The following is a 72,089-nucleotide window of genomic DNA, read 5'->3' as shown; positions in this document are numbered from 1 at the left end:
AAAAAATTGATCCCTTCTTTCACCTTTCAAAGCTTAGGTAGCACAGGTTCCCGCTGTGCGAACCAAGCTTTCTGCGTAAATGGATCCCAGGGAGGGGAAAAACTGACTTCAGGCCTAGCAGGCATCAGACACTATGCTCAGCTCACTTCGAGCCAGCGCCTTCGGAAACTTCGGATATCAAATGAACTGCGTGCATAGCTGGTTAACTACCGCACCTAAAAGCGCACAAACCATCAGTTAAAACTACAGCGATAAAAGCGAAACTGATCAACCGAGAAAACTCGAATCCCCAGCACAGTCAACAAGCCACCAATGTTAATCCGAAGTGCTGTCTTCCCGGCATGCCTCGGGCGTTCAGGGTGGATGAAGTGCTCAGCCACCATCTTTCCGTCTAGTGAGTAGTACGAAACTGTATGAACCGCGCCTTCCTTATGCCGTTCTTTTGACGGGTGCGGCCTTGGAAGCTGGTGTATCCCATCAGGGCTATATTAGTCTTCTACTCTTTCTGAAGCGCTTGCCTGCACATGGAGAAGCTGGATAACCAACGAGCTTTAGCAGAGCAGACAACTCGCCGTCTGAACTCCTAATTAGAACACGGAAGAAATGTATCCTGCTTGGAGGGAAAGTAAATCTCCAGAGGTATAGGTCACAGTGGTTTACTGCGACTACGCGCTGTTACTTTAGTTCACATGAAATATATGGACACAGCCCTGTGGAGGGCGATCCTGCCATTAGCATTGTTGGCACCCCCTTTGACTCATCATCGTGTCCCCTTCTCAATGCATGGTGTGTTGCGTCAAGGGCACTTTAGCTTTTCATACAAGGACTTTTAAACTTTCCTTTGCGCATGCAATCGAATACTGGAATTCTTCTCAAGGTCATGCTTGGTCTCTCTCTCAAAACTTATTTCTAACCACTATATATTCCTGCTAGCTCTTTGTCTATTTTGCTGGTATGGTCTATTTTGTTTTACGGCTAGATTTCATATTTTCGCACACCCATTGAAGTAGCCACCTACAGTTGCAGTAGGTACAAAAATCATTAAAGAAAAATGAATGAATGAATGAATGAATGAATGAATGAATGAATGAATGAATGAATGAATGAATGAATGAATGAATGAATGAATGAATGAATGAATCATTCATCATTCATCATTCATCAAACACTCTATTTCTGCTGTTGCGAATGTGCTTATGCTTACGTTTCTCTGTTTCGCTTCTCTCTACTTTCTCTTAGCATGCGTCGGCTGGAAACCCAGAAATAGATGCCTGCAATTATATTGTACCTTAACGCCGAAGGTCGTAATTATAGTGGATAGCAAAAGTAGCGCCGAAAGTAGCGGAGATCTGAACGCTATATTATTTTAATGAAAGTACATGTTGCGACTAGTTCCGGCAACACCATGACATAGCATTTCTTTCCAAATTCGGCTCTTTTCCCCCTTGCTTCATTGATGCGTTGTGTATTAAGACAAAATATGCATATATCCTACAAGTGATCACGAATACCTGCTTGATCAGATGTGCATTTTCTTGGGTACAAGACTACGTGAGATGCACTGCGATGCACTGGCCAATGGTACGCTTGAAATGTGCTACACTTTAAACCAAGAACAATTTTGCCTTTGGTAGACCCAAGGAAGCGAGACAGATTCTTTACTCTTTGCCGCAGAGATAGGCGGCCGCATGCCAAAACATTTTACCGCAAAAGGGCAGAGAGGGGAGGAAACTGAGGAGGAAAACATCCCCGTGCAAACATCCAAGTTCCCACACGTCTGCAAGGCCAAACCTTAGTGTTTGGAAGCAACAGAAAGATCCAAAGTAGACTATACGTACGCTACTTCGTAACTGTACGTGTCTTTTCAGTGCTACAATTTTCCTCACAACGAACCAACACGGCCGAACAGCCACCCCGATCAAGTTCGCAAGAGTACAGGGGTATGAGCCCGAACTAAAGACGTCTGACTCTCTTTCTGAACCCAATAACGAAAAAGACTTTTTTAGAACTGCTTAACAAGATTATCTGGAAGACAGGGAAATCTTAGCGAACTTATAGAGTTTCGTAAATGTTTTAGCTTTACCGCATTCTGTCCATATTGCATAAAATTCTTCTGTTCCAAGCGTACACCATGTGTTCTGTGCAAGAGGGTTGTTTTTCAGCAACCTTTTATCTTTGTGATAACAATGCCGTGAACACTTAAATGAGTTATAGTATTGGTCTCAAGCATCTTCACTTCATTGCGATCTCGTGGAAACATTTCGCTTCATTAACCTGTTCGTTGTGTAACAGAGTTTGCCCTATCAGAGGATTTTTATATTGATTTTAGTGCGGACATGAGAACAATGAATTTTTTTTGTGCAGTGAGTTCTAGTTTTGTTCTTCCGCGCAATGCAGTCCCACAAAGACGTTGCGTGGGCGCTGTCGTCTACGTTCATATCTCAGAAATCCTTTGACGCGGATGCAGCAATTCCTATTTGCGCCACAGAACACACCTTCCTAAATGCCGGAAGTATGTCTCGCATGCGGTTAGACTTGAATTCAAGGTTCTTGGAGCGCAATGGCGGTGAGTTCTTTGTCCACACCAAATCACAGGTTCCAATATCACCATCTGTGTAAAACGAGAGCAAACTGGAAATCAATTCAACCTTAAAACGAAATCGGAGAAATCACAATATGTGACCAAAAGTCGACCCAGAGATCTCTAGATGGCTGATGGTCTTAAATACTAACAAAACTGCGCTTGTTTCCTTCCACAGACGACAAAATTACCCGACCCCAAATTATCTTCTGAATGGTTCTAGTGTTTTACCCCGAAATTCCATTAAGTATCTTGGTGTTGACATCTCGAGTACCCTTAACTGGTCTATCCATATAACGCGGATAATCAACAATGCTCACAAAACTCTCGGCTACCTTCGTCGTAATTTACGTCTAGCTTCAGGAGCAGTTAAATTACTCGCTTATAAAACATTAATTCGGCCAAAGTTAGAACACGCATCTCCCATCTGGAACCCCGCTCAACTTTACCTAACTGTATTGAACTTGCCCAAACTCGCGCCTTTCGATTTATCTACTCAAACTACTCATACCGCACCAGTGTTACTTCCCTCAAAAATAATGAATGCCTACCTAACCTCAAGCAACGTCGCACAGTTGCAAGGCTGTGCTTGTACCACAAAATGTATCATAACTTTTCTTACAACTGTCCTATCCAGCCTGCTCATCGTTCTTCAGCCCGCACAAGCCACCAAAATGCCGTTTACCCACCTCCTGCTCGCACCGTGACACATCTTCATTCATTCTTCATCCAAACAGCGCGTGACTGGAACAGTCTTCCCACAAGTACCATCCTTCATACAAACCCGGACCATTTCAAGAAAGCCATCGAAAAAATCTGTTATTAACACCAGGCTGCTAGCCCACCCCTCATGTAAAGCCCTTACCCGAGGGTCCTTGAGGTATCTGTAATAAATAAATAAATAAATAAATAAATAAATAAATAAATAAATAAATAAATAAATAAATAAATAAATAAATAAATAAATAAATAAATAAATAAATAAATAAATAAATAAATAAATAAATAAAAAAATAAATAAATAAATAAATAAATACATAAATAAATAAATAAATAAATAAATAAATAAATAAATAAATAAATAAATAAATAAATAAATAAATAAATAAATAAATAAATAAATAAATAAATAAATAAATAAATAAATAAATAAATAAATAAATATCACGTGGTCGAAACGCTTCATACTCCGCTTTATTGAGGATCTACTTTTCACCCATGTCCAACATTCTTGGATGACAATTTCCAATATTCGCATATAGTAAGGTACTGTTACGGATAGATTTAAAGTAATGCTGCATTCCTTCTACACATAGCAAAATCTTTGTTTTCAAGCTTTTACAAAACCAGCGTTCTTGTCGATAGCAAGAACGTTAATAGCAAAACATGCAAGCCTGACAACGCACGTTCTGCGCATATGTTGTTATATTGAAGTTTTTAAATATGCGTGAAAACTTCACTAATGAACTCTTTCCCGTTTAAAAATGCTTTTGCTCAGAATTGCTGGGTATGTTTTGCTGAAAGCAAGCGAAAACTTTCTGTACATAAAATTATGTCTGTCACTTCGTTGCGCATAGTGATGCGTCGAAGGCTATTGACATAACCAGAGGGCAGTCGCATGTATGTAAATACACTTCACCATTTTATTATCATTGTGTTTTGGGTCTACTAGGAATATTGTGCGCCGCACGAGAAATCCCTTGTATAGTGCGTAGTCTCCTCTACTGCCTCGACTCTCATACTGAGAAGTACGCACTGACAATAGCTGATGTTATCACCAAAAAAAGAAGTTGAGTACACGAGTGCCAGGAAACACAGACCTGCCCAGCACATTGAGTGTTCATTTCTGTGCCTTTAGTTTTTCTGAAAAGAAGGATAGAATGTTTTTGGAGAGACGGAAGAACTGTTTCTTTTTGCTTAGATGGCGGTGGATGGGGGACACTAATGGGACACAATGTGTCGTCCACCCACAAGAGTACTGGCTTTCTTCCTTCAGAGAAAGCACGCGTCCATAGAGTGACGGCCGCTACTTGTATCAAGAGAAGCAGGGGCACTGTCATTAGCGTGCAAAAACATACTCGCGATGGCGCTTTGTAGAGCAGACACGTGGCGCCGAACTTCAAGTCCAAAGCAGGTCCAAAGCACTTCTTTCCCAGACCCTCATGTCATTTTGATGGCGTGCGCAAGTCGGGAAGCAAGAACTAAGTCTAGTGTACAGCGCCTTTGTTCCCACACTTCCAGAAGAATAGCTTCTCCTTGACGGACTGAGTCTTTCAGGAAACAACCTCTCACAATGCAGCCATCGATAAATCTATGAGACATAATCTATAAGTATGAAATATATTTGAATCTTCACTTGTTTCTCTCAGGTTTTTCTTTTTTGCCTCGGTGCGATCATTGCCGTGCATATATTTCGACCAGAAAATGCAGCCCAAGGGAGCTGGCCACGAGTAAGCGGCTATTAAAATAAGGCTATTAAAACACGAGCTATGCAGATTTAAGGTTCTTGGCGGGAAATTAATATCATTATTACTATTACTGCTTCAAAATACCAGACGCTAAATATTTGAATGAAGGAGTTATTTTTAAGGCTCCTTAAGGCTTCACTTAATCGGCAGAACACTGCAGGGATCTCTCATGATAGAAGGTTGAAGATATTTGTGGTAATAATAATGACACCAAGTGACCCATTTTGCAGCAACTCGCTGTACCACGCACAACTCGTTCGGTTGAGGTGAATTCTGGAGACTGCTTTCTATGATGTTCGGTTACCTGGAAACACAAAGCCCTTCATTTTAAAATTTCGTTTCTCTTCATTAAAGTTTAATATGTCAATTAAACTTTACGGTAGTGAAAAGCGGTTTCTCGGAGCCACCCTACCATGATTTGCTCCTTGTGTGTTTTCGTCTGTTTTTTGCGATTCATGCTTACATAATGATTTGAGCCTGTACTGAAGAAAAAAAATAAATATGTATGCCTGCCTCAATTTCCAATAAACATCAGTTGAAGTTTGCGCTCGTCCCGTCCTGTCTCTTCTCTCGTGATCGTCCTTTTTGCACACTTACGTTCCCTTCGTACTATTTTTGACTGGTTTTCAAAAGAAGTTCATTTTAAGACGCCTAGTGCAATGCTCAGTCCACAAGCGCTTTCTATGATCACTCTCACTGGTTTTTTCGTAAGCGTCATTTATTCACGCAATTTGTTATTAATGGAACACTTCTTGAAGTTTTGCATTACTATTACTACAGACATTGACCACCACGCTTTAGTGTTCTATCTGCACAAAGACTGGTGGGCGGTGGGCATTTTCGACGCTATATAAGACGGAAGGCAAAGCCATCAAACCAATCCTCCCACAAAAATCTACAAGCAACCTGTCCTCCGCTTTCTCGCATTTCAGTTTTTTTATGCTACAAGTAACAGAAGCGTAAATACGATAAGTACATGCAAACGCACGCCTTAAACAGCTTGCGAAAGAGCTCGTAGCGGTGCGACGACTCTCGACAGGGAAAGAACGCCTTCTTTGCTAGTATGGCCAAGTGAGGTTTCGATCGGGAGCCGCAGAAGCAGCCGCAATAACGATAGAGCGACGTTGACGTGGGGAGAAAGAGTTGTAAGTTCATGGGTTCGACCGATGCCTCCGAGGGAGAGTTTCAGCAGACGTTGTGTTGAAACATGCACTGTTTTCGTGTTTAAACCTCAGTCGTTCCAGATCGTTGAGTTCACCGACCGCAGATCGACAACCGCGGTTACGAAAATGCATCAAACAAGTGCGAAACTTGGAAACATTGTAATGCATTCGACTGTTCCGAAGAAACAATCTTCGTGACGCAATCCACCACTTCTGGCGCTGTGTCGTTCGGGGGCTTTTTTTTTTATTTTATTTGGACTATAGCAGACTTTGTTTTCTTGCAACAAAGTTGGCATTACAGCCAGTGTCATGTGCGCTTGCTACAGATATCGACTTTTTTACCCGCATTGCAAATGCCGCAGTTCGCGACGTTAAATTCCAGTTCTATTGTGCTGAACAGCCCCGCTATGCTCAGGTAGCTAAGGTTCGAACTCAGAATTTTTCTTAACTTAGCAGGAAGGCATGACTGCTGTGGGTTCCGGTGGTGCATTCTCTTTATCTTTTTTCCTAACTCTGATCTCATCTGCATGCTTATTTATAGCGGGAACTGTCTCCCCTTCCGACTGAAATAGAGTGAATCACTATTTTATTTTTAACATTTGCTTGTGTGTACTCTTCCAGGACTGAATGATCAAGCGTGAATAACTCAGACATTTGCTGAATAAAAAGAGAAACTGGGAAAAAGAAGTGCTGGGAAGTATTTTATGGGATTTAAAAAGGAAATTTTGGCCGAGTTCTTTTGAAACTTCTTGGTATTACATCAGTGCAAAAGATTATGGGCAAAAAAGAGTGGCAAGATGATACAGCGCTTACCAACACTTTATTCTTTGTTTTATAAATAATGCTGTAACTTGCAAGAGCTATTTTGTCTTGATCTTTCGACTGCGTCGTATTTTTAGCTGTTGCAACAATGTCAAGCTGCTGCTGTTCAGCGTACTTTCAAAATAAAAATACAACTGATGCAAAGAAACTGCTATTGATTTCACGCAATGGCGAAAAAGGAGTAAATAGAAACTGCAAACGCGGCATATTGCGTGACAGTGATAGTTAAGTTTTGTGAATTATACCATTATCTCATAAACAGAAGACTTTCTGCCCTGCAGCGTCACACTCGTGAAGAATATCTTACTATGCATTGATTACATCTCGTGTGCTCTTTGGCGAGAAGCATTGAAGATTTCTCAGAAATCCGGAAGACTTTGAAGTATAAACAAACTTTTCTCTAAAATATGATAGAGGTCAAAAAGAAACCTGATGTCACTGTTCCTATCACACTAAATCACCGCACAGGAGACGCACTGCGGCAGAGTCGACAAATAAAGAGGAACAAGAACCTTGAGCTGATATTGCAGCGACAAGAAATAGGAGCACACAACGCATATATCACAAGAGACAGAGACGACCGACAGTTATTGCGGCCGTAAATATGCCAACATACAAATTTAATCACTCGTCCTTCAGCGGATTTAGCACTCTTATTACTCACATGACTCATGACGAAGCGGGTTTTGTTGACAGCCTCTTGCCTTATTTTCATCTTTCGCATTATTGCACAAAACAGAATTTTAAAACTTGTCTGTCCCAGGATAGCATGGCCGTTTAACGAGATGCCGCTTCCAAGCGCTCAGTTGTTGTCGTCCATAGCTGCGGCCACGTCTCAAGGCCAGTTCCGTCGCTATATTGAAATTCCATAACACCGGACGCGCTGCTCCTTCCATGCAAAGAAAAAAATAGGAACATAAAAAGTGGAATGGTGGCGTATCCGGAAGAGAAAATCAATCTGCCACCTCATTTCGTAAGGTTTGCTGCCCGGGTTCTTACCAGCTCGTTTGTCCACCCTCAAGGCAATATGAACCCAGCTAAGAAATATTTACAATGTATTTACTCTGAAGCCTTAAGTACACTACCGCCGTTCCGTTCTTACCAGTTACACACCGCCCTCGTTTTTACCAAAAGCATAATGCATTAAGTTCGATCTGCCTTTACAGCGCCTTTCTGTGACATTGCAAGAGACCTGGGTAGTGAACGAAGTGAGATGTTAGCGCAAAGTAAACTTGCGAGCTGTGGACAACGTAGCACCTAACGGGGCAGGTTTGAATGATACCTCCATGCCTGAAAGCACTCGTCTCTAGCTCAGCAAACTGTTATGCTGAGCGCGTTTCCGAAATAACAGCACTTACACAGGACAGAAACATGCGCCTTCTCCATCTACAGAGGAAAAACCCAGCTGTGGGCGTAATGCGCTGGACTCGGTAAATATTCCTTCCCTGGGGGAAAATTCCTGCGTGGCAATATTCGAAATATTAGAGTTATAGCACAACACGATCATTGTTTCGCTTCCGCAGGTCAATAATACGCTTGCGCAGGTTGTTTTTTTGGTACCAGATGGCGCCATGTTCCCGGCCAGCAGCGCACGACTGCCGCGTCGGGACAAATAAACCAGGACTAACTTGTAGGGAAGGAAATAAGATCGGGCATCGCGGTATGTTATAACTCTATTTTGAAAAAGCCAGGATCCATTCCATGGGAAGTAAACTTTCAAACTATTGTGCAAAAAATAGGAATGGGCTGGGCTGCGGATATCAAAATGAAAAGATGAATAATGTACTCGTATATTTTCAGAGACTAAGGACTAAAGGAGCGCGAGTGGCTCAGGGGCATGCTGTTCCTCATACCGAACACTGCTGCTTGCAAAGAAAAAAATTGAGTGAATGTAATGTTGAGCAGCTTAACAAAGCGCAGTTTTTGACAGATTCTCAGTATTATGCGTATAAATCGAGTGCTTCGCGCTTTCAACGAGGTGGGGGAGGGGGTACGTAGTAGGGTACGTAGAGCTACCAATTTTCGTTGAGAATCACCATTTTAAAAACATATTATTGCCCAGAGAAACCTTGCTCACTTCTCGACCATCGTGTTTCTACAGCAACTGAGGACAAGTCTATAGAGTTATTTTTCTTAGTAAACATTGATTCGCTGCCTGTCTGTAAGAATGCTAACGTTTGTCCAGCGGCAAACGAAAAACATTTATGGCTCAAAGAAATTAATTAAACATTTTTCCGCGCTTTATTAAAACTTGTGACGTCCAGGCCGAAAAGAAATGGATACTGCCATTTTGAAGTGAGTGGCGTTGTTGATAACATGTGAGGTACGCGAAAACAAAAGTCGTTGACAACGCTTACAGTTTACTTCCGAAAATGGCCGGTAATGGCGACACCTCTGTTTTGTTTTTTGTTGCTTTTTATATTTTATAAAGTTCTCTGTATCGATGAGAGCAATGTCGTTGGCCTTGGTATGCCGGTGCAATCGGTGAAGGCCAACTTCGAATTGTCTTCAGTATCATTTCAAATAGCGCGAACACTCGAGCCGGTTCATGAGCGATTATTGCGGGACAAAAGTTTGCGAAAAGCACATATGGCATGAGAAAGAAAAGTATTCCATAAAATGATCTTGCCTTTAAAGCGTTTATCATGTTTGCATCAAATAAATTATCTTTCAATATTCCGCAATTTCACCATGTGGAAAGAATTTTCTTTCACATCGGCATTCAGGCGGAGGTTAAAAATTATATTGTTACGAAGAAGACGACGCTGGCAGTGGCGCGGGACGGAGCGCTCGCGCTAGGCCAGCGGCCATTAAATCATCTCTTGGTCATGGTTCATCACGCCTCATTCTTCGGCTGGCCGCCACGTTACATTTGCTGTGAGGTGCTGGGGTCCCTTCATCGCCATCCTGGTCCCGGAGATTCGGTGTCCTGCGCCTGCCGTGGACGTCGGCCGTGAGTGCCTGGTCCGCGCCGCCCGGCCATGTCCCAGCCCGCCCGACCTGAACCGACCTCGCCGCTCACCCCAGCCCCGTCCCCCGCCCGGACCACAAGACACGACGACCCAAGACACGACGACCCAGACCCGATCGACCCGAGACCCGACCGACCCGAGACCCGACCGACCCGAAACCTGGCCGACCCAAGACCCAAGACCTACATGTGAAGACACCGCCCCCTGCCCCTGCCCTGCCGTCCGGTGCGTCCACGGACCTCGGCCGTCAGCTCCTGGCACCCTTAGGCCCGGATGCTTCGTGGACCGGGACTCATCTGCCTATCATTTCATCCACCGTGGCGGCCGGCACTTCACCACCTTGCCATTTTCTGGCCTGGAAGCCCGTCACCGTTTCGCCCATCCCTTCACTGACGTCTTCTGTTTACGATCGGGACGATCATTCGGCGGCCCCGGGTAGCGTGTTCGCCAAATGCAGCCGGTACAGCCAGCGCTGACAGCGCCGCCCACCGGCAGGTAGCAGCCACATTAAGGCTGGTTATAAATATTCATTCAGAACGACGGCTTGGCATCGCCGCTATGGCGCAGTGGATTAGAGGCTCGTGTTGCGTATGGAAGGTCGGCCGTTCGACTCCGCTTTCTGTACTGTAGTTTTGATGTTTTTTCAATTTCATTTTTTTTCAATTTTTTCCCTTTTAGGTCGCAAATCGTGATGCTCAGTGCCATATAACGCCGTTTAAGAGGATTATTATCCCTTTTAGGTAAGGCGTTGCGACAATCTTCAGTCACCGTGATAAATTCACCGTGGTTTCAAGCCTTGTGGCTGTACAGGCTGCAGTTGGCGAATACGCCCCCGGGTAATGTTACGAAGACGACGACGCTGGCAGTGGCGCGGGACGGAGCGCTCGCGCTAGGCCAGCGGCCATTAAATCATCTCTTGTTCATGGTTCATCACGCCTCATTCTTCGGCTGGCCGCCACGTTACAATATTTAGAAGAAAAGGGGTTACAGTACTGCCTTTAGAAGTGCGCTTTACCACTATCTCGCAGGGGTCTTCTGTAGGCGTACGTTATACCTTGTTTTCTGTCATGTAATTATAAGTATAAAGTGTTTTAGCTACTGTTCTGAGGACACAATGTCAAATAACGCCCTCTGAAGGCAGCGAACCAAGAGAACTTTTGAAACTTTCTAGGCAGAACATAAAGACAACTTTTCGAATTTTTGAGAAGAAAAAGAATATAACTTTTCAAGGCTTTTTGTAGAGAACAAGAAGAGGACTTTTAGAAACTTTCTCGGGTGAACATGAACTGAACTTTTCGAAATTCCTGGAGAGAACATGAAGAAAACATTTGAAAATTCTGGGGAGAACATGAAAAGAACTTTGTGAAACTTTCTGGGGAGAACATGAAGAGAAATTTTCTAAACCTTCTGGAGAAAACATAAAGAGAACTTTTCGAAGCTTTCTGGTTGACTGGCTAACGAAAAGTGAACATCGGGTTGCCTACTTCAGCGCTTTGACGCAGTGTGTGCAGCAGCCGTTCCACCTCTTCATCGCGACGTCACTGATTTCTCGCAAGTGACAAGACGCCCAGTGTCTATAAAAATAAGCATAGTGAGAGAAGCTGAAAGCACCTAGTGCGCGAAGCGCACTCTCACGCCTGAGAGAAGCTGCGGATATCAGGGTTGTATTTGACTACAGGCTTGTACCGTGGACCCTTTACTGCATGCGTGTCTGACTCCGCTCTAGTATGGTGTGGTGCGGTGCGCGGAAGGTGTGGGGCAGAGGTGTGTTGCTGGTGTGGGTGCAGAGTTGAACGGTTTATGGTATCTTAGGTTGAACGTTCCAAAGTGACTCAGGCTATGATGGATGTCATAATACATGGCTTCAGATAATTTCGTCCTCATGGGTTTTTTTTAACGCGCACTAACAACGCACAATATTCAGACCTCTAGCATATCGCCTTCCTCGAATCGCGACCGCTGTGGGTGAAGTCGAGCCCACGTCTTTTGGGTCAGCAGCCACACACCATAACCACTGAGCCATCTCAGCGGCAGAGTAGAATGGTGTAGACGGGATCTATACCTAGAATACAGGGAGCACCATCGATAGCATGTAGCACCATCGCTACAGCTAAGCATTCAATGTTTACCTCTACTCTCGACGACTAGACAGCATCTTCTCCAAGGAGGTTGTCCCTGTTGTGGATAGAAGGAAAGTGTTTAATTGCTCTCCCCACTATGATAGATGAAAGTACGGAAAACCATATTTCAATACTATAATACAGAACCTTGCCAATTGATCGTTTGCTTCGGGGCAGAACTGCAGGCAGCAGATTTCAATCCAACTGTGACCCGCGCCTGCATTGCATATACTCAACGATATCACATCCGTGTTATGTTTGCTCTGAAAGCTCCACTCCCGCTGCGGCTGCTATCAATTTCAGGCGCAGAAACAAGATTCACGTGGTTGCGCCGCCGAAGTTAATTACATTGCGCTGTAGCCCGTATGAGGCGTCGTAGGCGTTTTCCGTCAGCCGCAAGCATCCCCCTTTCCTCCGAGACCCAATGTTTGCTATCGGGGTGCCGAAATTGGACATCTGTGCGTACACGTGTCTTCAACCACTGCACAATTCTCCTGGACCTTCGAAGGTGGTTGTTTACTTTGCCGTTCACAAGACGAGAATGCGGCTGCCGATATCAGAGAAGAGTGTACCTTTAAGGATCCGGTCTTTGCAATGGAATCTGGAAGCATGTAACATAAAACCCGTAGCATGTACATAGGTGTGAAACTTTGCTCTCAGCAATGCGAGCCTCATGCAATTCACAAGGTTTCAGCAAACACGCAACGGAAAATATTCTTTGCATGGGGTTTGGCGTTTTTAAAAACTCTGGATCCTACGTCTGGCCCTGAGTGGTACCCGTTGCCTCACTTTACTTTTAGAGGGTAAGTTTCCACACGTGTCTACAGTGCTGAAACGCCGGTTAAACATATACATTGCGGAGAAGATATCCGAATGATCTGACATATCTACCCACGACAGCCGCACTGTAGGAGCCCCGCAAAGCTCTCGTGCGTGCCCTGCGTGTGGTTTTAAGTTCATTCCAAAGCTCTTTTACGTGCAACGTTTGAGGCCTGTTGAGAACTATGGAGAGAACTAGCTGATACATGAGGATAGTCCAAGGCGCGCAGTATCTGTAAACAGAGCTTCGCCAAAGATTTACCAAACTTTTACTCTAAACAGCGGCCATTTCGAGTATGCCTTAATGTTGTGACGCTTTTCAACGCTCTTACCGCGTGATGTAGAGCCCAGAGGAGCAGGGTTTCTTTGACCCATGTATTTTTTTAGTTCAAATTGCATTTCAGCACGCTTTGTGGCACACTATGTAACCTGGTCATTCCAACGCATTTGTATGAGGAAACACCAATCACGCGGCATTAAATGATCTTTCTCAAAAACAACCTCTCTGCTTGATGTCGTGAGGCTGAGAGCATGCTGCTGAATAAAATAGAGTAAAAAGGACGACAAAATAAGACAGAGAATGGCAATGAGAAACAAGTAAAGAAGAACTACAAGAATGACACACATGGAATTCGTCAAGTGCGACATCCGCGGGCCATCTGAGGACACGAAGGAAAAGAAAACATTGGCACGCGGTCAAGTAATGTGATGCGCCAAATCTCCATGAGCAGGATCCCTTTGGCTTTTGTTTTTGAATTTTTGCACTTGCATATTTTCGCTTTTGTATCTGATGATTTGCGTTGACGGTGAAGTCGCTCTGCCCCCCCCCCCCCCCCCCCCCTCGCCGAGTGATCATTGCTGCCATGACATGGCTGAGCTGTAGAGGGCGCTGGAGGTTTGCACTGCGATGTGAAATCGTTTTCGCCGATTTCATTTCTCTAAAACAATTTTTTTTCCAAGAACGAACGTACCGGATGCACTGCCTCACATCGTCGGGATTTCAAAAATACATCTCAATTTCAATTCAACTCGGCAGTGGAAGGCCATTGGAAAAATAATTTTCGGGGTGCTTGTGTTCCTCATTTATTTAAATGATGTTGTGCGCAGTGCAATACACCTCCGGGTGATCTAATTACTGCTGCTTCTCTCGAGCGGTGGGAGACCGTGCTGGCTAGCTCTAACCTCAGAACGCAAGTTTTGGCGGTGGAGTGGGCTGGCAAAGTCGTCGAGGGCTGCGTACTCTCGACCACTTAACGCGACCTCTTAGCACCAAGCTCTTTCCGGCGAATAAAATGTATTACAATCAACCAATACAAAATTTGTATTCTACCCTTACCACGTATTGTGCTCATCCATAGAAAATCAGAATGTGACATTAAGCAAAAAGGAAGGAGGAAGCTAGTTGCACTGAATAAAATTTAACGATAATACTCTGAAAACTGCGCAACAGCTAACTGTGTTCCTTCATCAACATAGTTAAAATATTACAATAGAAGTCATGGTTTCGACGAAAGCCTGTCTAGTCGAGATGTTACATGAGGGGATACTAACAGGCGCAGAGCGCTAGACAAAGAAATTTGGTTGGTGCTGAAACTACAAGCATATTCAAGGACCCATCTAACTGTTACACCTAGGCTGTTTTATATAAAAGAGAATTGAAGATATGCTGACCCTCCGAGAAATTCAATTATTTTACTAGACAAGTAGTTTAGAACTACTTGTCTTGTACTTGAAGATATTGCAGAATTCCCAAAAATAGATAGATTTTCCCCCAATGCCTGTTGCTTTTCCACACAGCATCTCATACCAACTCGCCCATCAGTCTACATTGCAGCACCCTGCTGTTGTCTTTTATGGTTGTGACTTGAGCTGATTTTGTGGAACGTTTCTTCTTCTTGTTTGCTTCTTGTAAGCATGTGTGTGAAGAACTGAAAAATGGTCGCGCTGTCCTTCATCTGTAGTGTCATGTGGCGGAAGGGTGCAGAAAATCTTCAAAGCTTCTCAGTTTTTTGCCCTGAGTCTTTTTTTTATTTCGAGATTAAATAAAAAGCTTCAATCATTATTTTAGTTCCTCATTTTTCGCTCTCGAGGAAGCGTTTAATGAAAACTTTAATACCCTTTTTTTTAAATATTACACCCTCAGACACGCCACATTACAAATAGGATAAGCACAAGATAGAGGATACGTATTGTGGACTGACAGTATATAATAAATGAAAAAAATAGATAGAAAGAAAGAAGGAGTAGCTGTCCCAAGTCCCGTGAAATAAAGCAGGCGAGATGAGTTTCAGAAGTAATTCGATAACACAGAGTAAGTTTTCACTTAGAAATGTCATTTATAAAGCAGACGCCTGCTACCGTTGACGGTGGAATTTCTTTCATTACGTTAAGAGCGTAAGCTTCAATGTTTCTTTCCGCTCTTCTTTTTTCTGAACCTGTGAAATGTAAAAAAAAATTTGGTTTTATAGAACGTGCATGCCCTAAATGGCGGAATTGATTGTTCATAAATGCTTGAGCAAGCATTTATCGGAGATGCCTTAACCTCAACCTTCAAACTGTCAAGCATGTCCTTCGAAGCGTACGTTCTTTTAACCCTTGGATTCGATGATTGAATTGATTATTCCTCGTATATTTTGAAGCACAATGAAAGCAAAACCTGCAGCCAAACAATTCTCTTCGCCTCTCATGAATTCATATTTTTTTTTTGAAATCTGAAGGCTGCGCCATTTAAATGCCGTGACTTCAAACGAAATAAAGGGTTCGGCATGTGACGTTGTAAATATTAGCGTACTTTTCGCATCCGCCGAACAGTTTCATGCAGTGAAATGAATAAAACCGCGCCGCAAAACTCAACAATACTGAAGCTAAAGCCGGGCATAACACGCTATCTACGCCCAGTCGAATAAAGAGGACAAAGCAAATGGAACCCGAAGATAAGAGGGTACACAATGCTTAACAAATTAGTCGAATCCTTTACATAAAGCCTGGAAAAGAAGGCTTCCTTATTTGTCTGGAATTCTTCTGTTTTTAAAGTGGCAACTACCGGAAAGGGGCTGATAATTGTTTCGTCTCGTTGTCCAGTGAAGTGACGCATGCCAGTGTGAAGGGAACAATGCCGTGCTGTTTATTCAGCGAGCATATTTAAAGAGAAATAGTGGCAAGGGGGTTAAGAAAGAGGGGACACAATATCAAGTCAGGGCGAGGGCACAGCGCTATCTTGCGCACGCAGGTTGCGATACGATACATCCTCCTCCGTCACAGTTTTTCGCAGCACATTTAACGCTGGTGGCTGATTTGCTTGAAGTTCTCGTCGTAATGAAGGCGGTCAAGCGGCTTTCTCACACGTGCGGACCGGCGGGGTTGCTGGGGCGCCGGACTGGTGTCTCTGGTCGGCATAACCGGAGCCGCTGGTGCCGGTGGTAGGGTTGACGACTCTTCCCGGGCTAAAATGCTGTCATCGCTAGATTCATCGCTGTCTGAGGCCTCAGTGTCAAACTTGTCCTTTGTTGCCAGTAAATGTTGTCGATTGCGCCGCAACGTCTTGCCATCATTGGTTTGCACGTAGTAGGAGCGAGGAGCTGCCGCTGCAGTTACCTTGGCCTTGCGATCCCACGTTGTCCCCTTAATGCGCACGACGTCGTCTTTTTGAAGTGGGGCCAGGCATCGGGTGGCGTGACTCACCTGCTCATGTTTCTTGACCCGTGTAACAGCCTGACGTCGAAAGTCTGGCAAAGTCGTGCGCAGGGTCCTCCCTTGGAGCAGTTCGCCGGGCGACCGGCCGTCTTCCAATGGGCTTGATCTGTAATTGAGCATACCAAGCCAAAAGTTTTCATTCGCCTCTGTGGTTTTCTTGAGGATACGCTTTACTACTTGCACTCCCTTTTCGGCCAGCCCATTGGACCGAGGAAACATCGGGCTTGACGTAACATGTTTGAAGTCGTACAGCTCAGCGAAAAGAGCGAACTCATGGCTGGAGAACTGTGGGCCATTATCTGTGCATACCTCCATCGGGATTCCGAATCGTGAAAACATGGCCCCAAGTTTTTCGATGACGCCGGATGCCGTTTGGTCGCAGAGCTCCTCGACATCTGGAAAATTCGACATGGCATCGTAAGCAATGAGGTAGTATTTTCCGCCATATTGAAATATGTCGACACCAACGCGGTACCAGGCTTGGGTTGGAGTGGCGCGGAGCATCAGTGGCTCTGATGGTTGGTTATAAGCATACTTTCTGCAGGTTGAACAACCCTCAATCATCGATGCAACGTCACTGTTGATGTTTGGCCAGTACACCAGCTGCCTTGCCCTTGCTCTGCACTTCGCAATGCCAAGATGCCCAGCATGAATGCGTTTCAATGTCTCGGCCCGCATGCTTCGAGGTATAACGACCTTCGTTCCTTTAAACAGTATTCCACCCACTACTGAAAGTTCAGCAGCCACAGATTTGAGCGGACCTTCAACCGTGACCCCGTCTGCGAGGTTCTGCATCACCACTTTGAGATAGGTATCAGCTCCCGTCTCACGCGCAAGTAGTGCAGCTGTTCTGTCACTCACCAGTGCAGACAAAATGCTGATGGCATGGACTTCAACATCTTCTGTCTCCGAGTGGCTGATGTCAGCAGGACCCGCCGACCTTGAGAGCATGTCTGCCAACTGCATCTGTTTACCCGGAACAAATGTTAGAGCGTAATCATATTTCAACAGTCTCAGGAAAAACCGCTGCAATCTCGGCGGCATGTCTGCTATGGCCTTTTTTTGATATATTTATTAGCGGCTGATGGTCACTTTCAAGCAAGTCAGGGCGAGGGCACAGCGCTATCTTGCGCACGCAGGTTGCGATACGATACATCCTCCTCCGTCACAGTTTTTCGCAGCACATTTAACGCTGGTGGCTGATTTGCTTGGAGTTCTCGTCGTAATGAAGGCGGTCAAGCGGCTTTCTCACACGTGCGGACCGGCGGGGTTGCTGGGGCGCCGGACTGGTGTCTCTGGTCGGCATAACCGGAGCCGCTGGTGCCGGTGGTAGGGTTGACGACTCTTCCCGGGCTAAAATGCTGTCATCGCTAGATTCATCGCTGTCTGAGGCCTCAGTGTCAAACTTGTCCTTTGTTGCCAGTAAATGTTGTCGATTGCGCCGCAACGTCTTGCCATCATTGGTTTGCACGTAGTAGGAGCGAGGAGCTGCCGCTGCAGTTACCTTGGCCTTGCGATCCCACGTTGTCCCCTTAATGCGCACGACGTCGTCTTTTTGAAGTGGGGCCAGGCATCGGGTGGCGTGACTCGCCTGCTCATGTTTCTTGACCCGTGTAACAGCCTGACGTCGAAAGTCTGGCAAAGTCGTGCGCAGGGTCCTCCCTTGGAGCAGTTCGCCGGGCGACCGGCCGTCTTCCAATGGGCTTGATCTGTAATTGAGCATACCAAGCCAAAAGTTTTCATTCGCCTCTGTGGTTTTCTTGAGGATACGCTTTACTACTTGCACTCCCTTTTCGGCCAGCCCATTGGACCGAGGAAACATCGGGCTTGACGTAACATGTTTGAAGTCGTACAGCTCAGCGAAAAGAGCGAACTCATGGCTGGAGAACTGTGGGCCATTATCTGTGCATACCTCCATCGGGATTCCGAATCGTGAAAACATGGCCCCAAGTTTTTCGATGACGCCGGATGCCGTTTGGTCGCAGAGCTCCTCGACATCTGGAAAATTCGACATGGCATCGTAAGCAATGAGGTAGTATTTTCCGCCATATTGAAATATGTCGACACCAACGCGGTACCAGGCTTGGGTTGGAGTGGCGCGGAGCATCAGTGGCTCTGATGGTTGGTTATAAGCATACTTTCTGCAGGTTGAACAACCCTCAATCATCGATGCAACGTCACTGTTGATGTTTGGCCAGTACACCAGCTGCCTTGCCCTTGCTCTGCACTTCGCAATGCCAAGATGCCCAGCATGAATGCGTTTCAATGTCTCGGCCCGCATGCTTCGAGGTATAACGACCTTCGTTCCTTTAAACAGTATTCCACCCACTACTGAAAGTTCAGCAGCCACAGATTTGAGCGGACCTTCAACCGTGACCCCGTCTGCGAGGTTCTGCATCACCACTTTGAGATAGGTATCAGCTCCCGTCTCACGCGCAAGTAGTGCAGCTGTTCTGTCACTCACCAGTGCAGACAACATGCTGATGGCATGGACTTCAACATCTTCTGTCTCCGAGTGGCTGATGTCAGCAGGACCCGCCGACCTTGAGAGCATGTCTGCCAACTGCATCTGTTTACCCGGAACAAATGTTAGAGCGTAATCATATTTCAACAGTCTCAGGAAAAACCGCTGCAATCTCGGCGGCATGTCTGCTATGGCCTTTTTTTGATATATTTATTAGCGGCTGATGGTCACTTTCAAGCAAGTCAGGGCGAGGGCACAGCGCTATCTTGCGCACGCAGGTTGCGATACGATACATCCTCCTCCGTCACAGTTTTTCGCAGCACATTTAACGCTGGTGGCTGATTTGCTTGAAGTTCTCGTCGTAATGAAGGCGGTCAAGCGGCTTTCTCACACGTGCGGACCGGCGGGGTTGCTGGGGCGCCGGACTGGTGTCTCTGGTCGGCATAACCGGAGCCGCTGGTGCCGGTGGTAGGGTTGACGACTCTTCCCGGGCTAAAATGCTGTCATCGCTAGATTCATCGCTGTCTGAGGCCTCAGTGTCAAACTTGTCCTTTGTTGCCAGTAAATGTTGTCGATTGCGCCGCAACGTCTTGCCATCATTGGTTTGCACGTAGTAGGAGCGAGGAGCTGCCGCTGCAGTTACCTTGGCCTTGCGATCCCACGTTGTCCCCTTAATGCGCACGACGTCGTCTTTTTGAAGTGGGGCCAGGCATCGGGTGGCGTGACTCGCCTGCTCATGTTTCTTGACCCGTGTAACAGCCTGACGTCGAAAGTCTGGCAAAGTCGTGCGCAGGGTCCTCCCTTGGAGCAGTTCGCCGGGCGACCGGCCGTCTTCCAATGGGCTTGATCTGTAATTGAGCATACCAAGCCAAAAGTTTTCATTCGCCTCTGTGGTTTTCTTGAGGATACGCTTTACTACTTGCACTCCCTTTTCGGCCAGCCCATTGGACCGAGGAAACATCGGGCTTGACGTAACATGTTTGAAGTCGTACAGCTCAGCGAAAAGAGCGAACTCATGGCTGGAGAACTGTGGGCCATTATCTGTGCATACCTCCATCGGGATTCCGAATCGTGAAAACATGGCCCCAAGTTTTTCGATGACGCCGGATGCCGTTTGGTCGCAGAGCTCCTCGACATCTGGAAAATTCGACATGGCATCGTAAGCAATGAGGTAGTATTTTCCGCCATATTGAAATATGTCGACACCAACGCGGTACCAGGCTTGGGTTGGAGTGGCGCGGAGCATCAGTGGCTCTGATGGTTGGTTATAAGCATACTTTCTGCAGGTTGAACAACCCTCAATCATCGATGCAACGTCACTGTTGATGTTTGGCCAGTACACCAGCTGCCTTGCCCTTGCTCTGCACTTCGCAATGCCAAGATGCCCAGCATGAATGCGTTTCAATGTCTCGGCCCGCATGCTTCGAGGTATAACGACCTTCGTTCCTTTAAACAGTATTCCACCCACTACTGAAAGTTCAGCAGCCACAGATTTGAGCGGACCTTCAACCGTGACCCCGTCTGCGAGGTGCTGCATCACCACTTTGAGATAGGTATCAGCTCCCGTCTCACGCGCAAGTAGTGCAGCTGTTCTGTCACTCACCAGTGCAGACAAAATGCTGATGGCATGGACTTCAACATCTTCTGTCTCCGAGTGGCTGATGTCAGCAGGACCCGCCGACCTTGAGAGCATGTCTGCCAACTGCATCTGTTTACCCGGAACAAATGTTAGAGCGTAATCATATTTCAACAGTCTCAGGAAAAACCGCTGCAATCTCGGCGGCATGTCTGCTATGGCCTTTTTTTGATATATTTATTAGCGGCTGATGGTCACTTTCAAGCAAGTCAGGGCGAGGGCACAGCGCTATCTTGCGCACGCAGGTTGCGATACGATACATCCTCCTCCGTCACAGTTTTTCGCAGCACATTTAACGCTGGTGGCTGATTTGCTTGAAGTTCTCGTCGTAATGAAGGCGGTCAAGCGGCTTTCTCACACGTGCGGACCGGCGGGGTTGCTGGGGCGCCGGACTGGTGTCTCTGGTCGGCATAACCGGAGCCGCTGGTGCCGGTGGTAGGGTTGACGACTCTTCCCGGGCTAAAATGCTGTCATCGCTAGATTCATCGCTGTCTGAGGCCTCAGTGTCAAACTTGTCCTTTGTTGCCAGTAAATGTTGTCGATTGCGCCGCAACGTCTTGCCATCATTGGTTTGCACGTAGTAGGAGCGAGGAGCTGCCGCTGCAGTTACCTTGGCCTTGCGATCCCACGTTGTCCCCTTAATGCGCACGACGTCGTCTTTTTGAAGTGGGGCCAGGCATCGGGTGGCGTGACTCGCCTGCTCATGTTTCTTGACCCGTGTAACAGCCTGACGTCGAAAGTCTGGCAAAGTCGTGCGCAGGGTCCTCCCTTGGAGCAGTTCGCCGGGCGACCGGCCGTCTTCCAATGGGCTTGATCTGTAATTGAGCATACCAAGCCAAAAGTTTTCATTCGCCTCTGTGGTTTTCTTGAGGATACGCTTTACTACTTGCACTCCCTTTTCGGCCAGCCCATTGGACCGAGGAAACATCGGGCTTGACGTAACATGTTTGAAGTCGTACAGCTCAGCGAAAAGAGCGAACTCATGGCTGGAGAACTGTGGGCCATTATCTGTGCATACCTCCATCGGGATTCCGAATCGTGAAAACATGGCCCCAAGTTTTTCGATGACGCCGGATGCCGTTTGGTCGCAGAGCTCCTCGACATCTGGAAAATTCGACATGGCATCGTAAGCAATGAGGTAGTATTTTCCGCCATATTGAAATATGTCGACACCAACGCGGTACCAGGCTTGGGTTGGAGTGGCGCGGAGCATCAGTGGCTCTGATGGTTGGTTATAAGCATACTTTCTGCAGGTTGAACAACCCTCAATCATCGATGCAACGTCACTGTTGATGTTTGGCCAGTACACCAGCTGCCTTGCCCTTGCTCTGCACTTCGCAATGCCAAGATGCCCAGCATGAATGCGTTTCAATGTCTCGGCCCGCATGCTTCGAGGTATAACGACCTTCGTTCCTTTAAACAGTATTCCACCCACTACTGAAAGTTCAGCAGCCACAGATTTGAGCGGACCTTCAACCGTGACCCCGTCTGCGAGGTTCTGCATCACCACTTTGAGATAGGTATCAGCTCCCGTCTCACGCGCAAGTAGTGCAGCTGTTCTGTCACTCACCAGTGCAGACAAAATGCTGATGGCATGGACTTCAACATCTTCTGTCTCCGAGTGGCTGATGTCAGCAGGACCCGCCGACCTTGAGAGCATGTCTGCCAACTGCATCTGTTTACCCGGAACAAATGTTAGAGCGTAATCATATTTCAACAGTCTCAGGAAAAACCGCTGCAATCTCGGCGGCATGTCTGCTATGGCCTTTTTTGATATATTTATTAGCGGCTGATGGTCACTTTCAAGCAAGACTGGGCGACCGTATGTGAAGTGGTCAAACTTCTCACAGCCAAATACGAGAGCCATCGCTTCTTTTTCGATCTGTGAATAGCGCTGTTCACACTCTGTCAGTGTTTTCGACGCGTAAGCGACTGGCCTCCAATTTACGCCGTGCCGCTGTAGCAGAGCTGAACCGATGCCGTTCTGTGACGCGTCTGACGTCACTTTTGTTTCTTTCTGTGGGTCAAAAATTGCGAGTAATGGTGCCTTGGTGAGCGCGTCGCATATATCTTTCCACTCTCTCTCGTGATTGGCCGTCCATTCGAATAAAACATTTTTCTTTAGAAGAGAGCGGAGAATTGGTGTTCGCAGAGCTAGGGATGGCAAGTACTTGCTGAAGTAATTTACCACCCCGAGCAACCTGTGTACTGCCTGTTTGTTTTGTGGTTTTGGCATGTTCCTTACGCTTTCAACCAGGGCCGGACTAGGGCTTATTCCTTCGCTGCTGATCACGTCGCCTAAAAATGCTCTTTTTTCGGCGCCAAACTCGCATTTTGCAACATTGAATGTCAGGCCTGCAGCTTCAGCTGCTTTTAGTGCACATCTTAGTCGTTCATCGTGCTCTTCTCTGGTTGTGCCCCAAATGAGAACGTCATCCACGTACACCCGTACTCCAGGAACACCGTCAAAGACTTCATTCAGGGCCTTTTGAAACACCTCGCTGGCGGACGCGAGCCCGAAAGGAAGCCGGAGAAAGCAGTACCGGCCGAAGGGCGTTGCGAACGTACAAAGTTTCGACGACCGCTCCTCAAGCGGGATCTGGTGAAAGCCCGCATTTGCGTCTAGACGAGAAAAGAACTTAGCTCCCGCTAACTCCGCCTCGATATCTTCCCGACGCGGCATCTGGTAGTGCTCTCTTTTCAGGCTGTCGTTGATCCTTCTCGGATCCATGCACACCCTCATTTTTCCGTCTTTCTTGCGTGTAATGACTAGTGGGCTTACCCAGTCGGTCGGGTCGCTGACCTTTCTGATGATTGCTTCTTTCTCCATTCGCTGTAGCTCAGTACGCAATGGCTCCTGTAAGGCAATGGGCACCCTCCGAGCAGCTTGAACGACGGGCACAGCGTCCTTGCGCAGCAGTATCCTGTATTCACGTTGTAAGCACCCAGTTCCTTGAAAGAGCCCAGGGTACTCCCTAGCCACTTCATGAGAAGAGGTCGAGGTGACGGTGTCCACTGTGCGGCGAAGTAGACCTAGCAGCTCGCTGGCTTGAAGTCCCAAGATGGCCTGGTGGTTTTTCTTGACTATGAAGAATTCAGTGCAAATTTTTCGTTCACCTACTTGCACCGGCGCTGAGCACGTGCCGCAGTGTTTGATGATACCACCTCCGTACGACCGCAGAACGGCACCACTGGGCTTCAGTGCACCTGCATTTAACGTCCGAAAGAGTGACATAGGTACAAGATTCGCCTGGGAGCCAGTGTCGACCTTGAACGTAACCTCCTTGCCGCCAAATTTGGCCTTCACACACCAGTCGCGGTTGCTTATGACACTGCCAATGGCTATGTCCAGAACGTCAAAATCGTCACCTTCGTGCTGTACTTCTTGAACGTGGGCATTCGCTCTGCAGCACGATGCGAAGTGGTTGGGCCTGCTGCACGAATAGCAAGTCTTGCCATAGGCAGGGCACTGTCGTGGGGCGTGAGTGCGGTCGCATCGACTGCACCTGGAAACTCGCCTCGAGAGCTGTTGTAGCTTCACTCCGGTTCTACTCGAAGAGACAGCGTTGATCTCGGACAGTTTCTTTGTTCGACTCCAGAACTCGTTCTGACGTGCTGATGTTTCTGCCGCCTTGCACAAATCTACGGCTTTTCCCAGAGTTAGCTTCTTTTCCCGCAGCATTTTTTCTCGCAGTTTTGGAGAGTTCGTGCCGAATACAATTTGGTCGCGAACCATATCGTCTGCACTTCTCCCAAAGTTGCAATTCATGGCCTGCTTTTTTAGGTCGCGAAGGAACTGTTCGAATGGCTCTGCTTCGCCTTGGATCCGTGAACGAAACACATACCGTTCGTGTACTTCGTTCTGTTGCTCGACGCAGTATTCCTCGAACTTCGCAATGACGGTGGCGTAGTCTTCTCTGTCTTCCCCGTCGGCAAACAAAAAATTATTGAACACTTCAATTGCATCCTCACCGGCCACGCTAAGGAAGAGTGCAGTTTTTGCTGCTTCTGATGCTGGCTTGCTGGCAGTGGTTTTTTCTGCTTCTGATGCTGGCTTGCTGGAACTGGACGTTGCTTGCAAAAAGAGTTCAAATTTCTGTTTGAACAACTTCCAACTTCGACCGCCGTCTCCTGTTAGACGCAGTGGTTCGGGCGGCCTTAGGCGCTCCATTTCTTGCTTCCAGCAGCACGCCGCCGGCAGCCGTTCCAGGTCCTAGGTGCAGGGGCGTTCCTTAGGCCGAGCCTTATCCCACTTCTGACACCATGTTTCGTCTCGTTGTCCAGTGAAGTGACGCATGCCAGTGTGAAGGGAACAATGCCGTGCTGTTTATTCAGCGAGCATATTTAAAGAGAAATAGTGGCAAGGGGGTTAAGAAAGAGGGGACACAATATCAAGTCAGGGCGAGGGCACAGCGCTATCTTGCGCACGCAGGTTGCGATACGATACAATAATTAGTCAAGCATTCGTTGCCTTTTTGTCAGCCTCCTCGACCGAGTTTCTTTGTATTCTGTCAAATAAACATTCATTCATTCATTCATTCATTCATTCATTCATTCATTCATTCATTCATTCATTCATTCATTCATTCATTCATTCATTCATTCAAAGTTAAATGGCTCATGCGCGGTGATGCAGCTACCTGTTAGAAGCAACAAAACTAGCATCGTCATCAATTACAGATAATTATGCTCTGATAAGGCCCAAGAACATTAGATGGCGCTGACAGTATGAAATATAATAGGTGGTGCATGAACGTCATAACGTTGGAATGCTTTTAGCACGTGATAGGCCCAGACCGGGTTTACAAATTTCCCATCTTGGAGGCATCGCCATGCGATTGCCTCCCTATTGTTTAGACTTTTATCCGGTGGTGGCACCAGTCTCTTCTGTAACCTATAATTTTCAACAATTTCCGAATAATTTTGCAGACGCTCGTCCATGTGCTGGCAGTCCGGCGCCTCCACAGCTACCCGGAAGTAGAGTCATGTTCACAGAGATAAAGAAAACGATAAGCGCAAGCACTGTGGGGCGAGAGGGACCCTCGACCACATAATCTGGGAATGCGCTAGCTCCCCAGGGGCTAACGAAAAAATAAATTGTAGAGAAACCTGGGAAGCCCTGCTGCGGAGCGAGGCCCCTGCTTCACAGCAACAAGCCATCCGCCTGGCGGAACATTGTCTAGTATGCGATGAGATGTGGTGGTGGTGGTGTGACACTTTTTTACTCGAACATCCTTTTTGTTAGGCGTTCAGTACATCCTGGGCCAAGGCGACGAGGGCACGTTGCAGTCTCAGATCCAGGGAGGCGAGCCAGATGGGCCACGGTGGGGGTGGGGGGAAAGGATAGGCGGGGGACTGGAAGGCTGCGTGGCACTGTGTAAGGCAGTGTTCTATGTCTGCATATGTGTGTGGACAGTTAGGGCACTGAGGTGTGGAAGTGTACCGGTATAGGTAAAGTTTGGCTGGTGTATGTAGGAGATTAAACTGTATTCGGCGAAGAATGCGAGCTTCACGGATCGATAAGGATGGGTGCGGTGGTGGTAAATCAGCTAAATCCAATTTTTGCTGCGCGTAGTATTCGTCGACAGTGCGTTTGTAAGCCCTGACCGCCTGCTCCGTCGGTGGGCTCGTCCATGGGGTCCCCGGCGCCCGGTGTATAGTTAAGCAGGCAAGCTGGTGAGCCAGCTCATTGCCGGGGATGCCCATGTGACCAGGGATCCACCGAAGGGTCACCGGTCGTGGACTTAATGCTAAGAGGGCGGCATCTAAGGCCGATCGAGTAGGGAAAGGGAGGGCTCTTTCATGGAAGGCACGCAGAACTGCCTGCGAGAAATGATAGAAATGATGAACATCCTCGGGAAATGATAGAGAAAGTAGTCCAAATCCCGTGTTAAGCCTGAAGTGCCCGCCAGTAGTTTGCACCGTGGCACGCGCCCTCCCTTACTGGCTACGTGAAGCCGATGAAATGAAGAACGGCTTCGTCTTGAAGGCTTGAGCGGGGCTTCTCTAAGGTGCTTATTCTCCTGCTAGAGAAGAGCGATCAGCACCAACGTTGTAGCGCAAAGTAAATGTGAAGATGTTGCCGAGAGCATAAGCGACAACGACGGCGAGATCCGAAGGTTCGTGTCCGTGAAGCAGACCAAAGGTACCCCCGACGACAAGGCCTAAAAGGACATAACCCTGATCAAACGTAAACACCGACAAGACCTCGTGGTGTGTGTTTGAGAAGCCGTGGACCGTGTCTGCAAGGTCCAGAGGGCAAGCAAAATCTTGCTTCGCCACCGAGTCATTTTAGCGGCAATTTATTGACGCATCTTTTCATTGATGACCTCTGGTTCCTCAATGACCTCTCGCTCTTTCTTGGCCATCGATGGTCGCTCCACTAACGAAGTTAGAATCCTTAGTGAACGCGTGATATACTTACTTATGAAGTTTGCCTACGCGCTTAGGCGTCGCTTATCGCATTATCCTTGATGGCTGTTTAAAATTTATGGGTTTTAGAAAACTTTGTGGCACGCGCCTACTCATCAGGTGCAGATGATCCTCCTGGACGAGCCGACGCGGAACATGGACCCACGCAGCCGGCGGGAGATGTGGGAGCTCCTCTTCAAGATCCGCCGTTACAAGGGCGTCTTCCTCACCACCAGTGACTTCTCGGAGGCCGAGGCCCTAGCCGACCGTCTCGTTGTGATCCAACACGGGGAACTTAGCTTAGTCGGCTCGCCCGAGTACATCATGAGCCAGCTCGGCATGGGATACATGGTACGCCAGACATGGTCCTTCCCACACTGTAAGCTTCTGATGGAGCGCCTCTGCTGACCACTGTTTTGACGCAGGGAGCACTGATTTCCGCGTGAAATGGCGTTGCATCGTGTTTTCAGTAAGAAGAAAACGGGAAATTTTACAGCGAAAGCTGTTATAGCTTAGTTAAGAGCCATACACAGTGGGTACAATGGCGGAGTCGATGTCGCAGTTAGGCGTAACGCGCATTATTAATGGTTCTTGAAGAAAGGAAATAAAGGAATCCTGTCGCGGCGGCAGGGGCGATACCCAGTCTTGTCTTACTGAACCCTCCGTTGGTTCTGAGGAAAGGAAAGGCGCATAACTGCCTCACTTTGAAGATGGACACAACCGCCACCTCAGAGCGCTACTGAGGCATCCACTGGCACAGTGGGCCAGTTATGCATCTTTCCTTTCCTTAGAACCAAGAGAGTCTGAACCCTCCGCTGCTTTTGAGAAAAGGAAAGGCGCATACCTGCCTCTTATTCTAGTAGAAGAATAGCGAGTTGGGCGAGTTGGTACCGGTTCATTATGCACCAACAGCGCGAAGTAGACGGGGACAACAGTGAAGACGACAAAACCAGCGCTCGTTTTGTCTTCACTGTTGTCCCCGTCGGTTTCGCGCTGTTGTTTCATAATCAATCTTATTAATGACCATATATGCATATAGCTAATGACCATATATGCAGAATTATTCTCTACTCAACATTCATAGATCCCTGGGAGTCTTCATACCACTCCTGGCGCAGTGGTGCAGCGGTTAAGCGATGCGCCACTGCCCTGCGATTGCAGGCGCTGCGACCGATGGATCTTGTGCGACTGAGGTTGCTCTTGCTGAGAACCTCTAGCGACCAATCAGTAATTTAACCGCCACCTGCCACGGTGTCCACTTTGCTGACAATCTGGTAGGCAGGTTTTGATGACGCCGCAAGGTCGCGAGACCTAGATGGCCCACCGTCCTCCCAGGTCGCTTCTAGGCATTTTGTTGCGAAAGTACCTCTACGCCCACCGTTTCGCCACCTTGAGCCGTCGCCTAGCAACCGCAGCAGCCGCCGCCGCGCTTCGCCAGATGGCGCCGCCGCCGCCGGCGCTCGCTTCGCCAGTTGTGCGTAGTAGAGGGGGGGAGGGGGTGTCGCTTCGAAGGCAAATATAGATAGTTTTCACGTCACGTCACGGGCGCCATCTTTGGGTACTGTGGCTAGCTTCCACAGTGTACGCAGGAACCGGTTTGCGATGGACGGGTTAACAAATCGCCGAGGCTCTCGCTGTGCTTTCGGGACCCAGAGATGGCGTCCACTATGCCGTCAGTGAAAACTATGTATACGGTTTGCCTCAGTGTGTCTTCTTCGTGTATAAACAATAGAGCTTAACCAAAACGCCTAACCACAAGCGAATTCTGAGCGTAGCCAGGCAGCAGTTGCTTTCGCAACACATCCAGGTTTAACCAGAGCTAAACAACTGCAATTTTTTTTCATGGATTCGCTCACTGTCAGCGACGCTGGATTTTCTGCGACACAAGCTCCTTGAAGCTATCGCGTTAAAGCGCTGAAGGAGACACGCAGCTACACAGGAAGAGATGCTGTTATTTTTTCTGTGGCTGTTCAAATTCACCTTTGCCTTTACACTGCCCTATTGCGCAGCTCTTGCTCCACAAGGGTCCCGGGTACAAGTCCAGAGGCGTGGAGACCGTGCTCCGCAAGCACCACTCAGGGGCGGAAAAGGTCGAAGACAAGCCGGGCATCGTCGTCTACCGGCTGACCGGCCGCTCCGACGCGCTGTCCACTCTGATGCGGGACCTCTTCGCCGACCTGGAAGACTCCAAGGCTAGACTGGGCGTTGCCAAGATGGGCGTCATAGTCACCACACTAGAGGACATCCTGGAAGGGTGCGTTAGAGCAATGCCACCTAGGTTACTAGGTGGTATCAGTTAGAGCCGTAACTACATTCCCACCTTCTTCTAGCTCGGACCTCAAAGGAGTGCGTCCAATAATTATAGATCCAGAAGACTGGTTTGGTTTGGTTTATGGGGTTTAACGTCCCAAAGCGACTAAGGCTATGGAGACGACGTAGTGGAGGGCTCCGGAAATTTCGACCACCTGGGGTTCTTTAACGTGCACTGACATCGCACAGTACACGGGCCTCTATAATTTCTCCTCCAAAGAAATTCAACCGCCGCGGCCGGGATTGAACCCTCGTCTTTTGGGTCAGCAGCCGAGCACCATAACCACTGAGCCACCGCGGCGGCAAGACTGAAACGACGTTTGAATTGTGGGTTGCAAATTTGCAGAAAAAAGGCTACGAGTGCTAGCTTGTGCGAGGCGGAATTCAGCTGTTGCAATTGGCTTCGAAAGCCCCTGCCCACTGCTCGCTGTCTCGGCTCTGCTGTTCCAGGAGGCGCGCAGCCTTACGGTGTTTAAGCGCAGAAAGGTACAGCGTTAGTAGGAAATTGACGTAGCTAATAAGATATAGTGTATTCTTTCTCTGTCCGGTCTATTCACACTGTATACTAAAAAAACTCTACATTATCTCCTTACGGAATGTGCCTTCATGTTGTGTCATTGATTGCTGCACTCATAGGGGTGCTTACTGACAGTGCCAATTGTGTAACTGCTGCGCTGGGTACTCAAAGCACTGTCTGATAGTATTCAGTGTAAAATACTTGAAACAGCTTGTAAATGCTATGCCTAATGCCGAGTTTCGGTTTGACCTTGGCAGACTATGCGGGACATGCAAATTTGTTAACAGATAAACAATGACTGTTTAGGTAACAGAAAGAATTCCGTTGGGGTGCGCGAGTGGAAGAGAATCTAGTGGGGAGATGGTTTTGGGAAGTTTTCTGGAATAGCCTGGCCTCAGCATCGAACAGCGCTTGTTGGACACCGGTGGGAGGGGCCATTCTCTTGAAGCCGACGTAACCTAACATTACGACGCTTACAGAAATTTCTTCAGTTTATAGAGTGCCCATAGACTTTTGCCAATGAAGTCTACAGACTGTCTATTGACAACCTATACTTATGTGACCATACACATTTAGTATACTTTTTTCTATAAACGGTCTTTACACTGCAAATATACAAAAGGAAATATCTACGGGAAGGCAATAGTTTATAAGAAGTCTATTAGAAAGTCTATAGACGATTTTAAAAGCGGATGATGAAGATACGTGATGGCCGTCATAATCTCTCCTTCACAGCATCCACGAACAACACTCACTTGGGCGCTCCAAACGCGTCGCCAACAAGCGTCTCAGCTCCTCTGCTCTTACGGTCAAAGAGGCCGTTTCTCGCTTAAGTCTGACATGAGCAGCCTGGAGTCGCGGTTAGAGCCTGAGAAGCCACGTCCAGGTGAGAGAAAATGTTCGACGCAAAACCACGCACTGTCGATGATTTGCAAAGATGTTCATATATGTTATTGCAGGGCATCGTAAGTGTGGCCAAACATTAATTAGGCTAGCCATGGTAAAACTTTGCTCGCCCAAGCATTCCCGTCATGAATTAAGCGCTCTTTAATAAGTTCTCACGTACGGTGGCGCCCCTTTTCCCTCCTGGAAATTCAGAGACCTGCATGAAGCTTTCAGAACATAGCTGCTTCTCTGAAGGAACTGTGAGGGCGGATAAGGGTTAGCCTGTATCAGCAGAGTACGAAATTTTTACGGAGACTACGTCCATTTAAATCAGATATTTTATAAGGTAGAAAAGACGAAAGAGTTAAAGCAGACTTTGGAGCTGGATTACATCACCATTCACTTCTAAACGATGACCACAGAGTCTTTTTTGGTCTTGACATCGGAAGTTCGAATCTAGTGGCGGGATAAGAAGAAAGGTTTTGTTTTATATACAGTTCTGAATGAATGAATTTTGCTGGTAAACAATTCTTTGCGTAGTCACAGGGGCCAGAGAATCTATTCTTGATAGGAACAAAAATTGGATGGAGCTTTCCTCAGAGTCCCTTCCCGGGACCAGCACGAGCGGGGCGCATGATAAGCTTGCGGGAATCCGCTCTTGGGCGTGACGTCATCGTCGTCTTTCTCCCGTACATTGCGCGGCTGCAACATTTGGACGCAGTACTGGGCGGCGGCGACATTAGGGACGCCTTGCGAGCTCTGCGACACCGGACCGTCTTCGTGGAAGTCTCGACCAGGTAGAGTCTGCAGAGTCTGTTCCACAAGAGGTTCCTGCACTGGAAGCGCGCGTCTGTTCAACGCACCCTCCGTTGGCTGCTTCCCACGGGCCTGTTGCTCTTGGGCGGATACTGTGAGAGATCCATGTTGTACGGCACCCCCAGGCATGACGCGACACTCACCTACGGCGTCCACAACATCGTCGCCGGCGCCGTCGGATTCTGTGGTGCCAAGGGCGGACGCTTCCAGGTGAGCGTTGCAGATGATCATCCAGAAACTCTTGATAGCACGAAATGGTCAATGTGCAAGAGGGAAGCCTCAGTCCGCCCAACCGGTCCTTGGACTGGTCCCCTGTTTTTGGGAGTAAAATTACGAGGAACTTTAGCGGCTAAAGTGCTGAAAGGCGAAAGCCTGAGTGCTGCATTCTGCTACGCGATTGTTCACTTCACATTTTGTTGGTGCATTAATTAACTGCCAATTAATGACGCTTAAGCTTCGCCTTTAGGAGTGGAACGCGACAGCGTGTTGTAGCGCTGCCACGGAGTCCATTGAACGCGACCACCCGTTCGGCGCGATGCCTTGACCTTTGAACGCAACGCTTTTTATGGAAAGGAAATGGCGCAGTAATTCTCTGTCGTCTCGGTGGACACCTGAGCCGCACTGTACAGGAAGGGAGGAAGTGGAGGGAAAGAAGAAAGAGGGGCCGTAATGAAGAAAATGAATATTGTATTTGAAGAAAGGAAATTACGCATTAACTGTCTCGCATATCTCAGTAGACACTAGTCGAAAATTGTATTTGACGAAAGAAAGTTGCGAGGTAACTGTCTCACATATTTCGGTGGACACCCGTCAAAATTCGCGCGTGGTGACATCACGACAATTTGGACCAATCTGAAACGCGGACAAATACGCCTTGCTCGTCAGTAAATTGGTTTTTGAGGAAAGGAAATGTATCTGTCTCGCATATCTCGGTGGACACCTGAACCTCGCCGTAACGGGAAGGGAGGAAGATGGGAGTGAACGAAGACACCGTGTTCATTATAGACGCACCTTTGTTCATTCCAAACCATCGAGCTCGCATGACGAAGTGGTAGCGTGCTCGACTCGCACTCCGGAGACCGGGGTTCGATTCCCAAGCTCGGGCAATTTCTTACTCGGTTTTATTTATTTATCTGGTCTAACTAGAAAGGTTGATTGGACTGATTGGTTAAGTAAGCAATTAACTAAACTCAAACTTACTTGGAGCATCACTATACGATCCCTTTAATTGGTTGCATGGTTAGTACCCAAAGTACAATTGGCCCCGTTTGAAATTCGCGCACTATGACGTTACGACCGTTTCGACCAACTGAAAAGCGTGACATTTTCTGTCAACAGCTCCTGCTTACAACGATGAGGCATTAAAGGCTTCCGCCTTAATAAAAGAGATCACCACCACCTCAGTCCGCCAGCCAACGTTCCGACAGGTGGACCTGTCTTCGTTGGGGCCCAAGAGAGGACTAGTCCTCAACGTTTTCTAGCCGACTCAAGCTTACCTCCGGCACATTCATTACACACCCTCTGCCCCTACTTTACCGTATACTCTCAGGAGCTGTCACCGCACCTAGATTTCAGACCTCGGCATTTTACTCCATCTCTGCAGTAAACCGACGAGCACAACGCGGCGGACTGCATAAGCGGGCTCTCTCTCACGCAATCACAAGCCAACCACATGGGCCTGTACCCTGTCTCATTATACAGAACCGGACACAAATAGACCAGCACGATAAACCATACGAGTGTACATGACATATCCAGGGCCCGCTTGCACAAAACCCTTTAGTCCAGACTTACTCTAATCTCCAGGCTCAATAGAAATTCAGTGCAGTCTTAATTTTCCCTAGCAGTTAAGTCGCTTGCACGAAAGGAACTAGACTAGAACAAGACAGGAAATCAAGATTTGAATAAGGCTGGAACCAAGGCTGCATTCTAGCAGCCTTATAAATTGGATTGAACTGCTTTCTTTTCATGAGAGCATCACCTGTTTTCAATGAAGTGCAGAGAAAAAAGCTTTTACATTGGCATCACTGCTGGTCGTGCATGCTTACGGTGTTTATTGATGACGCGTGCCAAGGACCAGATTCATGGGGTGGTTACGCCATAGGTAAAGTCTCCCTTCAGAAAATAGGCTCCGGGATTTTTTGATGGACACTTATTTAATCTGCGCCATGCATGCTTACTGCTGGAGAAGAACCGAAACTGGGCGAGTTGGTGCAGCTTACTGCTGGCTCGCGAAAAACGATGGTTGAAATCTACATCGAGGTGTCGTGTATCGGAGGTTGTGACCGAGTAACTGGTGCGCGCACAAGAACAGTGTTATTTCCAGTGCAACCTTCGGCAAGGCGGTTCGTATCGCAAAGCAAAAGTCGTCACAAGCACAGAGCCACATGTTCCTCTTACGTCGTCTCTGCAGCAATTCATGGCCCAGAGCATGTGTCCAGTGCTAGAGGAGAACGGCGTGCGGTTGGAGACCATCGACCTAACTAATGTTGCTCCCCAGCTGCTCTCCATGGCGGACAGGGACGTCTACAGCTACGTTCTGCGCTACCAGATTGGCGCGGTATCGAGTGAATCGGCGTCCGTGTACGTAAGACGTTCTTTCTGGACAGAGAAAACATTTATATATGGCGTGATAGATGTCTTAATTAGTATAACTTGTACCTGCTAACAATGCAGCGCGTGCTGGCCTGCCACCGACGTATACAGTGCCGTTCTCATTTAAAGGAAACACTTAATTTGTACTATAGGAAATATCTCTGCATTTTTACACTCATTCGTTGTAAGATCTCCTCATGCGACTCTGTGAGCGAACATGTATTAAAGAAAATTCAAGGGGGGCACTTTGATGACCTAAAGTGCGATGAGGCGAAAGCCTTTAGCGCGGTGTCGCTGCTTGTGTCGCTGATGTGTGGTTAAGATGTTAAGTACAGAATTGTTTGTGACCCTTAAATGCTGGAGACACTGGAGGGCGTTTGGGAGGCATCCGTATGATTTATTTATTTATTTATTTATTTATTTATTTATTTATTTATTTATTTATTTATTTATTTATTTATTTATTTATTTATTTATTTATTTATTTATTTATTTATTTATTTATTTATTTATTTATTTATTTATTTATTTATTTATTTATTTATTTATTTATTTATTTATTTATTTATTTATTTCTACCTCAAAGGCCCCATTGAAGGGGTATTACATGAGGAGGTGGAATACTCAGCAGAATATTTCTTCGATGGATGATTTGAATGATGATGAGTTGGTCAGATCCACGATGGCGTTTGGCAGGTCATTCCAGTCCCTTGCTGTATGAACAAAAAATGATGACAGATGCGCAGAAGTGCGGGCAGGGGGAGGACAGACGGCCTTCCTGTGGTTTGTGCCTCCTTCCAACACTCTCCAGCGCCCCAGACAAGGAGAACTACATATGCGTTGGCAGGAAGTAGCGTAGCCATTAGCACGCTCAGCTGCGAAGCGGAAGGATGGTGGTTCGAATCCCATCGTGCACAAATATTTGTTTTGTGGTCTGACTAGAAGAAGCGTGACACCTTTGCTGACAACCTTCTGCTGACAATCTTCTGTCGACAACGATGAGGCATTAAAGGTTTTCGCCTTAATAAATATTACTGACCTGTACCTTATCTGAAGTCTTCGCTTTATTCAGTGCTGAACTAACGTTCCTGTTCTCCCTCTAAGTGTGAGCCTTACTGTGGGTACAAAATACTTGGAGCTTAGTATATATGGTTCACTGACAATGCAGGATCACACTTTGGTTCAACGGACAGAACCCGCACTCGGCGTTGCTGGCCTTGAACCTTCTGCACACGGCACTCCTGCGCAACCTGACCGGACACAAGACCGCCGCCATTCGGTTCACGAATGCCCCGGACACCTTTCAGGCACGATGCCACGAACGCAGTCAAAGACGAATGCGAAAGTGATTGAGTAGCATGGCCCGTATTACACGAACTACCTAGTTGTGTAGCGCTCGTGTTATATAGGCAGCCTTCCTATCTTATGCGAAGTTTTTACGATATTTATTCATTTGTGGATACCGTAAGCCTTGCCTTGGCAAGGACAAAACGGAGATAAAAGCATGCGCACGCACTATTATACGTTGTACGTAAAATACATGAACTGTCACTACATGTGACCTCAATAATACGCGACTTCGATATTTCCTCTTGATATAATACACTATCAGATAGTACAGGTATAAATAGCATTAAGCAGGGAAATTACGACACTTGATAAGAGCGATAAGTCCGCAAAAATAATTAATACTCCGGCTCATACGCTCCAATATTTAAAGGTTTAAATAAAGGTTTAAAGGTATTCAGCGCACTTTACTCGTTTGGTTTCTGCTTTGGCTAGGGTGGATGAATTAATTTTAAACAATGCAGCCTTTATTTTGAATTGTGCAAGTGATGTCGTTGTTGTTTTTTTCATTTCTGAGATGTAGCATTTCAGCTGGTCTCTCTGGAGTTTTTCTTGATTTGAAAATAAACTTTTTCTCTGCATTGCCCTGTTCTGCACCAAAGCTGAGTTTAGCTAAACTTAAGCCAGCTGGAACATGATTTCATACTATGTGATAAATGAAGTATACAATTGTTATTTGCTGTAGACAGTGTGCACATCGTCAAAAAGTTTGGGAAAGTTAAAGATCATACATCACACATGATTTGCACACCAAATAGCGGGTAACAGGAAATATGCCTCGCCCTGAATACACTAACAAACTTTCGTAAGAAATGTATCAATAATTTCCACATCCACACATTTACTCGCAAACCACTTGCACTGTTTAGTAGCCAAATGAAAAAAGGAAATTTAAGTGTGTCACAAAGGGATAAAAATGATCCGACACATTATTGGTGAGTTAATCCTGGACGGCAGTTTACGCTCGTCTAGTAATAATAGTGGTAGTAACAATCAATCAACATCCCGACTGTCGGTCTTGGTGCTGATGCACTAATAACAAGGCAGCCAAACCAAAGAAACACAAAAAGCAATAACTGCGTCTATATGGCGCGTGCACGAAAAGGCGATGTCACTATATAACAGCCGTTCTGAGAAAAGTAATAGGCGTTGTGGCGGTGGGGATGGGGGATGGTAGTGTTTGATTAAAAAAAAACAAGGAAGAAAAAAATGTTGCCGGCCGCTGCAGTTGCTATTTAACATCTTAAGCACACGAGCTGCAGCCGGCGAAGGTGAAAGAGAAAGCGAGAGGATAGCGAGTAGTAGTGTAAAGGGGAGCAATACAATAGCAAGAAAGGACGGGGGACAGAAAGGGACACATCACAGCACACAACACACCACAACACAACACAACACAACACAAAACAAAACGCAACGCAACACAACACAACACACAACACAACGCAACGCAACCGCACCGCACCCTGTCTTTCCACTGGCCACTGTCTTTCGTCTGGCCACCTGATTGTGAGCAAACTGCCCACCGTGGCAGCTGGCGGTTAAATTATTGGTCGCGAGAGGTTGCTCTGCAAGAACAATACGTATCTTGCAAGCACCACCGGTGGCAGTATCTGCCATCGCAGGGCAGTGGCACATCCCGTAACCGCTTCACCACTGCTCCGGGAGTGGTATGAGGACTCCCTGGGATCTGTGAATGTATGTAAAGAATGATCAATTCCGTCTATAGGCGCATTATCTCATTACCGCTATCGCGTCATATTGGTAAGGCGGAGCGTAAGTCCGATTTCGACGATCTTTGTCTGAAGCCTCCTTGACCTTGAAAACCGAGGCTCTAACGGAAACCGAAGTGAAAACCGAAGAGCTGGCGAACCTAATTCGCATTTTACCTAACCACGACAAATTGTGCAGCATTTCTTGCCCTGCTTTTCTGGGTGGGCATTTGAAGAACGCTTTGAAGGCAGGAATGAAGAAGGTTAATGGGACTTGATAAGTGTAGGTACTTACTGAGTACGGTCTGTGATGCGTTAAAGTTGCTTCTGAAGATGGCGCTATAGAGATCAACCTTAGCTATGAACCAATTAGCCCATACCAAAGTACTTCCTGACGCGTTCCACTTGTTGCGACAACAGTGAAGTCTCAGCCCATCATACACCTGCGTAACAGAGACGCCCCTGAAGACGTTTTTGGTCGTGGTCAACGGGAGTGTGGTGACCGTGGCGTGCTTTGACGCAGGCCGAGGAGACCGCGGGCGTACTGCTGAGCTTCTTCCGCGAGTTCGAGCTGGGCGGCCCTCGGAGCCAGAATGCCGGATACGTGGTGCACGTGGTGTTGGTGCGCGTGCTGTGCGCAGTGTTCGTGCCCACCGCGCTGTGCTACCACGCGGCCCACTTTGTGGTCGTAGTGCTGGGCGAGCGCGTGTCGGGCGCCAAGCACCAGCAGCTCATGACGGGCATCGGCGGCACCCTCTTCTGGCTGGGCCACTTCCTCTTCGACGGCTGCCGCGGAGTGCTGCACGCGTTCGCCTTCACCGCTGCCACAGCTTCCTTCCGCCCCTTCCTCAGCTGGATCTTCATCCGTGAGCCGCGACTTAGTTTTCACAGCGAGAGCTGTTATTTGCACGTTAGGCGAAATCGCGTTGTCGTCGTCGTCGTCCGCGCCCTCCTCATCTTTCTCCTCTCCTTCCTGCTCTCTCTCTTACGCCCTTTTCGCTCACTGGGCTTCTAGTGCAGGACACCCGCCTTATATGGATGTATACGCGAACATGCATGGCTGCGGTTGATGTACGCGTGTCCTGCATCTAGCATCACACATCTTGACTATTAGTGTACACTATTACTCCAAATCTAAACATGTCATTCAGTTAACTTTAACCCTTTCCACTAACTCGAGTGCAGCGGCATAAACACTAAAAGTACTAGGAGACCCCAACCCGGAGTTAAGAAACGACCGTACTGGCACCAACATTCCGCGTTAACCAATCTTATGTGGTATTCCACATTACTACATGACTAAACGTCCGGCAATTTTTTTTGCTTGTACTTTTATTAGCTTTTATGCACTGTCTTGAAGAGCCTTTACAAGCTTCGTTTTCGCTCTTTCTTCGTTTTAGGTGCCATATTTGTCGTCTTCGTGTTGTATACTTTCGTGGCCATCAGTTTGGCCTACTTGTTCTCATTTTGGTTCGACAACGCATCCAACGCCTTCTACACGATAGCCACCATGTACCTCGTCGGAGGTGAGTTATTCTTGTCCAAGTACCATCTCGAAACGCCACTGAGACATCCACGTCCACAAAAAAGCGTCGCATTTTCCAAAAGTTCATAACGAGAACACTGTGGTCGGTGGTTTATGTGAGACTGTGCATGCCAGAATAGTGTCCAGGCCATTTGGTTTAACGGCATGTTATGTAACGGTCCAATTGGATAGAAATCATTGAAGTTTCTTGGATTAGGGTCGAGCCCAGTCGAAAAGAACAGAATATTCTTTGTCGTCGCAACAATTTTTTGTAGTATTTTTGGCCATTAACTTTTTTTGGAGTGATGCCATTTTTTTTCTATAGTAAGGTGCTTTCCGTTTTACAGAACTACAGAAACGTACTACAGGAAAATACTATAATGCTATATCAAAATATCCCGCTATGGCAGAACAAAAATCATTTTGTCGTACTTTGGGCACGATTCTGTCATTCTTTTCAAATGAGAATGAACTGAATTTAAGAGTACGCAGTCGCACAAATCAGGTGGTGATGATGAAATTTTTCAATGGCGAAAGGGCTGCTTTGGCCGAAGAGCGCACAGTAGAAGGTATTTTTCTATAACGTGAGGTGGAGACCAAATGCCTGTTTCTAAGCATTTTACCTGTTTCCAAGCACAGAGTCTGCAGTCATTTTGCTGCGCTGGTCCGCGCTTCAGCGCATTACACACTATCACGTAGTGGACCCAGTCTATCCTTTTTTAGTTTTTTATGACTAGGCTTCAAGGTAATACCAGACGCGCCCTTTTGAGGTTTTTTTTTCTTCCTCCACATCTTTACGACATTGGCATAGGCGGTGGCGCCAGCTTTCTCCCTATAGGTAATGTCGAAAACTTCTATGACCACGTCGATTGGCCAGGAGTACTGGGTTCCCTGTTTTCCACTGCCACGGACCTGTACCTGTTCTCGCCGAGCGCGCAGGCCGGGATTCGGGGCCTCATAACGCTGCCTGTTCGCTGGGTGCCCACCTACCCCGTCACCAGAGGCATCGTGAGTGTGCATGTTCTGCAATGAGCGAGGATTTCTCGCCGTTTTGCTTCTTGTTCGTCGCAATCCATGGCGAAATCAGTAGTGCGCATCTAAGCGAAGAAAAACGCGGGCGAAAAGTGTTATAACTGGCACAGAGAGGCAATAATCACAACGATTGCGCGTATCATGACTGTCATCATCATCATCAGCCTGACTACGTCCACTGCAGGGCAAAGGCCTCTCCCATGTCTCTCCAATTAACCCTGTCCTTTACCAGCTGCGGCCACTCTATTCCCGCAGACTTCTGAATCTCATCCGCCCACCTAACTTTCTGTAGCCCCATGATACGCTTGCCCTCTCTTGGAATCTACTCCATTACTCTTAAGGGCCAGTGGTTACTTTGCATTTACATTACATGACCTGCCCAAGCCCATTCCTTCACGCGGCCCAAGCCGCGTTTGTTCCCTCACCCACCCACGTATATGTGCTGCCCGAAGAGGATACTGCATGGCAAGGTAGGCTTGGGTCCTCAGAAACATATGGACGAGCTGGCTTTGGCTGTGGGGTGTCATATATGCCGGAGAGGCTTTGGCCCCGAAAGGCATGTTTACGGGCAGACTTTTGCTCTGAAGGTCACGTGGACAGGGCAGCGTGGTCCCTGAATCACATGTGGCCAGGGCAGGCGTGATCCATGACGGACATGGGGACAGGGCTACGGGCCCTGAAGAACATGTGGTCAGGGCAACTTGGTTCCCAAATGACCTGTAGATAGCCACTCCCTTGGCGCACGCATGTGGTCGAGATGATGTGCGTCTATCTTTGCTTGGAGGCCAAGAATCTGACTTTCTCTTTCATTCAAATTTCTTGGTACTGATTTAAAATCGATTGAATATTTATTCAGAAAACTGCCACGGTCCTATGCCAACGAGCTAACTACTTGCAGTATAATGAGCGCTTTACAAGTTTAGTGAGGTGCCGGTCTGGTTTTGCGCACGAAATAGCATTCATAAGTTAATTGGTTTCAAATTGGATAGCTTCAGGTTGACCAGACGAGTCATTGCGTCAGTTTTTAGCTGCTAACCTAAGCATGTGAATATTTCGAAATTTGTTATCTGTCTAACAACTTTGTGATCGACTGCAAGAGGTGTGGTTCCCGATCTGTTGAGGAATCACTTGTATGGAGAGCTACTGATGCACAGCAATATTTGAAGCCTTGGTCATCAGTAACAAAAAGGGCATGTAAGTGCTCCAGTGTAGCAACAATAGGATCGTTAGAAAAGAAAAACAAACAAGATTTCACTGATTACTTGGTTGTTTTTGTATTTTTCTCTTTTCTTTCTTGCGTTGTTTGCACGTGCGAAGAGGAAGAACGGAAGAAACTTTTTCTATGTGACCTGAATGAGACCGGTCACGGATAAGGACGAGAAACAGCGAGCTACTATCAACTTCTCTATTACAGCGCTTTGTCTGATGTCATTCTCCATGTAGTCTTTTTGGCCAGCATCACAAGCGGTGACTCCTGCCTCCCCGGCATATTGTCAAAGGGTTGGGGGAATGCCATTTATTTATTTATTTATTTATTTATTTATTTATTTATTTATTTATTTATTTATTTATTTATGAATACTGCGATCTTGTACATAAGACATAGCAGGTGGGAAAAATGTGTTAAGATACAAAAATACAGACGCATACGAACAAACCAGAATTGCACATAGAAAATGAGCAAAAAAATACCGCGGCAAGGTCATCAACAACAATCATTTAAAGTGCTCTTCAAACAAATGCAATGATCTCTGCCTGACAACATCATCTGTGAGGTTATTCCGGAAAAGAAGAATATTTAAAACAATTAACTCGAGAATTTAATAGCGATTTCTAGGTTGGTACCCCGAGGAATAAGCAAGGATATTAGAGGCGTCAGCTTTGAAATTATTATTAATTAACTGAAAGAAAAATTTTAAGCGACATATGTGATTTATGCAAACAAGGGAAGGGGAATGAGGGGCTCGTTATAAATATGACAGAAGCCAACAGCCACAGAAACCAAGGGGCACACGGGATTTTTTAAAATTTATTTATTTAATTTGTGGTGTTGATAAATTTAGAATATTACTGAATATGTTATCGCTTAATGCTAATTGATTGTTTTTTTGTTTTTTCTTCTGCTTTTCTAATCAATTAGCATTAAGAGGTCGTGGGTTCGGATCCCACCGGCGGCATGTGGTTGTTTTTTCTTCTGCTTTTCTAATCAATTAGCATTAAGCGATAACATATTCAGTAATATTCTAAATTTATCAACACCACAAATTAAATAAATAAATTAAAAAAATCCCCTGTGCCCCTTGGTTTCTGTGGCTGTTGGCTTCTGTCATATGTGATTTCTGTTAGGAATAGAGGGTAAGGCGCTTTTTTTGAAGAAATTACTGACTGATGCTCGCCCGTAAGTGTTATATATAAACCTTACTGCTTTTTGGATAATAAAAGTTATTTCCTCCCTCCGCTTGGACTTTACAAAACTAAGCGCTGGATCCGCTCGAATCATGCAGCATTGACTATAGCCGCTTTAGCAGCCCTGCAGACTGCTCTCATACCACCGTCGTTCTGTAGGCAATGAGTTATTAAAGTCATAGCATTAGAAGCCTTATCGGAAAGATATGCCGTTTCAAGATAAATTCGCTGATTGGCTGGAGGGAAGTTACAACACCAGACCGGAACATTCCCATTGGCTCTTTAGCTCGAGGAAGTGGCGTCACCAAGCCGGTGAATTCCCATTGGCTATAATGAAGGGACGTCACCAGACGGGAGCATTCCCATTGAATAAAAACAAGTAACGTAACTAGTGCGGAGGTGACGTCACTTCCGGTGAAGACATCTACAGCTGCTAATTAGGTCTTCATGTGACTTTTTTTCATGTATGTGTGCGGATAGATAGTTGTAGCTAGTCAGCGATGCTCGTCATGTGTCCTCTCTATGAAACCAGTTTATTGTGCTCTTCTGCTTCTTTCCTGCGGCACCTTTCATTGCTTTGCAGACCAAGCTCATCCTGCTCAGGAAGGAGAACCTCATCTGCTCAGCAGACGGCCTCTCGCTGAAGCAGTACTGCCGAGTAGACTTCGTGCGCTTCACGCAGAGGCTGGAGGAATGCTGCCCGCCGCTCAAGAACGCTCGTGCGTATTTTGCTGGCGTGCGTCATTCGTGGACGCTGTGTAATGTTACGTTTTCCCTGGTGTCAGAGCTTTAGTTGTGGCCAAACACCAACAAATATACCGAAACAGCACTTGGTCCATAACCATCCTAAGTTATACTTATTGGCGTGAGTTCAACGAGGCAGGTTGCCATAATTTATATAGCCGCAATGTTGCTGTTCCTCTTGCATTCGGTTCTTTCCTATTCGTTTCAGACCAGTTAGTCGAGTTCAGCTGTACTCAGTTCAGTCAAATCATTTGATTCCGATCTTGTAGGTCAACTGATTTGTTCAGTTGGAGATGAAGAGTCAGGTGTCAAAAGTCCTCACAATATGGCTAATGTAGCTTCCTGTAGATTCTGTACAGCTGAACGCAACCCTACCCACTGAGCCGGATTGTTCTATAACCTCGCGGTGCGAATAAATTATTAACACTGATCCCTGCAGATTCCGTCGACCAGCTACAGCCCTTCGGCGTGGGCCTGAATACGGGCTTTTACGAAATGTTTTCCCTGATGCTCGAGGGCGGATTCTGCTTTGTCCTGGTCAGCTTCCTCGATTCCGAGCTGTTGCAGCGCCTCTGGTCGCGTTTTGGGACCAGCGAACCCACCGCCCCAAGCAAACCGTTCCCGGACTCTTCGGATGACGAAGACGTCATGAAAGAGAGGCAGCAGGTAGAGAACATCTACAACAAGCGCGACTTCGAACAACACGGGCTGCTCGTGAGACGTTTGAGCAAGACGCACGGCTTCTTTCGACCCCGCCTCGCGATCGACAACATCAGCTTCTCAGTGCCAAACCGCGAGTGTCTCGGCTTCGTTGGCGTCCTGGGAACCGGCAAGTCCACCCTGCTCGGCGTTCTCGGCGGCGAGTTGTTCCCGACGTCCGGGGACGCCTACATGGGTCCCATGTCCCTCACCCTCCACTACCGACAGTGGCTACACAACGTCGGCTATGTTCCGTTTGCCGGGGGTCTCCTGGAGGCGCTAACGGGCAGAGAGATGATCTGCCTGCTTGCCGTGCTTCGCGGAGTCCAGGACGCGCCACGGATCACGAGGTCTCTTCTGCGCATCGTTGACCTCGCCGAACCGGATGCGGCCATCGGGTCGTACGCCGTGGGCGCCAGGATTCAGCTGTCCCTGGCCCTGGCGCTGATGGCCTTCCCCAGGCTATACCTCCTGGACCTTCCGGACTTGGACACGCAGACGCACTCGGTGGTACGACGGGTGCTGGAATCCCTTCGGCAGTTCAGCACCGTGGTATTGGCGTGCGAGCATCTTCACCACTACGAGAGCGCCTGCGACCGTATCGCCATCATTGCGGCCGGTCGCATCGAATGCATTGGCTCGGTGAAGGAACTCAGTGACAGGTACTGCCGCGGCACCACGATCACCGTGTACACGTTCCCCGACCGCAAGTCTGACCTGCAGCACGAGCGTCTTATCGTACTGGACATGGTGGACCACTTCCCGACGTGCACGCTGGTGCGATGCTACGAGGGCCTGCTGGAATTTCGAATTTTTGAGCCACTGGCCAACCTGTGCGAGACGTTCGACCGCCTACTATTCCTCAAGCGGAAGCACAAGTTTCACTTTTTTTACGTCAGTGACACCACACTGGACCAGATATTTGCCAGCGTCGGCCGCAAGCATGTTGGTCTTAAAGGCAGTGACTAAGACGACTGCTTAGCATGGCGGCCGGAATAATGGTTATCATCCCTATACATAATCGCAATGGGGGTGTTTACGAAACAGTGAAGATAGGACGATGTTTGGAAGTTTATATTTATTCATTTTCCAGATGAGCATTGGAGTTCTTTAATTAACGGCGTGCGCAATCTCTCTTTGGGTGGTCGCGCTATGTCAAAAGTTTAGAGCCCAGGGGGTTTGTTCTAAGCCTCGCAGTGGGACTCCTGAAGCATTCGTGGCAGCCATACCCATTGGAGGAGGCAGGACCAGAAGTCTTCTTACCTTCAGCAAATTTGAAGCGCTGGGGATGCATTACGAACCAGACAGTGTGCTTCAGAAGCAAACCCCCTGGGCTCCAAACTTTTGACAAAGGCTGTACGTATATATGTCTATTAACGAGGCGTCCTTTACTGAATCCCTTAAGCGCCGAAGTTGAGGAGTGCAATGAAGAACTCTTAATTTTTTATTGACCAGCTGATCGGCTTTCGCAAAGACTACACCTATTCGCACAGTAAATTTGTTCGCTTAGACGACGCTGACAAACTGGCGTTTTGTCCTTGATCGGGTTTACAATTAGTGATGCGCCGTTTGTGAAGTCAAGTTGTTTGTTGTCAAGTTCTGTTAACACGTCTCTTGCCAGATGCACTGCAGGTTTGAGCAAATGTGTGTAAACGGGGCGAGGGTTGCATTATCTCATGGCAGAACACAAAAGACAAAGTGAGACATGAGGCACGGTGATGCCCATACTCCTACAACCGAACGCGGCACACACCCTCAGTCGCCACAAGCGCGATGCAATGCGCGAGCGTGGCAGTGTGAAGAGCATTTCGTGAACCCAATGCGGCCCAGTGCGTTCACAGCGCGGTCCAGTGCAGTTTCAGTGCACTGAAGTTCGATTTCAGCGGTAATAAATGTGTGCCAGTGCGGCCCGGTGTCAGCCATCGCAGTGCCAGCGAAATCAAGTGTTGTCCAGTGCCACCTCAGAATCGCCAACGTGACCCAGCGAACTCTCAATACAGCCGGAGCTCTCCTTAGTGCATCCCAGTCAAAGCCAGCGAGCTGTTATGCCCCTTAAAAGTCATTGCGCAAAACATTGTGGTATACCGCACTGCAACGCGTTCGGATTCACTTGTGTTACACACACGGTGGAAGCACCTGCCATCGCTGGGTCGTCGCTTAACCGCTGCACCACTGCGCCCGGAGGGGTATGAGGACTCCCAGGGATCTATGAATGTAGAGAATCGCCCCACGTATGGGCTTAAGCCATGAACGCTGTCGCGGAGCTAAGTCTGATTTTACCGATCTTTGTCTGAAGCTCACTTCGAAGCTCACGTCGAATACTAAGCCTCGAACCGAAACCGAAGCGAAACCGAAGTCGAAGTGCATCTAGTTTTCATTTCCCTAACCATGTTAAATCGTTCGTCAAATATTTCCCTGTCTTTCAGTTTAGGGCTTCCCCTTTCCTGTCTCTCTCTAGATCGAGGGAGACACAACCACGAAGCTCAGTATCCTAATACTTAACACGCCAGTAATTAAAGAACTGCTGTAATTGGCAGCTCTCTGCCCAGCCTATCGCGCGACGTTTCAATCTCAGAAACACGTCTTCGAAGCCAGACATGGGCACGTCTGCCAGCATGGGAACCACCCGCTGAGTAACTGCTGCATCGCCTCGTCAAAGTAGTAGTAAGGCAAAGTATGCGGTTAGCCGGGCGACTGATGCATTCTGCCACTAACGAATGCTGGAGTCCGTGCTCAAATGTGATAATCTGACGTACAGGTGGCTTGTTTAAGGCCAGCTGGTTGGCTAGTGTCGAAGGTTATACAACAGCGAAGAATAGATGCCGTTGCTTTGAGCGCAACTATGGCAAGCTTTAGACACTTACTTAACGCACTGAAACCAGTGTTCTTGCTTCTCTTCTGACGTGGCGTTACTAGAGAATAAATTTTGTAACAACGAATGTTTATTTTCATTTTGTTATGGTAGCTGTCCTCAGCGTTTGTGTCAGACACAAAGTAGTCATGCCTTGGTCACGCCAAGCTAGATGAAGCATGCGATGGCTGTAAAGGTACTGATATACTCATTTATGTAACATTAATATATCTGCATAAATAACCCTTAATTTCATTGTGTGCTCAAGATACTCCGGTGAGCTTTGAAGTGCGCTGTAGAAATCATGTACGCACTGTTTCAGGCCAGCGTACACGCGCAGTACGACCTATGGCGCGCACATATTTGTAAATAGGAAGCGATTTAAATGTTTGCTTCCCATTTCTGAAAATGTAGAGCTGTCGCATGTACCTCGGCATTTTTTCCAGTCGAATTGCCCAAGGCAGCAGCTACGTCACCTCAGGGAGGAGCTTCGTGCCGAGCTCCGCGGTCTTGCATGCGTAATGACAGTTTGGACTGAAATTTTAGACATGCATATATCAGAACCCAGACGCGTTACTAAAATTGTACAAAACAGAATAGTCCTTGAATGCCACTGCGTCGACGTTATCAATATAAACATGCACGCTAACTGCAATAAATGAAAATTTGATTAATGAATTTCATTTGATCAATTTCTTCAATGTTTGCGTCTGCCTGAGCACGCAAGGCATCTAAAATAATGGCTTTTGTGTACTGCTTTTGGTGTTTTTTTAAAGATCAATAAGACCTAATTTTGAACAGCGTGTACATTGCGTTCTCCTTTGCGATATAGAAAATGGTTATAAATGCGCAGTATGTATTCCCGCAAGATGTCCAAAACATATTCCCTCAAAAGTGTGAAATTTAGTGATTAATTCTATTTTTTTAAATGCGAAAGCATCTCTTGCCTTGTGGATGGCATAACTACGAGGTGTGTACTCGATAAAACGACGATGTTAAGTAAAGTAATAAAAAAATTAAAGACATTAATTAATGAAACAGAACAGGTAATAATTAATGCAATGAAATTATAATAGGTAATTAATCTCAAAAATTTTTAACGAGCGCACGAGAATGAAACAAGCGCGAAAGAAGACACACATCACAAGTGCCCGGCTACGGCGCTTTGTGGTGTGTGTCTTCTTTCTGTCCTTGTTTCATTCTCGTGCGCTCGTTAAAATTTTTGAGATGTGTAACCAACTAGCCCGCCAGTTCGTCCTGAGGTAATTAATGATTGATAAAAATAGTGACAGTAAAAATAGTTGGTGATAGTAAAAGTTACGAAAAACACTTGCTGTGGACTTGCCCGGCTACAGCTTCCGTGAGACGACGCTTCCTAAGAAAGGTTGGCCTGCGATGGGACGTTGCAGACGACTATCGCATGCGGACTCAAGATAATCGCTTTATCGCGAACTTTTGCCGCCTTTTATGCGAGGCTTGTTTACGCTCCTTTTTATAACTTTCTCTCCCTTTTTCATTATGCTTAATGGCAAACAGCTCGAATAAAAAAAAACAGTTAATGGTAGTAGTAATAGTGATAGTGACTTCATCAACCAGTCACGTGATGGGACCCAACTAGCCACGAGATAGGAACGTGTCTAAACAAGCAGTTGTCTACGAGTTGATGACATCACAAAACTAAAAAAAGGCACGAAAAATGCCTACACGATAAGTTCCGTCCTTCCTTGTTAGTTCGTTTTTGGATGCCGACATATGCGGTACTCGAAATACGTTCGCATTTCCCCTTAAAATTTTTTACCTGTTCATCGTGCACAATCCTGCCTCGTTACTCTGCAACCATTATATCAGCAGCAAATGATAATAAAACGCCTATGTTATAATACGGCGAAAGCCTTTAATGCCTCATGCTGTCGTTAGCAATCCGTGTCGGCAGCCGTGCCTGCGTCCGTGTCGGCAGCCGTGTCGCCAGCCGTGTCGACAGATGTGTCCCCGTTTTGACGGGTGTCCACCGAGATATGTGAGACAGTTACTGCGTAATTTCCTTTCCTCAAATACAATTTTCAGTTTCTTCATTACGGCCCCTCTTTCTTCTTTCACTGCCACTTCTTCCCTTCCTGTACAGTGCGGTTAAGGCGTCCACCGAGATGACTGAGAATTACAGCGCCATTTCCTTTCCTCAAAAAGCGTTGCGTTCAGAGGGTAAGGCATCGCGCCGAACGAATGGTGGCGTTCTGTGGACTCCCTGGCATCGTGTTCCTGGCAGCGCTACAACACGCTGTCGCGTTCCACTCCTAAAGGCGAAGCTTAAGCGCTATTAATTAGCAGTCAATTAGTGCTGAGTGATTGATCAGTAATTAGTCATTTAGTAATTTGTCATTACTTCGTCATCAATTATGTGTGATGTCATCCAGTGGTGACGTCACCAGTGTCACCTAGGCAAAGTGATGCGGAAAACGCTTTCGCCTCTACGCACTTTAGACAGTCAAAGTGCCCCCTGAATTAAAAAAAAAATGATGACATTTGCAGAGATCAGCGGCGCTGTACATCTGCGGTACACATGCTGCGAGGGCAACAGCTCCTCCTTGTTTTATTGTCATTCTTGCAGACAGACGCAGCAATCGTCTTGTGAACCTTCCTGCGCGGCACTCGCATATTCTCAGAGCTGCGCACAGTGCGATCCGCAAAAAAATTGGCAGCGGCTTAGCTCGGCTATGTCAGGATATGCAGCGAAAGCGATCGCAACGACGAGGCAAGTGGTGTGACGTCATGTCAGACAACGGCGGCGGCTCCGCGGCGATGGATGGATGGATGGATGGATGGATGGATGGATGGATGGAAGAAACTTTATTGTCAATAAATTGGTGTTCTTGACCCTTACGGGTCACTGGGCGCCGTGGTCGATCCTTGGTCCAGGATGCCGCACTTAACTGCTGCCATCGTGGCTCGGCGCACTAGGAATTGTTGCGCTTCCTCGTCCTCGCTGGCCAGCAAGTGCTCCCACTGCATCACACTCGGGTTTATTCTTGGCTCTAAGTCTGCCTTAGGACAGGTCCATGTGATATGTTCTAGTGTAGGTTTACCCTGACACCACGGACATTCGTCTGCATATTGTGTAGGGAAAATCTTGTGTAGTTTGTGAAGGTGTGGGTAGGTACCGGTTTGTAGTCTGCTCCAGTCTACCGCCTCCTCTTTGGTGAGCCTTTTGTGTGGGGCTGGGTAGCGTTTCCGCTGACCCCTGTAATGATCGAGTATATCTGAGTACGTGGGGGTAACTGGGTCAAAGGTGCCTGTGGTGCCAAGTGCTGAGTCTGCTCGGTTGACGTATCCTCGAGCTAACTCGTCTGCTGCCACGTTGCCCCTCATCCCCTCATGTCCCGGAACCCACACTATATTATGTTTAGTGTTTTTGTGTCTTCTCGTCGTGTGTAGAATATGATTGGCGATGCTGTCGATCCTGCCTCTTGTGTAGTTTCTACATGCTTGTTTGGAGTCCGTCACTATAGTGAGGTTGTGTCCTGTTGCGTTGCCGTGCGATATTGCGAGAGCAATGGCGGCTTCTTCAGCTGCTTCTATGTTTGGGTTGTTGATCGTTACGCTGGTTATTTCTTGCCCTCCTTCGTCTTTTACAACGGCGATTGTTTTGCGTTGGTATCGGTACTTTGCTGCGTCCGTGTAGACTACGTTGGGGTTGTCGCTGAGTTCCCTTGTGAGTGCTCGGACTCTGGCTTGTCGTCTTTCATGATGTAAATTCGGATCCATGTGTCGTGGTATTGATCTTACCCGGATGTTGTTTCTGTCTTCATTATTAATCTGTTCCTTGTCTCTTGTGTACCTAGAGGTAGCCGTAATTTCTCCAGTAGGTGTCTTCCCGTTCTGGTTTGAGTGAGTCTGTCTAATTGCGCACTACGTTGCGCTTCTCGTAGTTCGTCGAAGGTGTTTGATACTCCCAGGACCATTAGTTTTTCGGTTGGTGTGGACATTGGAAGTTTGAGCGCCGTTTTGTACGCTTTGCGTAATATGGTGTCGATTTGTAGAGTCTCTTGCTTGTTTAGTTCGTGGTAGGGGAGGCTGTACGTAACCCCATCTGGGGGTACCAAAAACTCAATGCCAAAGGTAAAAGCATAGCAGAAAGCACAGAAAAATACTGCATGGATCTAGCTAACGACCCCACAACTACGACGAGGATAGGAAACAGCCTCTGCAAAGACACCACGCCTGACCTAGCCTTCTCAAAAAACAACGAGAATATCCAATGGGAAAATACAATGGAAACCTTAGGGAGCGGCCACTTCATCCTTAACTTAGAAATAGCCGCAGGAGAAATGAGGATATGCCTAGGGACTGCCAAAATCACTGACTGGGAAGCCTTCAGAAACCACAGCGACGAAATAATAAAACCGATAACCAACATAGAAGAGTGGTGCACGGAGCTTATGAAGGTCAGACAAAAATACACGAAGATGATCGTTCGCACGGAACAACACCCAGACGTAGACAGCCACCTTCTTCACCTATGGGAAGCACGAAGAAGCCTTATCAGGAGATGGAGGCAGCAAAAACACAACAGGAAACTCAAGCTGAAGATCGCAGAACTGACTAAGAAGGCATCAGAGCACGCAGACAACATCGCCACGCAAAACTGGCAACAGTTCACGGAAACACTTAGAGGAACACTAGGCATGGCCCGAACTTGGAATATACTAAGAGCTTTGATAGACCCCACAAAAACAAAAACGGAAAGCGGCAAGTCCATGAAAAAACTACTCCACACCTTCCCTTGAACGGAAGACCAACTAACACAAGCACTGAGGGAAAAATGCTACGGCACAGTGATGCACCCAAAGCAAGACCAAGTATACACCGGCGAAAACAACCCCGAGATGGATAGGCCAATCACCGAGGAGGAAGTAAGGGCAGCCATAGGGGAAGCAAAAAAGAATACGGCAGCTGGAAAGGACAAAATAAATAACGCTACCATTAGAAACATGGGAGACATGGCCATCGCCGAGCTTACGAAGTACCTAAACGCTATCTGGTAAAAAGGAATCGTGCCGGTGGAATGGAAACATGCAGATGTAATTATGATACCCAAGCCGGGTAAAAGACTCCAAATTGAAAACCTAAGACCAATCTCCCTAACCTCCTGTCTAGGGAAGATATACGAGAGGGTGATTAATGAAAGGATCACAAACTACATGGAGGACAAGGGATATTACCCTGATGCCATGTTTGGCTTCAGAAGGGGACTGTCCACGCAAGACTTACTCCTACAATTAAAGGAGGATGTCCTCACTGAAATACCAAGAAGCGGCGAACACATAGTGCTAGCACTCGACATAAAGGGAGCCTTCGATAACGTGGGACATGCGGCCATCATGGAAGGTCTCGTTAACATAAACTGTGGAAGCAGAGCCTTCCATTATGTCAAAGCCTTTCTCACGGAACGAACAGCTACGATAGGCATCGGAGATACAAGATCGGAGAGCTTCACGGTGCCAAACAACGGTACCTCGCAAGGCTCAGTAATATCACCGCTACTATTCAACATAGCGATGATAGGACTCACGAAAGTACTGGACGAAATAGAAAACATCAGCTACGCAATGTATGCAGATGACATAACAATATGGACAACCACAGGCTCCCTAGCAGCTAAACAAGAGCGGCTACAAAAAGCGATCGACCATACTGAACAATACGCCAGGGCCAGAGGATTATCGTGCTCAGCAGAAAAATCAGAATACGTAAGAATCAAAAAGGTATACGAAAATACGACTCCGTGGCGAGGCGCGCGGTGTGACGTCATGCCAGATGGCGCGGCGAGCGCGAGGCGTCCGCCAGCTGCGGCGGTTGCTAGGCAACGGCTCAAGGTCGGTCTCTGTGCCTCCCCGGGGCGCGTGTTCGCCAAATGCAGCCGGTACAGCCAGCGATGACAGCGCCGCCCACCGGCAGGTAGCAGCCACCATTAAGGCTGGTTATAAATATTCATTCAGAACGACGGCTTGACAACGCCGCTATGGCACAGTGGATTAGAGGCACGTGTTGCGTATGGAAGGTCGGCCGTTCGACTCCGCTCTCTGTACTGTAATTTTATTGTTTTCTTTTATTTCATTTTCCAATTTTTTCCCCTTTTAGGTCGCAAATAGTGATGCTTAGTGGCATATAACGCCGTTTAAGATTTTCAAAACATTTTCTGCATACTTTTACACAGATTATTCACAGCGCTGGAATATCAGTTTTGAATTTAAACTAAATATTACATTGTATCAATAGGTTGGTATAGACTTAAGCATTATTTAGGGAATAATTATCCCTTTTAGGTAAGCCGTTGTGACAATCTTCAGTCACCGTGATCAATTCACCGTGGTTTCAAGCCGTGTGGCTGTACAGGCTGCAGTTGGCGAATAGGCCCCCGGGGCAGCGCCACAGCGAAATCGCAAGTTCGTGGCTAATGAAGCTTTCGCTACAAAAATGCTGAAAAGCGAACAAACTGCTCGTTATCGGCGAGTGCCTTAACTGCATAAGTGAAGTCCACTAAAGTCTATTTCCATGTTCAAAAGTGAAGGCTTTCTTTGGGACGACATACAGAGTTGCCGTTCAGGTGCGGGCGCACTCTTGGCGACGGCCAACCAGTCTGTGACGCTTGTCCGTCGACCCTTTCGCCAACGCAAGTCACGCGGTTCTCGTATGCGCCTGCCTGAGAGAAAAAAAAAACGATGAGCAGTCAAACATTTAACGCCTTGATAAGACGAGGACCTCTGTAAAACTGTAGTATGATAAGGAATGACCGGCATCTAGAGAAATCAGAGGCGCTGCTATGGCCTCAGCTCGGGCACGTGCCGACTAGGATGATAACGCCATATGAGCAGCGGCGCGAGATTTGGCGAGAATTTTGCCTGTGCCTAGCAGAGCAAAGCGGCGGCGGCGGTGGCCCGACGTTATCCTCCCAATTCATGCTGGCCGTGCGAAACCGACCTTGCCTAACGAAGCTAATGAATTACCCCCCCCCTCCCCCCCCATTTTAAAGCGGGGGGGGGGGGGGGGACTGTTGCAGAACCCGGAATTTCTGTTCACCTACAGTGCCCGAAACCGGCGCTTGACAACGTTGTATTCGTGGTCGCCATTCGCCGGACCATCGGCTGCCAACATGGGATCTTCGCCATCGGTGGTGAAAGGACTTCTGCCACGGACTTGTCTTCGGAGTGCATTGACGTGACCACAGTCTTCTCAAAGCCCGCCATATCCGCCGCAGGAGCAAGAAACGGTGTGTGCGACTACAGCCTGTCAGTTCCGCAGCTTATACGCCGCCGAATACGCGAGTGTTGTGGCTTTAAATTTGTCATTAGTGTGTAAATTGCATTGAACGCGGCGATGAAAATTCCTGTAGATGCGTATATACCGTCGTGCTTGTCCTCTGAAATACACAACAGGCGCAAATTCAGGAAGCGCAGCTGCAAGCAGTTTGTGCACGGGGCCTCGACCTTATTGCTTTCACCTCTGCTTCCTAAATTTGCCCAGTGGTGTCTTTCAGAGCACGAACACGATCGGTCTTTGGGCGGTCTAGAAGTTGCGCGTCGGCCGCCTGCGCTGGCGGATTGTGTTTTTAGAAAACGGTTTGAAAGTCTAGGCTGGTGCTGACGCACAAGTTTTACTCAGCAGCGTATACAGCTCGTTCGGTCGATAAGCCGGGGCTGCGTAAAAACATCATATCATGCTAACCGTTGGTCGCACAATGTTCCGGATGGTGTCATACGGTTCAGGGTTTCGTGCAGCGTAAACTGACTAGTTAAGTTAGAGCCTAGCTTGCGGCAGAGATTCCAACCGGTGACCTATGATCGGGGCCTGCGTAAAAACGTATCGTGGTAATTTGCGGTTCCAGTTACTGATAAATGATTGGTGTGTGATAGGCGATGACGACTCAGTTAAATCATTTTAATGACTTGATTATTTGATTAAAGGAATGAAAAAATGAAACAATTGAAAACCGGGGGTTGAAAGGCGTCAAGGTGCTCAGAATGAAAAGGCAATGCTTGATGGTGCTAGTTATGAAAATGTGCAGTGTACAACTGCTCGATCAACTAAGTTAAACCAACTGAAAAAGAAATGAAAAACGCGTTCAGAGGCGTCAAACTGCTCAGAATTGAAAACCTAATCCATTACGCTATCGCCCTTAACGAGGAGCTTAAGTGTCCTCTCAAATTTTCTTGCACTAATGTATGTGCTGAAGTTCAACACGTCATGTGGCCATGATTCGCGCTCAGCAAAAACTGATAAAAACACTAAAAAGTGGGCTTTTCACGCATAGTTATGCTGTTAACCTCTCGGTGAATGTTGATGTCTATAATCATCAGCCACAAAACAATAACAATATGCTTTATGTATGTAGATCCCATCAGACCTGACTGTAGCAATCCAAGAACTAGAAGACCTTTTCAAACAACTCGGAACCATACCTTGTGTTCAGGGGCTTTAATGCTCGCTCTTCTTTTTGAGAAAGTGAGGGGACCGAGAGAAGAGGGCAAAAAATGAAAAATTTTATACGTTCCAATAATACATGCCTATTAAACAAAGGAAAGGCCACTTGCTGTAGCCCAAGCTCGGGTAAAGTAAGCTGTCTTGATTTGGCTTTCACATCACCTTCAGTTTTTAATGATTTTATACGGAATATTTTCGACTGCCCTCTAGGAAGTGATCATTGCGTTGCAGTTATTAAGTTATCATCGTCAGCGCCTATCGTCCCAACCAGACCACAACGCTGGAAGTTCCATCGAGCTGTTTGGTCGCTTTTTGCAACCCATGCCACATTAGACAAAGTATTTTGCAAAGAGCTCAGCACAGATGACATAAATGGAAAATTCACTACTTGCGTAATATCTGCAACGAGGGATAGGTATCCCCCAAACTAAAGTGTTTGTACAGAAAAAAAAAACAGAAGGTGTGGCGGACTCAAGAATGCACAGCCGCAAAAAAAAAAAGAAAGAAAAAACAAAGCATGCGGTGTATTTCGTATGTATACCCCATGGCAGAGTTTTAAAAAAGCTAGAGCCAAAGCGCGCTACATTCGTCAAAACGCAGAAAAAAGCTCACGACAGAATTATATTTCTTTTATCAGTAGTTCCGCCTTTTTAAAAAAGTTATGGGAGCAGGTCCGAAAATTTAATTCCGACTACTCAACTTTCACATTTCCTGTGCTGTTCAGATTACCTTATAAGAACAAGCATTGTGCATACCTTCCATATTCATATAGTTCCACAAACATGTCACACACGTACCAGCTTCGAGCTGACCACTTAAGGTTTCGGGCTCGAATGTTGGGAGGCAGCAGGAGCGAGACCTAGCTGCCACTGGAATGACGTGTCCCAAGTTGGCCCTAATCACCCATTAAAGGTTGCGCTTAGGATGCGAGCCGCTGGAATCACTGGAGGAAATTTCGCAGTGGCTCAGGAACAGCTCGGCTCCACACGTCCCCAGCTGGCTAGACGACCGTTGTTAGCAGGTCGATGATGCTACGATCTTAGCGACCCTACCGCCATATATGGTGGATCTACCGTTCGGACACTATACCCATATTGCCTGAATGTTAGAGAGAACGCTCAACTCTACCGTATACAAGGCAATGGTATGGACCGCTATAGCTGCCGGGCATGCAATCTTCTACCGATTGGCGCTCAGCCCTCTCGCCCAACGCTGTGTTCCGAGCGAAACCAGGGACAGTTCGGTGGTTCACTGCGAGGCAACTCGTAATTACCTCACCTTATATCCCGCAAAGACTCCATGTGGAGGCGCCTTGTGCGCAACTGGGGTGAGCCGCCGAATTTTTTGGCAGCGTTTCACTGTGACGGGCACTGTGATGCGTAATGCACTGGGGACCGCCGTGCCCTATCGAATGTGGAGAACGGTCCTCGTTAAGCGGAGAATCCGGTGTCATGGTTTGCATCGCCGGCAAAGTAGCCTAGGTCACGTGAGGCTGTGACGTCATCACAACCTGCCCACTGTGGCAGGGCCCGCCGCGGTGGCTCAGTGGTTACGGCGCTCGGCTGCTGACCCGAATGACGCGGGTTCGATCCCAGCCGCGGCGGCCGAATTTCGATGGAGGCGAAATTCTAGAGGCCCGTGTATGTGCGATGTCAACAGGTGGTCAAAATTTCCGGAGCCCGTCACTACGGCGTCCCTTATAGCGTTAGTCGCTTTGGGACGTTAAACCCCAATAAACCTAAACCTAAACACTGTGGCAGGTGGCACTGCAGCTGGATCTCACAAGCCCCATCCATCGCAGCACCTGCCATCACTGGGTGGTGGGGCCGAGCGCTACCGCTGCACCACTGCGGTGGTAGTGGCATGAGGACTCCGAGCGATCTATGAATATATGCAGAACGTCATTCATTGGAACCAACCCTCTACGCTACCGTGTCCCCTTCAGTTTTCATTGGCCCTTCGGACCTTAAATTTTTTTGCATCCTCCATTACGGCAACTCTAGAGCTCTTCTACTCCCGCCTCCTTCCCTTCCCTCACATCGCGGTTGAGGTGTCCACCGAGAAGTTCGACCGTTACTGCGCGATTTCCTTTCCAAAAATACCACGAAGTATGTTCATGCGACCGCGTTCTGATAGAGGGCGCAAAATGCCATGGGAATCTACGAAATGTGCATTTGATTTCGGTTTTAGCTTCATCGCGCACCGACATCGCACAACACAGAGGTCTCGAGCATTACGCCTGCATGGAAGTTTTCCGATTTCGGGTCAGCATTGGAACACAGTAACGTCCGATCCACTGCGGCGGCCGGAACGGTCGTGCTTTGCAGTTATTGTCAGTGGCTTTTCATGAAGAATTTCCATGCAGACAAATATACATACCGTCGGTATTGCCACGTATCATAGTAGTGTTTGTTCGTTCGCGCTCAAGGCTGCAGGAAAGGGCTGTTATCATTTTTGTTCGTGACGCGAGAAGCGACCAGTCTAATCTCGATTGATCACAGCCATGCCGAGCTGCATCTACGTTTTTCGAGATTACTCTACACGATCTCGACCTGTTATCTCGAAGTTTCCTTGCCGGTGTTGGCGCTGCCACCAGTTGTTGGCGAAGATAAGTCGGTTCGGCGTCGTTGCTAGCTCGCTGCTGCTGCTGCTCGCTTGACGGAACCGCGGTCAAGCTTCGAACCCGTTCCCACCACCACCAGGACATGAGTGCCGTCAAGTCGAAGAGTTGGGTGATGGGAGGAAGATTACAAGAGGGTTTATTTACATCTTTTTACATCATGGTTAGAAGTGAGGTTCCAAATGAGGCTATATGGGAGGCTTGAAGAGAGGCTATGGGAGGCTCTATGGGAGGCTGTCCTGCCGCACTCGTCGACTTTTATACTGTTCTCCTTCCCTAAATTCCCTAGGTGGAGGACGCCCACGCCGGGGTGGGAGGGGCCCAGATCACAAACAACACAAACTTGTGCGCACAAACACACCACTGTACTTAGGGCCACGCCCCCGTCACATGTGGAGTCTGAGGGAAAGAAGGTTGTCGTCGAGGTAGCGTTGACTGCGGTAGGTGAGGGCCTCCGGCCAGCCGAAGGTTTCTGCGGTTCACCGACATCTGCTGATAATCAAAGACACCCGCCACTCGAGGCCGGAAAGCGAGGTCCCGAAAAGGCCGAAAGTGGTTCCCCGTGCCTGGAGACGTTCGCGAGGGTCGGAGATGATGCCCGCCAGCTTGTCGCGGTCCTTGGCACGCCAAAGAACCAACAGGAAACGAGACCCTTTGTTCCCTGGCACGGTCACGGCAAATGGGGAAGATAACGTTCGTCTCCCCGAGGCGGCGGCAGCGGCGGCGTTCTACACGTGTAGACCTTTCGGAAAGGGGGTCTGGTTTTGGTCCTGTACTCCAACCGGGCAAACTCCGTAATTGAAGTCAGCTGTCACTTGGGTCCTCTCTGTGCGTGCGGTCCATCGCGGCAGGCCCGAAAGTAATCACGCTGAAGTTGCTCGCAGCTATGCACGGTAGAAACAGGTGTGCTGGCTGGTTCCAAACGAGACCCGCTGACGTCGATCTTAATAGCTCCTCCGCGGCCCGGAAAATCTCGAATGGCCAGCGTTCCCCACCGCTGGGCAGGAAGAGATGGGCTCGCGTCCACGTTGATATCCTGTCTTGAAACATCAACTCCCAAGGCAAACCCGAAACACCAAACCACCAACAAAGGAAAGCACAGATGGGACGTTCCAAACAACAAAGCACCGCTCCACGCGCAGGCGCTTGGAATTCGCTCAAGACCCACCAGGCTTCCTTTTAATTCCAAACAAAATCCTGCTCCAGAATACTGACCCCTCAATTTTGCCCGAATTTAGGGTCAAAGCGAGCGTCCGCGTCACATCTGAGGTCGCCAAAGACAAGACTGCCACGTTGTACGATAAGCGGTGGTGTGTCAAAGCCTACAAATTTTGAATAGAAACTCCATTCCTTATCAATAAAGCTCTGATACCCAATACCACCCGAATATCGAAAGTCTGCTCAAAATTTGGCCCACGCTCAGTTTAATCCTCTGGCTCTTCTCAAAGAACCTTGATCGCTCGAGACTGAGAATCAACTGCTCCAGTTAACCTCACAAAGATACGACTGCTCATCAGAATCCGTACTCATTCCAGTACTGGCGCAATACTTCTCTTATACTCATTATGTCAGGCACCATAACCTATACACAAGCTGCTACAAGCGTTCTACACAAAATTCTGCACCTTCACTTCATTCGGTTAATCTCCGAATACCGCAATCGGATAACTAACCACGCGCCAGTAAACACGAGTGCGCAAATGAGCACAAATACACGTACTTTCTTTGCCTTCGCAAGGCATTAGCTACACTGCCGTTAATGTAGCTACAACCGCCATGTACCTCAACCAAGTCTGACACGTCTGAGTCTAATATCGATATAAAGGAAACCTGTGCCAACCTTCAAACACAGCAAAACTTGAATGCTCTGAACAGTTCCAACTATGCAGACAGCACATAGTCTACTCACAAATCTTCGCTAAACTCCTGCGAGTGCTCTCATAACTTCGTAGCATGGCAAATTAACACTCGCAATTCCTAACTCAGGGGCCCCAATAACATTTTTGCCGAAGTTATATGAAAACACAGTAACATTCGTCAACTCCAAATCTTTAGCCCAAAACAAAGTAGCCTTTCCCTTTTTGATTTCGCACACACAAAAAAAAGGAACAAAAAACCAGCTACTTCGAATGGCTACGCGGGGGTGAAAGCTGACTCACCTCTGCCGCGTTGAAACGATTAGTCCTTCAAACGCGCCCGCTGGGGTCGCGCTTTGACTGATGACACTGCTGTCATTTCGTGACAAAAGGCCACCGAAAAAAGCCATCTACGACTCCCTCTGTCGTCTCCGCGCCCCATCGACACGCTCAGAAAGCCTTGGTAGGGCATGCAAAGTCGAGAACCGGCTCTTGGCGACGCACAGCGACCAGCGCGAGGAGCTGTTCTTTGTTCTCGCCCCCAGCACAAAGCACGGCTACCCTTTCGCCCTGCGCGCTTCCCGGAATCCAGTGCCGAAAGTGAAGGACGCATCCTTCTTTTCAATTGCGCGCACTGATCACGCCTGCATGCGTGGTCTCTGTTGAATCCCTGTGCTCGCATGCGCTTACGGTCGCGCAACCTAGCGCCTTCCGGTCTCTCGGGCCGCCTTGCCTTTTTCCTTGCTGCCTTCTTGCAAGGTCGGAGTGGTCTGAGCTTTCTCGCAGGCCGATGCCCTTTGCAAAACCGCGCTCCTTTTCTGCTCGGAAGATGCGGTCTTCCCTTTCTGTTACTGCGGTCAGGATTAGAACAATCCCCGCGTGTCGCCTGACCAGTAACTTTAGCCGCAAACTTGCGATCTCTAATGCGGGAAGGCTTTTCTTTCCCTTCTGCCGCATTTTCATCTGTGCTAACACTAGCACCTGTCCGCACACGTGAATTTAGGGCCACACATTTCAACCGTTTCCTTTTGGTTCTTGCCCTTTTCCTTTTTCTCTTTGGACTTTCCGCATGCACCGCCTTAGTCAAGACTGTTTCCTCCAGCCCTTGACATGCATCGCGTGATCCTTCATTAGTCACAAAATTGACCTCTTTGCCTTCGCAACAGATGGTCATCTCCACAGAGCTGACAGACGGACCTTCAGCTGCCCCGGAGTTGAGCAGTTCGCTTCCCTGAAGGTAGTCCTCTGCAGCTGGATTATCGCTCTCAGTGCTTTCCTCCGAAACGCACTGCTCTTTTCGAATCGGGCTCTCTTCCTCTGTCTCAGCCTGGCTTTCAATACTGCATTTTAGCTCAACAGCAGCTTCGCACTCTTGATACGCCAGCTTCGCCGAGGTAGCCACAACACTGGCTTGGTCACTGGCACCGCAGTGACGCCTCAAATCGGAGTTGCCACGATTCGCCATTCCTAAAAAGCTCCCCTTTGTTTCCCTTTTGAAACCTCTACCTTTGGGGAAGTTGTCCCTTTCACATCCGTGCCAGTTAGTCGCCTGTACAGGCCCCTTTCTAGCGTCCTCGCGCTTAACCAAATCGGCCACGGTTCCTACTTTCACTGCACAACCTCTCTTCGGAGCTCTCTCTTTTCTAAACCGCGGGTGCCGGTTAGACTCCGTTTCTCGGCCCTTAATCGCAGGTTTGCGACTATCTGACTGGGCGACTGTCTCTTTAGCTCGCTTGGGAAGTCTCTCTTGGCTCGGCTTTGTCCGACGCCATCCGTGCCCTCTCCACAAGTTTTCTGAACGAGCTCTAGCGGAGTTACTCCTAGCTAACTCGGAGACTGTCTCTGTAGCCTCTCTACTTTGGCCGCGCTCTGTCGTGTACCATCCATGCCGGTTTTGCGCCATTTCGCAATCCTGTATTATGGCGTCATGTCTCTCCAGCCCGGCGATGGACTGGAACGTTAAGGGCCCTGTCTGGAAGGAGATAGCGTCGCTCATTGCTACCTCGTTCCCATTAATAACACTGAGCCTTGCGAGCCGCCTTTTCTCAGCCTCGAGTTTAAGCTCTTTTAGCTCCGCTGCTAGCTTCTCCATACGCTCCTGGTGCTGTGCCTCTCGTTCCTCTCTTTCCGCTTCCTCAGCTCTTTGACGCTCCTGTTCTTTTGCCCACCTGTGCGTATTATCCCAAGCAATTTCAAAATCATCTTCTTCTTCCGTTTCAAAACTTTTGATTGCCTGGATAATATCCGAATCTTTCGCTTTTTCCTCCACATCCACACTTAACTCATCGCACAAGAACAAGAGTTCTGTCCTCGACAACCTCGTCAGGTCCACGGTCGCTGCTTTTAAATATTGGCTTTGCTCGCTCATGGTGATTCTGAGCTACTACCCCTGTGCTACAGACATACAAACACCCGATCAACCAGCAGTTCAAATTATTAACCCAGAATTTGAAGCCTGGAGGATCCAAAGCAAAAACCAAACACTCACCCGCAGATGCAGCACCATGTCACCAGGTTCATCACACCGCTGCCAACCAGTTGTTGGCGCTGCCACCAGTTGTTGGCGAAGATGGGTCGGTTCGGCGTCGTTGCTAGCTCGCTGCTGCTGCTGCTCGCTTGACGGAACCGCGGTCAAGCTTCGAACCCGTTCCCACCACCACCAGGACATGAGTGCCGTCAAGTCGAAGAGTTGGGTGATGGGAGGAAGATTACAAGAGGGTTTATTTACATCTTTTTACATCATGGTTAGAAGTGAGGTTCCAAATGAGGCTCTATGGGAGGCTTGAAGAGAGGCTATGGGAGGCTCTATGGGAGGCTGTCCTGCCGCACTCGTTGTCGACTTTTATACTGTTCTCCTTCCCTAAATTCCCTAGGTTGAGGACGCCCACGCCGGGGTGGGAGGGGCCCAGATCACAAACAACACAAACTTGTGCGCACAAACACACCACTGCACTTAGGGCCACGCCCCCGTCACATGTGGAGTCTGAGGGAAAGAAGGCTCTCGTCGAGGTAGCGTTGACTGCGGTAGGTGAGGGCCTCCGGCCAGCCGAAGGTTTCTGCGGGTCACCGACATCTGCTGATAATCAAAGACACCCGCCGCTCGAGGCCGGAAAGCGAGGTCACGAAAAGGCCGAAAGTGGTTCCCCGTGCCTGGAGACGTTCGCGAGGGTCGGAGATGATGCCCGCCAGCTTGTCGCGGTGCTTGGCACGCCAAAGAACCAACAGGAAACGAGACCCTATGTTCCCTGGCAGGGTCACGGCAAATGGGGAAGATACCGTTCGTCTCCCCGAGGCGGCGGCGGCGGCGGCGGCGGCGTTCTACACGTGCAGACCTTTCGGAAAGGGGGTCTGGTTTTGATCCTGTACTCCAACCGGGCAAACTCCGTAATTGAAGTCAGCTGTCACCTGGGTCCTCTCTGTGCGTGCGGTCCATCGCGGCAGGCCCGAAAGTAATCACGCTGAAGTTGCTCGCAGCTATGCACAGTAGAAACAGGTGTGCTGGCTGGTTCCAAACGAGACCCGCTGACGTCGATCTTAATACCGGCTTTAAAATGAACGATGCCGCGAGCAGCCGGCATTCGTAGTTCGACGACCGACGAGCACGTTTGTTGCTTACGCCGCCGAGTGATTCAGTTATTTTGTGGGCGCAAGTCAGCCCAAAATAAAGAGCTTCGTTTCCAAGACTGGCTGGTGTCTTCCTGACCACTGGACTGCCGTCACTACAACGTGACATCTGGTGGAGGTGCGGGGTAGCCTCCCACGTTCCGGACACCCCCTACAAGTCGTGACGCCAGCCCTCTGAGTCATCAACCGCAGGACCTGAGTCCAGTCCACCGCGCAAGCCGACGCCTGCAAGGGGACGCACCAGAGTTCGGGAATCTGCCGGACCCTACCCGGAAGCGGAAGCCAGCCGCAACGCCTACCATGAGCTTGCCCCAGACGACGACTCCAATCATTCTTCACCAGCCCCGGGTGCCACCAACCTTCGACGCTTCGCCTGGCGCCGACCCCGAAGAATGGCTTGAGCAGTTCTACCGTGTGGCTATCTTCAACAACTGGGTCGATACCACGAAACTTAGGTACGTCTTCTTCGCCTTGGAGGGACCAGCAAAAGTCTGGTTTGAGAATGAGGAAGCTAACCTTACGAACTGGGAAACCTTCAAGGAGCAGCTTCTAAAGACCTTCACGAACGTTGTGCGAAAGGAGAGAGCCCAGCAGCTGCTACAGTCTCGCATACAACACCGAAACGAGACCGTTGCTGTGTACACTGAGGAAATGGAGCGTCTCTTCCGGCGTGCCGACGCAAACATGAAGGAAGAAGAAAAAGTAAGGTTGCTCATGCGAGGAGTTAAAGAGCAACTGTTTGCCGGCCTCGTCCGAAACCCACCGAAAACTGTCGCGGAATTTGTAGAAGAGGCATCCACGATGGAAAAAACTCTGGATGCCCGAGCCCGCCAGTATGACCGCCAGCAGCGCATTTTCTCAGCAAGCTGCCTGGACACCGCTAACAGCAATGACCTGCGGGATGTTATACGTCAAGTTGTGCGAGAGGAGCTCCGACGATTGCTGCCAACGGGAACGCAGCCGCAAATTTCATCGCTCACTGACGTCATCCGGGACGAGGCTCAACAGGCCTTGGGTGTGACGCCGACACCCACGCAGCCTCTGCAGCCCCCAGCCATGACTTACGCCGCAGCTGTGCGCCGTTCTGCCCCTCGACGACGGGACCCAAGCCCCTATCGCCCTCAGCCAGCTGCGTTGGACCGCCGCCCACTCGCCCCAACCCGCCCGTCCTACGAGCGACGCGCGCAGCCGAGGAAATGCGACGAGTGGAGAACTCCCGACCAGCGCCGCCCACTATGCTTCCACTGTGGCGAAGCCGGTCACGTCCTCCGGCACTGCCCATACAGAAGACTGCTGGGCATCCGAGGGTTCTCTTACGACGCTCCACCACCCGACCCGGCCAGCGACCAGCCGGAATTGAGGAATTTTTGCGCCGGGAAGAATACTCATCGCCGAGCGGCCTATCACGTTCCCCGTCGCCATCGTCCCCGCGCTTTGTATCTCCTAGCCGAGGTTACGCCGTGCGTGGACGCTCCCCCAGCCCCCGAAGGTTAAACTAAATAAAGCAACCTCTGGAGGTGAGGTTGCTTCTAAGCGCAATGACAAAGATCCTCCATCGACGAGTACTCAAGACCATGCCTCAACTACGAGGACAACACCGACGATGACGACACCGACGATGACGACACCGACGATGACGACACCGACGATGACGACACCGACGATGACGACACCGACGACGACGACACCGACGACGACGACGCGGCCAGACTTGAAGCTTTTACCGCTGCCCAGTGAAGTAACGTCGCAGTACGCCCACCGCAGCCTCACTACTCGACGAAGCCGAGATCGGACACCGAAGACAACGTATAATACGAGAACGCGAACAAGTGACCTTGAAGTTACGGTCGACAGTCACGCGGTTACTGCCTTGGTGGACACGGGAGCTGACTACTCTGTCATGAGTGGCCCACTCGCTGTCCGACTCAGGAAGGTAACAACAACCTGGGATGGCCCGCTGATCCGCACCGCAGGTGGCAACCTGATTACGCCGTCAGGACGCTGCACCGCGAGAGTTACTGTAAATGGGAGAACCTATGCGACAACCTTCCTGATCCTACTGCAATGCTCGAGAGACGTGATTTTGGGAATGGACTTCCTGAAAGAACATCGGCCGATCATCGACCTTCGATCTAAGTCGATCAAGCTTTCCACAGAAAAAGCCATACCTGTTGCGACGGGTGCGACTCATCACGTTGCCTTAAACGTCCTCGATGAAGCATTGAGCGTGCCGCCCCGATCAAGTGTTCTCGTCGGCATAGGTACTGGAGACATCGAAAATGCCGAAGGCGTTATCGAGGCGAACACCCAGTTACTCCTGGATCGAGGATTGGGCGTCGCGAGGGGAGTCGCCGAAATCCGAAATGGCCAAGCCCAGGTGTTGCTAACCAAATTCACGGAAGAATACCGGCATCTAAACAAAGGTACGACGATCGCTTTCCTCGACGAGCTGGCAGACATCAGAGACGTATTTGCCCTACCCGACCAACCCGCAGAACCATCTGACCAAGGCCATCAACCCACGTTCGACATCAACCCGGCATTACCCCGGAGCAGACAAGACCAAATACGCAGTCTTCTTCAAAGGTACAGCGATTGCTTCTCATCAGCATCGAATGTGCGACGAACCCGGCTTGCCAAGCACTGCATTGTCACAGACGAACACGCCCGACCACTGCGGCAGAGCCCCTACCGCGTGTCGCCGATAGAACGCCAAGCTATCCGCAAGCAAGTAGAGGAAATGCTACGTGAGGACGTCATCCAGCCATCAAGGAGCACCTGGGCAGCACCAGTTGTCCTAGTGAAAAAGAAAGACGGCACCCTTCGCTTCTGCGTCGATTACCGCCGCCTGAACAGCATTACGAAGAAGGATGTCTACCCCCTCCCCCGCATCGACGACACACTGGATCGGCTATGCAACGCTAAGTACTTCTCATCGATGGACCTGAAGAGCGGCTACTGGCAAATTGAAGTCGACGAAAGAGATCGCGAGAAGACTGCGTTCATCACGCCAGACGGACTCTTCGAGTTCAAGGTGATGCCATTCGGCCTCTGCTCTGCCCCAGCGACGTTCCAGCGAGTAATGGATACAGTGCTCGCAGGCTTGAAGTGGCAAATTTGTCTAGTCTACTTAGATGACGTTGTTGTCTTCTCCACAAGCTTTGAAGACCACCTCAGAAGGCTTCGGACAGTGCTGGAAACAATCAAGTCTTCGGGCCTAACTCTGAAACCAGAGAAGTGCCACTTCGCCTACGAGGAGCTGCTGTTCCTTGGTCACGTCGTAAGCAAGGATGGAGTTCGCCCAGACCCTCAGAAGACGGCTGCGATCGCACAGTTTCCACAGCCTAATGACAAGAAAGCTATACGAAGATTTCTTGGATTGTGCGCTTATTACCGGCGATTCGTCAAGAACTTTTCGCGCATCACTGAGCCTTTGACCCAACTTACCAAGGCGGACGTGCCTTTTAAATGGGAAACGCCGCAAGAGGACGCTTTCAAAGAGCTAAAGCGCCGATTACAGTCCCCTCCTGTGCTCGGGCACTTTGATGAAAACGCCGAAACCGAAATCCATACCGATGCAAGCAGTGTGGGCTTAGGAGCGGTGCTCGTTCAGAAAAATGGTGGAGAGGAAAAAGTTATTGCGTACGCTAGCCGTTCATTGTCGAAAGCCGAAGCCAACTATTCGACGACCGAGAAAGAATGTCTCGCCATTATTTGGGCCACGTCGAAATTTCGCCCCTACCTGTACGGACGACCATTCAAGGTTGTGAGCGATCACCATGCTCTGTGCTGGCTAGCCAATTTGAAAGATCCCTCCGGCCGCCTTGCCCGTTGGAGCCTGCGTCTTCAAGAATTCGACATAACTGTAGTCTACAAATCTGGCCGCAAGCATTCCGACGCAGCCTGCTTGTCGCGAGCCCCCGTCGACGCAGCAAGCGAAGAAGACGACGACGCTTTCTTAGGACCGGTAAGCGCCAGCAGTTTCGCGGAGCAGCAGCGCTCGGATCCTGAATTGCAAAGCCTAGTTGATTACCTGAAAGGCAAGACCGCATCGCCTTCCCGAGGGTTCAAGCGCCAACTGTCGTGCTTCGTCGTTCACAATAATGTCCTCCTGAAGAAGAACTTCGCGTAAAACAGGACAGTACATCTTCTTGTCGTGCCCAAGAATCTTAGGCAAGAAATTATGCAGGCATGTCATGATGAGCCGACTACGGGGCATCTCGGGATTGCTCGCACGTTGCACCGCATCCAGGAGAAGTACTATTGGCCGCGTATAGCTACTGACGTTTCCCATTATGTGAAAACGTGCCGTGAGTGTCAGCGACGCAAAATGCCTCCGATTAGACCAGCCGGACTCCTGAACCCCATACCACCTCCGGCCGCCGCGGTGGCTCAGCGGTTATGGTGCTCGGCTGCTGACCCGAAAGACGCGGGTTCGATCCCGGCCGCGGCGGCTGGAATTTCTTTGTAGGAGAAATTCTAGAGGCCCGTGTACAGTGCGATGTCAGTGCACGTTAAAGAACCCCAGGTGGTCGAAATTTCCGGAGCCCTTCACTACGGCGTCTCTCATAGCCTCAGTCGCTTTGGGACGTTAAACCCCATAAACCAAACCAAACCAAACCAACCATACCACCTCCAACTAAGCCCTTTCAGCAAATAAGAATGGACCTCCTCGGCCCCTTTCCGACTTCATCATCAGGTAACAAATGGATCATCGTGGCCACCGACTACATGACCCGATACGCCGAAGCAAAAGCGTTGCCTAATGGTACCGCAACGGAAGTCGCAAAATTTTTTGTCGAACAAATTCTCCTGCGACACGGCGCCCCCGAAGTGCTCATCACAGACAGAGGGACGGCATTTACAGCGGAGCTGACGCAAGCCATTTTAAAGTACAGCCAGACAAGCCATCGGAGGACAACTGCCTATCATCCGCAAACCAACGGACTGACAGAGCGTCTGAACAAGACCATCGCAGACATGCTCTCCATGTACATCGACGCCGAACACAAGACGTGGGACTCTATTCTGCCCTACGTGATCTTCGCCTATAATACTGCCGCCCAGGAGACAACCAGGTTTACTCCATTCCAGCTGGTATACGGCAGGAAGCCCACGACAACACTCGACGCAATGCTCCCGCACGTTTCCGACGAAGACAACCTCGACGTCGCTGCCTACCTTCATCGCGCCGAGGAAGCCCGAAGACTTGCGCGGCTTCGCATTCAAGACCAGCAGCACACCGACGCCCGACGCTACAATCTGCGCCGACGAGACACGCATTACACGCCAGGTGATCGGGTTTGGATATGGACGCCAGTTCGCCGCCGTGGATTGAGCGAAAAGTTGCTGCGGAACACGTCCAACGAGAAGCTAATGCAACTAGGGCTTAACAACACTTTTGAAGAGCTGAGTGAATGTCAAATAAAGGCACAACTTCGAAGACTCAGCGACACAAGAACCAGAAGAGCACTTCTGACTAGGTTGGGTCGGGAGACGGAGAACAATCAGAACAACAGGGCAAACATACCAGACGCACTAAGAAGAAACATAAGCGTACAACCCATCCCCCGCAACATGGAGCCAAACCTCCATGCCAGCAGGAGGAGAGCCAGGGCAGAACACTATGAAAAAACAATAGGGCACAGGGACAGCATGGTATACACCGACACCTCCCCGTACTGTGGTGAACGAGGAAATAAAATGGTGGCGGTAGTCGTCAACCACCAGGGAGAACAAATAACGGGCCTCACGGCCAGGGCATCAAATGTAGCAGAGGCGGAGGAGATAGCGATAGCCCTAGCAATGAGGGAGGGGGATAGAAAGGGGAGACCCCTGAATATCCTAACAGACTCACAAGAAGCGTGTCGAAACTACACAAAAGGAAGGGTAGGCAAAACGACACTCAGGATCCTCAGCGAGGGGACACCCTCGGGGAGGAGAGAGAAACATAACATAATTTGGATACCAGGCCACGCGGGGGTCTGGGGCAACGAAAGGGCGGACGAACTAGCTCGAGGGCTTACTATCCGAGCTGGGGGGTCACAAGCCTCGGAGGAGCTCTGGACTAGCCTAGGGGCTGGGTACTCTGAAACACTAAGTTTATACAGGGGGCTAAGATACAAATACCCCCCACCACACAAAGAGCTAAGCAAGGAAGAAGCCGCAAAATGGCGGAAGCTACAGACAGGCTCCTTCCCCAACTGATATATACTAAGCAAGATGTTCCCGACACAATACCGCGCCACATGCCCTTGGTGCGAAGCGAGGCCAACACTATACCACATAACATGGGAATGCGATATAAACATATCGTTCCACAAACACGACACACCAAGTGCGGAGCAATGGGAGAGCCGGCTCACCAGCTGCGAGCTAGAGGCCCAAAGGGCACTCATAGCACACGCCAGCGAGGTGGCCAGACTCAGTGGAGCCCTGGACTAGGGGACCACCCAAGGCTAAGGAGGCAACCTCAAGACTTGAAGAGAAGACTTGAAGACTTCCTCCACCGCAGGCTAAATCTTAGAAATCAATAAAGTTTCTACTCACTCACTCACTCGACCACCTGGGGATCTTTAAAGTGCACTGACATCGCACAGCACACGGGCGCCTTTTGCGTAACGCCTTCATCGAAATGCGGACGCCTCGGTCGGGTTCGAAGCAAGGTACTCCGGCTCGGTAGGCGAGCGCCTTAACCACTGAGCCACCGCGGCGGGTATCTTCCTTTTGCGCATTTCGCCGTAAACCTCATTATGTTTATCATTTTCGGCTGTATTGCCGCCGCATTACCTCTTTTTATAAGATGGTTGTTGGAGGAGCCCTTGCAGCATTAGACCCTCTTTTGAGCTGTCCGCTCTTGCCGTCATTTGGCGCCACCACACTTGGTTTCAGCCGCAGATCTCTTTGTTCTGCCGTTCAAAATTTCTTGCTGGAATCTCATTGGCTGCCTTGCTAAATTTTTCTAATATCGCCTTTTCTGTCTTTATTGTTACATTTTTAATTAGTTAGTTTTTCTTTTTCCTTTTCAGTCTGTAGACTGAAAAATTTATGCAGTCTATAGACTATCCACAGATTATTGCTTATAAAGTCTATTGGCTTTCAGTAGACAATTCCTATAGACAAGCCTAAAGGCAATACAAACCATGTAGACAGTTTATAGCCAGTCTATAGATTTATGGCCATACACTTTTAGTAGACCTTGTCTACATACAGTCTGTAGTCTAGGAATAGACAAAACGATGTGTCTGCTATAGGAAGGCTACAGAGTCTACAAGAAATCTATAGACAGTCTATAGACCACTTTTATAAGGGTATGCCCAACTTGAACTAGGACCCAACGGTGTTTCAGTCCCGCGTTCGTTATCATGTGCCTTTTTTTTTCTTGGCCGCGTAAACGTACAGCTAGATAGCTATCTATGCCTCCCGATTGTTGGCCACTCCCACACTGTGAGTGTATGCCATGTGTTGTTAGGTGAACGACAACAACGTCCTCGTGCTGTTTTCTAGTGCGTTCGTATCCGCTATGCACCCTGGCCAATACTCCGCCGTGGGTATGTGCCATTAAGCCTGAGGACATCATCATCATCATCTCGCCGGCTCTGCCTCAATACCGAACACGGGCGCGCGACTCAAGTCTCGTGCCGACCAGTGAAGAAAACATCGCCCTGTGGACGTCCGCAGTTGGCATCTTTTCGCAGGATTTGGCATGGAGCTATTCTGTCCGCATCCCAGATTATATCCCCATATACTTTGCGGAATTCTTTGCTCTTGGAATGGCCCTGCACAAAATTCCGTGTCATGTATCTCACGTTATCATCCTGGCTGATTGTTTGTCAGTTTTAGTCTCCCTTGAAACTTCCCAAAAAGATTTTTTGTGCCGCTTCCTGCGATTTTTTGTCCCGTCCACTTTAAAGGAGGTCCGTTTTGTCTGGGTTCCTGGTCATGCAGGCATTCATTCCAACGAGGTGGCTGATTATTTAGCAAGGTCAGCTCGACGGGCCAGTAACGCATCCTGTCCCGAATTTCAGTCTGCTGGCGATCTCCAGGTTTCAGCGGTTTCAACACATATCAGCCAGGGTACGCGATCCCTTACTAAATACTACTGATTATCAGCACTTATAGCGTATAAATGGAACGTCCGTTCGTGTAAAACCAGGCAGTGTGAGGTATCAATGACGCGTTTGCGGTGCAGGATTCCCAGTTTAAATTTATACCTATGCAGATGTGGGTGGTCACAGACAAACCTATGTGACTCATGCGGGGACGTTGAATCTGTGGACCATTTCCTGCTCTACTGTCCAAAGTTCGCACTTCAGAGAAAGATTTGCCTGGAGGTCCCTCTCTCCAGGTTAGGGCTCCCGTTATTTCTGCCAGTGTTGTTATCGTTCGGAGCGAGCGTCAAAGGATTTGCATTGGGTTCAATTTGTGGGAATCTCCATGATTACATAATTGCAACTGGTAGGTTGATTTGCTAACTCCTTTAAAAGTCTCGGAGTTTTTTTTATTATTATTATTCTCGCCAAAATGTTCTTTCTTATTTCGCTTCAAATATTCTTCTGTTGTTTTTCATGAATACATTTTTCAAAATTCACGTTTGGCTCCGATATTTTGTCGTAATCCTATGAAAATTCCCTTATGTATACCACTATACCTTGGCCAATCCCCCCACGTGGGTATGTGCCATTATAAAGAGGTGAAGAAGAAGAAGAAGTCCGCTTTACGAATGAATCATTCAGAATTTTTTTCTGGTATTCCATTCTCTAATCTTTATGCCGGTTGTTTTTTTTTTCATTCATTTCTTTCCGTAATTTCTTTAAATTCCATACTTAATTCCTCGCAATACGTACCCAAAGTTAATCATTAGCTTGGCTCCAAAAGGTTATCCATTAGCTTGGCACCAATTTGCCTTCATTGGGCTCTCCTCACTGAA

At 48.3% G+C, this 72,089-nt stretch overlaps 1 pseudogene; it reads left to right on the top strand.

Annotated features, from left to right (window-relative positions):
- The first annotated feature begins 25,452 nt into the window (after positions 1 to 25,452).
- Positions 25,453 to 44,703, top strand: LOC149329870 (phospholipid-transporting ATPase ABCA3-like; annotated as a pseudogene).
- Positions 44,704 to 72,089: the final 27,386 nt, after the last annotated feature.

Source organism: Amblyomma mixtum, chromosome 9 (assembly GCF_055824585.1).
Source record: "Amblyomma mixtum isolate Tamu chromosome 9, ASM5582458v1, whole genome shotgun sequence".
NCBI classification, from domain to species: domain Eukaryota; kingdom Metazoa; phylum Arthropoda; class Arachnida; order Ixodida; family Ixodidae; genus Amblyomma; species Amblyomma mixtum.
Note: the sequence above shows the minus strand (reverse complement) of the source record. Positions and strands in the feature narration are given on the sequence as shown.